Source organism: Humulus lupulus, chromosome 8 (assembly GCF_963169125.1).
Source record: "Humulus lupulus chromosome 8, drHumLupu1.1, whole genome shotgun sequence".
Classification (NCBI taxonomy): Eukaryota; Viridiplantae; Streptophyta; class Magnoliopsida; order Rosales; family Cannabaceae; genus Humulus; species Humulus lupulus.
The window spans coordinates 58903975-58976063 of record NC_084800.1 but is presented as its reverse complement, the minus strand read 5'-3'; the positions used below and the strand labels follow the sequence as shown (position 1 = coordinate 58976063).

Here is a 72089-nt window from a genome sequence, read left to right as displayed (position 1 = left end):
GATTAAGCTTGCTATTTTCTCTTCACTTTAATTTTATTTTCTTTATTTTATTGTGTTTTGTGTTTTTTTTTTTATTTTGTTACTTAGTTTAGGTTTTTCTTTTCATTTGCCTTAGTTTTCCTTAGAATTTAGGTTTTTCAAAAAAAAAACAAACATAAAATTGCATAAAATTGTTCATAAAATTTCAATCATAAAACGCTTAGTATTGGGAACAATTGTGTAATATTACAAATGGTAGAAACCGATATTGTTCTGTCTAGAAAGATTGATTGTTAAATAAGGTTTGTGATAGCGTTACCCTCCACACTTACCTGGGAACCTCGGGGAGTTCTGTCTAGGCAAGTGTGGGTCTAAAGCGGTACCTTGGCAACCTTCCCAATCGGCCTGGGAACATTTCGAGCATCTACCTTTGCACTATTACATTGTTGAACTTATTACTATAAGAAAACCAAGCTTGTTTTGTCAAAATAAGCAATTTCACTTTGCTTAAAGGTTGTTTGGTCGAAAAGGTTGACTTGTGATCCACCATACTTACTCAGTAACCTCGGGGAGTTCTAGTAAGGCGTTGGAGATCACTTGAAAACCTCCAATTCTACTTGGGAACAAGTTTAACAAAAAAAAAAAAAAATCAATCAAAAAAAAAATCAAAAAGAAAAATAAATAAAAAAAAGAGACATAAAATAAATCTAATTCTGATTTCCGAGAGTGGATGAATCATCACGAAACTTCCAGTGACACTTCTTCCAATTCATCTGCCACTCCTACCGGAACTCCTTCCACCAATCCAGCTTCTCCACAAAATTTCCCTGATAATAACCCATTTGCAATGGCTCGCAATGATGAAATCCAGCCAAGAACTCTCAATGACTACCTCCATCCTACTCGCACTTCCACGCCTTCATGCATTATCTTCCCTCCTAATATGCCCGCATTAGACTTTAAACCTGGCATGATTCAACTCCTGCCTACATTTCATGGAATGGAAAACGAAAGCCCATACGTGCATATCAGAGAATTCGAGGAGGTGGTAGCCACGTTCTATAACCGAGCCGACAATGTCGATGCTGTGCGACTGAAGTTCTTCCCTTTCTCCTTGAAGGACAAAGCCAAAAGTTGGTTGTATTCTTTGAGACCTAGGTGGATTGGAACATGGGAGGAGATGACCAAATCTTTCCTTCTGAAACACTTCCCCAGCCATAAGACCAACAGTCTAAAACGACAGATTTCCACATTCTCCCAAAAAGACAATGAAAAGTTCTATCAAGTCTGGGAAAGATTCAAAGATCTGTTAAATCAGTGCCCGCACCATGGCTATGAGAATTGGCGCTTGGTTAGTTACTTCTATGAAGGCCTCACGAGTCGTGAGCGCCAGTTTGTAGAAATGATATGCAATGGTGAATTCCTCGAAAAAGAGCCAGACGATGCTCTTGAATATCTCGAAGAAACAGCGAAAAAGTCTCACACCTGGACTGGTCCAAGTGCTACTGACAGCACCAACCGATACAAACCATCTGGAATCTATCAACTTCGAGAAGAGGATAGTATTAAGGCCCAAATTGAAGCTTTGAAAAAGCAGTTTGAGGTCTTAATGACGAAAAATGGGCAAAAGTCGCACATGATCGCTCAAGCGGAACCGCAAGAACCTTGCTTTGTTTGTGGAGGGACGGAGCACTTAGCTAAGGACTGCTTAGCTTTGAATGAAATGAGGGGGGTTTATGAGGAGCAATGCAATGCCTTAGGGGCATATAACAAGCCATTCTCCCATACGTACAACCCTGGTTGGAGAAACCACCCAAATTTCAGTTGGAGAGATTCCAACCAAGCTTAATCGTCTGGAGGCCAATGGAGAAATGAGCAACAAGTTCAACCATCAAAGGCGTATTCTGCACCTCATTACAATGCTCATCCACAACGAAATTCTCTCAAGAGTACTCTTCATGCATTCATGGAGGAACAATCCAAATTGAATCGCCAAATGATGGAAGAAATCAAGGAAATGAAATGTCAATTCTCAAAATTGACTGAATCCTTGGCTATTCCGGAAAAAGGCAAACTTCCTTCCCAACCGAAATTCAATGTTCAAGGCCAACACATGGCCCAATCTTCAAATTCAAATGATCAAAACATCAAGGAAGTGAATGCCATCACGACGAGAAGCGGTAAAACTTTGCCAGACCCACCCATTAAATCCAACTCTCCCAGTATTCCAAAGGTCATTCCTGAAAATCCACCACTCAATGCCACTCCAAAGGTACCATTTCCCCAGGCTTTGAAACCTGTTGGGAAACTTCCTGATAACCGAGTTGAACTCCTTGAGCACTTGACACAAGTGAAGATTAATCTTCCTTTGCTTCACATCATAAAACAAGTGCCCGCTTATGCCAAAATCATCAAGGATCTTTGCACTGCAAAAAGGAAGCACCATGTCAAGAAGACTGCTTTCTTGACCGAGCAAGTGAGTGCGGTGATTGAACAAAAGACACCGCCAAAATACAAAGATCCCGGTTGTCCCACCATTTCTTGCCAAATTGGGACCCATGAAGTCAGCCAAGCCTTACTTGATCTTGGCGCGAGTGTCAATCTCATGCCTTATTCTGTATACTCGCAACTCGGTCTTGGAGAAATGAAGCCAACATCTGTTGTACTATAGCTTGCTAATCGTTCCACCAAAAAGCCTAGGGGTATCGTTGAGGATGTATTGGTTCAAATTGAAAAATTCTATTACCCCGTAGATTTTCTTATTCTTGATACCCAATCTGTGGTGAACATGGAGTCTAAAATTCCTATTATCCTCGGAAGACCATTCCTTGCTACTGCAAATGCTTTGATCAATTGTCGGAATGGTCTAATGAAAATATCGTTTGGAAACATGACTCTTGAAGTCAATATCTTCCACATCGGGAAACAACCCCGAGAAGATGATGAATGTTACCAAACATTCATGATTGACTCTTTGATTCTCGAGGAGGTTCAATTGCGAAACAACTTTGATAATCTTGACGAACTCCTCCTTCTGTCAGAGAACGAAAGTTCGAACTCTATTGAGTCTACTCTTGCAATATCAGATCGCATAGACTCACGCCATAGAAGGACTCAGTTTTGGCAACCTCGCTTTGAAGAGCTACCTCGCGAGAGGGCACAGCCGAAAACTTCAGTCGAAGAGGTTCCAACTGTCCAATTGACCCAACTTCCTGAGGGTTCGAAACATGCCTTCTTGGGAGACGGTGAAACCTTTCCAGTTATCATCTCATCTAACCTTCAGAATTCTCAAGAATTGCAGTTACTCGAGCTACTGCGAACGCATAAATCTGCGATAGGTTGGACGCTTGCTGATATCAAAGGTATTAGCCCTTTGGTTTGCTCCCATCGAATCAATCTAGAGGACGAAGCCATCCCTCGAAGAGACCCTCAGCAGCGACTGAATCCCACGATGAAGGAAGTTGTAAAAAATGAAGTTTTGAAATTGCTAGATGCTGGTATTATTTACCCGGTAGCAGATAGCAAATGGGTCAGTCCTACTCAAGTCGTGCCCAAGAAATCTAGTGTCACCATTATCCAAAACGAAAAAGGGGTCCTTGTCCCCACAAAAACGGTGACGGGGTGGCGCATGTGCATCGATTATCGAAAATTAAATGCCGCCTCCCGCAAAGATCATTTTCCACTCCCATTCATTGATCAAATTCTTGAACGAGTAGCTGGCCATCCTTTCTATTGCTTTCTTGATGGCTACTCTGGCTATTATCAAATTGAGATTGCATTAGAGGACCAAGATAAGACCACTTTCACTTGTCCCTTTGGCACTTTTGCTTTCCGGCGTATGCCATTTGGCTTGTGTAATGCACCAGCTACTTTCCAAAGATGCATGATGAGCATCTTTAGTGACATGATCGAAAAATCAATGGAAGTATTCATGGATGACCTAACTGTTTTTGGAAACTCCTTCGAAACATGTCTTCTTCATCTTGAAGCTGTTTTAAAACGATGCATCGAGAAAGGACTTGTCCTCAATTGGGAGAAATGCCATTTCATGGTATCTTCTGGCATAGTCTTAGGCCACATTGTTTTTGAAAAAGGAATTGAGGTTGATCAATCCAAAGTCGACCTTATCTCCAACCTGCCAACTCCTAAGACTGTCAAGGACGTTAGGTCATTTCTTGGTCATGCTGGTTTCTATAGGAGGTTCATGCAAAAAATTTAAATGATTGCCCGTCCGCTAAGCAACCTCCTAGCCAAAGATGCCACTTTTGAATGGACACCTAAGTGTGAAGACTCATTCCGAACGCTTGTCAATTCACTCACTTCCGCTCCCATCATTCAGTCACCCGATTGGAGTCTTCCTTTTGAGATCATGTGTGACGCCAGCAACTTTGCTGTGGGAGCTGTGCTAGGACAACGAAGGGAGGGGAAACCCTTTGTTGTCTATTATGCAAGCCGAACTCTCAATAGTGCTCAAATGAACTATTCCACTACTGAAAAAGAGTTGCTTGCCGTTGTCTTTGCTCTTGACAAATTCCGCTCTTATTTGATTGGATCACCTATTACAATCTTCACAGATCACTCCGCCCTTAAGTATCTCCTTTCCAAAAAGGATGCTAAGGCGCGATTAATACGGTGGATCCTTCTCCTGCAAGAATTTGACATAACGATCAAAGACAAGAAAGGTGTTGAAAATGTCGTCGCGGACCATTTGTCCCGACTTGAATTCAGTGATCCCGCTGACGGTCCACCTATTCATGATGATTTCCCCAATGAACAATTGCTCTCTGTTGCTAAGTTGCCGTGGTACGCTCACATTGTAAACTACTTAGTAACAGGTGAACTCCCATCTGAATGGAGTTCACAAGACAAATGCAAATTTCTGGTCGAGGTGCGCAATTTATTTTGGGATGACCCATACTTATTCAAGTATTGCCCCGACAAAATCATACGAAGATGCATCCACGACGATGAGGTGTCTAGTGTGCTGAATTTTTGCCACAATGATGCTTGTGGTGGTCACTTCTTTGTGAAGAAAACCGCTGCAAAAATCTTACAATGCGTCCTTTACTGGCCCACTCTGTTCAAAGACACCAATGATTTCTGTCGTTCTTGTGTCAGGTGCCAAAAGTTCGGATCCTTATCCCGTCAGCACATGATGCGCTTGAACCTAATTCTTGTTATCGAAATATTTGATTGTTGGGGGATAGACTTTATGGGACCGTTTCCACCTTCTTTTGGCTACCTTTACATTTTTCTCGCTGTGGATTATGTTTCCAAATGGGTCGAGGCTGTACCATGTCGAACCAATGATAACGCTACAGTTGTCAAATTCTTGAAAGAAAATGTGTTATCAAGGTTCGGTACCCCTCGCGCTATCATCAGTGATCAAGGCACTCATTTTTGCAACTGATCCTTTGAGGCTCTTATGCGCAAGTATTGTGTACTTCATAAAGTTGCAAATGCCTATCATCCACAGACCAATGGTCAAGCCGAGTTAGCCAATAGGGAGATAAAACACATTCTGGAAAAGACGGTAAATCCCGACCGCAAAGATTGGTCTACACGACTTCTAGACGCTCTTTGGGCATACCGCACTGCTTTCAAGTCCCCTCTTGGGATGTCTCCCTATCGGCTTGTCTTTGGAAAAGCCTGTCATTTACCTGTCGAGCTCGAGCATAAAGCATACTGGGCTATCAAAGCCCTAAACTTTGATCTGAACGCCGCAGGTATCAATCGCAAACTCCAGTTGTCCAAAATTGAGGAGTTAAGAAACGATGCATATGACAATTCCAGGATTTATAAGGAAAAATTGAAAATCGCTCACGACAAACAAATCCTGCGAAAACACTTTGAGCCAAATCAAAAAGTGCATCTGTACGACTCTCGCTTGCACTTGCATCCCGGTAAACTGCGATCGCGATGGACTGGTCCATTTGTAGTGAAGCAAGTATTTCCCAACGGTTCGGTGGAGGTCGAGGACCCAACCGATGGGAGAATTTTTCGAGTCAATGGCCAAAGGCTGAAGCATTACATTGAGAGTGTGAGTCGTGTTGAAGAGGTCCTTCTTAAGGACCCAATCTATACACTCTGAAGTTCTGAACGATTTGTTGTTGTTCTTTTTATTTTTCATTATCTTTATTTTTCTGTCTTTCTTTTATTTTTGTATGCTTTTCGTTTTTGTATTTTGTTTTGGGGTATTGTTACCAGGCTATTTTCGCTCTCGCCCTATGGACATGGTCATCATCCAGGTGTTCTCTTACCTTATCTTTTTCATTGCTTATTCATTTTGACATTGAGGACACTGTCTGATTTTTGGTTGGGGGTGGTGAGCATGCATTGGCTTTCATTTGGAAAATCTTATTGTTACGTCATTAGCATTCATTTGGAAAACATTATTGTCTTGTTGAATTTTTAAGTCAAATTTTCTCAAAATTATCCAAGTATGAGTAGAATTTGTTGGTTTGAGTCAGTTCTTACTATGTTTAGCTATTAAGAAGTGATTTTCAGAGTTCTTTTGTGCACTTTCCAAACATATGATAAATAAATTGGTTGTTAACACAAATAGTTGAGAGAAATTTCAAGTTTAAAGTTTTTCATTTCTTAGTGAGTTGTGAGAGTTGAGAAAACAACTTTTTGAACTTTTATTGATCATTTGAGTTGGTAGAGTCACATTTTTGGAATTTAAAATATGACATTTACTAGAGGGATATTTTTCACTTAAGAAAAGTCTTTGTAATAAATTTGTGTTCTATTTATTGTATTTGTAATTTCCTTTTTATTTTTGTGTTGTCTCTTGTCAAAAAAAAAAAAAAAAACAAAAAACAAAACAAAACAAAAGAAAAAGAAAAAAATAGATAAAAAAAAAAAAAAGAGAACAAGAGCAACACTTCCTTCTATTATTGTGTAATTGTATTAAAAAAAAAATTAATTATCATTATAGTTCATTGTCTTATTTATCATTTCTAATTAGTTGTCATTTTGTTCTTGGAGTTTTCTCATGTAAATCCCAAAGGTTGTTTGTCATTTGAATTCTAATAAGTTGATTTGCCTATCTTGTGATCAATATTTGTTCAAATTGCTTGTCCTAAAAAGTTTATCTTTTCTCAATTGAGCGTAAACTGTTACATTTCCAACTCCAAGAGTGTGATCCCTCCCATAAAAACACTTTCAATGCCCGTGAGGAATTTGGAGTTGAGATCTTTATACTTTTGAGATTTTTCGATACTATTTGTGTTATGACTTGTGATAAAAAGAATATGGTTTGATGCACACACACACAACTCTGAAATCGCAACTATAGTAGCTTAGATAGTAATTTCTGACTTCTTACTGATAATTTGAAAATGCTTGGATGATTTTGCTTGGTTTGACTTGATTATTCAACTTGACAATTTTCTTTTTCGCTTGAATTGCTAAGGACTAGCAATAAGCTAGTTGGGGGTTGTGACTAGAGGTGAAAAATGCACTTTTATTGATCTTAAATGACAAAATAAATTAAGTTTTTATTATTATTTTCATTTAATTAATATGATATATTTTATAAATGAAAATATTTGATTATGATTTAATTTATTGTTATTTTGTAGAAATTAAAGTGTATTTTGGCACTTTGAAATGAAGAAGAAAGAAACAATTAAATCTGAAAAAGGAAAGAAAAAAATGGCATTTTTCTTAAAACAAAGGCCCAAAATCTGAAGGCCCTTCCCAGCCCAAGCCGCTGAGCCGAGCCAAGCGAGCCTGCCATCTGCCTTGCCTCCCAGCTGCCACCTGTCCGCATCTCCTCCTCCAAGCCAGCGTACTGCCAAGACCCCAATATGCATATATGCATATTTGCATATTCCCTCATTTCCTCCAGCATGATAGTCCCTCCAACGGACTGCCAGGCCCAAAGGTCCAAAAGCCCAAATGCATATGAAAGCCCAACACATGAAGCCCCTTCAGCAAGCTCCCAAGCCCATTTGAAGCAGCCTAATTCTTCAGCCAAGGCTGCCTACGTGGTACTCTCTCATTGGTTGAAAATTGGTCAAAACCCTCTTGTGTCACTAGCCATGTTTTGTGGGTATTGGGCTTTGTAAATTGCTATTTTGAGCTTTATAGATTATGTTTTTGTGGTATTTTAGAAAAAGAGCATTTTGACTATACACAAAAATAGCTAGGGTAATATTAATAATAAGATTTGATTTTTCAAAATCATATTTTATTATTAATATTTCAGATTTATTTTGTAAACCCCATTTTGTTGTTTAATTTCTTTTTAGTCCTTTTCCCCATCTATAAATAGGGACACTTTCTTCACATTTGGTATGTAATTTTTAGAGTAGAGAAACTATAGCAAAATTTCCACTCACTTTCTTCTCATATTTTCTTCTTAGAATTTTGTGAGAATCATGAGCATAATGGCCTAATCTTCCTAGGAAGGTTAGGGATGATTCTATATGCAAGTGATGTTATTTTGCTACTTTGATTTACTATGTTCTTAATGTAATATATTTGAGTTATTTATGTTCTTTCATCTCTATCTTTATTTTGTTATCTCTATTTACTTATGCTAATAGTATATAGGATTAGTCATGCTCTTTCTATGTGCTTCTAATTAGTAAAAGTAATATTGATACATAATTTTATGTCTAATCTTCTATTGCATTATTGCCCTTGGGTATTTTGTCATTTTTAGATTTTTCATAAGATTAACATTGTGATTTTAAAGTAAATAACTTTATAACTTAAATGAACTTTTGTTAGAAAAACTATGGACTTTAATGTTAGATTTTCCAAGTAAATGTTGGGATGTTAACTATTTGCTTGTGTATTTTTGTAAATCAAGTAACCAAGTAACTAAACAAGCATATGGATGATTCTTGAAACCTTTCATTTTCTCAAACTCTTGATTACATCTTACCTTTATTTCACTTATCTCATTTCATCACTTTATCAAAATACAATACCAAAATCTCAAACATCTTTTCATTTACAATTTTATTTACCTCTTGTTACTAACTTTTTGTGCTATTTTCTACTAACCTTTTGATTTTAGGTTACCTCCTTGTGGATCGACCGCCCGATCTTACTACAACTACCGCTTAGTGTAGTCACATTTTGGGCGTTAAACAAAAACATACCAAAACATATCTTGAACATGAGGTATATTTTGTATTTATTTCAATATTTACACTTCCCATATGTGTATATACACATCTTAAACATGTAGATCTTGAAAAAATACAAAAAAAAAAAAAAAATCACCCCAAATGGACACCCGAGTGAAAAATTACGTATCTTGCAAGAATTGCATCGAACACCATCGAACTTCCATTGAACCACCATCGAGCAACATCGATTTTTTCATGAAAATCTTGATTTTGAAGGCCCCATCGAGCTGGCATCGAGCACCATCGAACCATGTTGATTTTCTGCAGATTTCAAAGTTTCAGATTTGAAAATAATCGCAAAAAAAACTCAAAAATCATGCCCAGATCTATTCGAAATGTAGTATTTTAGTGTCCTAAATGAGGAATACTTGTCGTTACATTGATTTCTATTATATTTTACCTTACCCATAGATTTTTTTTCTAGAGAGTGAGTTGAGAGGAATGGGTTGTGGGAGAGAGAGGGAAGAGAGAAGAGGAAGTGGATGGAAAAAATTATGATAGGGGTATTTTGAGTATTGTCAAAAGAATTGACATTTTTTTGAAATGATTTAAATGCCTAGCATTTTTTTGACTTAGAACCCCTCATTAAGCATAAAAACTCAAATTTCCCATTAAAAATTAGCAATATGGTTTGATTTCCAACGCAAATTTTAGCATTTGGTCCGAATGAGAGTCTCTCACTATGTCCTACAATTTGGCTACCATTAATAATGATAATGGATAGTCCACTTGTTTAAGGCAAAACCTATTCTTCAACACTTTTTCGGGTCACTTGATTCACACTCTCTTTTCAATATAGTCTTTGTTTGCCTACATAACCTCACAAATATATGGCAAACTATCAAAAAAAAATAATCTAAATATACGATAATTATAATTAATTATATTTTTATGGTGGAATCACTCTAGCCCGTTATACATTAAAGCTAACCCCAAAACTACACTAAATACACAATAAAGACTATCCCATATCTATATTCATGAGATTAAAACCACAAACCCACAACAACTACAAGGTGGAGCTGCGCCTGAGACTAACCCAACAAAGGCTTCTAAAAAAATAAAAGCTCGGAGTTTACAGCAACCAACGATCGTTCGAAAAAAGCATGTCTGCAATTGTAGATTGATCAAGCTACACCAAAGTTATTCACCTTAAATAAATTGTTATAATATTGTAACCATCATTTACATCATTAGTCTTGTACGAGGTTTTATCAAGATTTTTCTGTGTTGGTCTTGCTTCTGTTTAATTGTACGGATAGGGACACATAAAAAAACTATAAAATAGAAAAAATGTTTATGCTCATAAATATTGGTGACAACTTTCCTTTGTTAATTATATAACTTTTAACAAACAAAATTTTACCATTGTTAAAATGTAACTAAATTCTATATTAAACAAATATGTTAAGATTTAATGTACTGTAACTACAAAAATATTAACAAACTTGTAATTGATCGTTACTGTTTACCGAGATTTTCGGAAACTATAATAATAAAAGATCAGAGAGATTAAGAGAAAGGGCTTAGGGGTTATAAGCAAGATTTTTACGTGGTTGGGGCGTTAACGAGCCTTAGTCCACGAGACAGTTGTATTAGAACTTAGAGAGTCTACAACAATGGAGTTTTTTCTGAGTTTTAGCAGAATAACAGTATATATGCCCCCAAAACTCCTTTCTCCAGTTCTCTGTTACATGCGTTTATAGGTTCACAGGAGCGCTGGGCGTGAGCCAGGCTGACACGGGTCCAATAAAGGTATAAATATTGATGGCTTCTCTATCGGAAGCCCAATACAGAAGGATTAAAACATCAAAGAAAAATGCTAACTTGAGCCCATTGGGCCAGCCCAAACCGTAACTATCATCCGACAAACTGGAGCTTTTGGTTTGGGCATCTCGAATTGCGAGACAGATTCAGGGGACAAGATTGGTGAGAGCAGTGGCGGCACAGGTTTGAACCAGCGGCGTACAATCCCGAGGTGGCATTTTCTGTAAGTGAAACGTGAGGACAACTCCCACGCTTTGCAAGGCGGAGTTAGGGTCATGGACGCTTTATCCTACCAACCGAGATTTTTGGAAACTATAATAATAAAAGATCAGAGAAATTAAGAGAAAGGGCTTAGGGGTTATAAGCAAGATTTTTATGTGATTGGAGCGTTAACGAGCCTTAGTCCACAAGACAGTTGTATTAGAACTTAGAGAGTCTACAACAATGGAGTTTTTTCTGAGTTTTAGCAGAATAACAGTATATATGCCCCCAAAACTCCCTTCCCCAGTGCTCTGTTACATGCATTTATTGGTTCACAGGAGCGCTGGGCGTGGGCCAGGCTGACCCGGGCCCAATAAAGGTATAAATATTGCTGGCTTCTCTATCGGAAGCCCAATATAGAAGAATTAAAACATCAAAGAAAAATGCTAACTTGAGCCCATTGGGCCAGCCCAAACCGTAACTATCATCCGACAAACTGGAGCTTTTGGTTTGGGCATCTCAAATTGCGAGACAGATTCAGGGGACAAGATCGGTCAGAGCAGTGGTAGCACAGGTCTGAACCAGCGGCGTACAATCCCGATGTGACCTTTTCTGTAGGTGAAACGTGGGGACAACTCCCACGCTTCGCAGGGCAAAGTCAAGGTCATGGACGCTTTATCTTGCCAACCCTGGGGACTTGACCCGAGTCCGTTTACCTCTGTCCCTCTCCATTTACCATGAACCCGAATCATCCACCAGGAGCCTGGATCGATCACCAGGCTTCGAGACCGTTCGTACCGATCCCGACTGTTATCCCTAGCCAGTTGAACTGTCTCCCGGATGACCGTCCCGGACAATACTTCCCGGACGCTTTCCGGGCCTCACCCAGAATTGGGCTGTCGATATCCACCCTGCTCCTTGCCAAACGGGCCTGGACAGGGCCCATTCTCAATTGGGCAGTTAGTGGGCCTGGAACGCAGTCCCGGGCCCACGACAGGAAATGGGGATAACAGTTACAGATTCAAAATAGGTATTAACAAACTTGAAACAGATCATTACATATCCAAAGAAATTATTAACAAATTTATTAAGAGTTAATATACTGTAACTACAAAAATGTATAAAACATATTAACAAATTTGTAACAGATATTTACATAACCAGAATATGTTTGTAACATATTGTTACAAAACTATAATATAGCTTAAAAAAGAATTGTAATGTATAAATTTATCTCCTACATCAAAAAAATATAATCAAACTACCATACCAACTAGCAACTCTTTACAAAGAATTATAGAATCAAAGCAAGCCATGAAATATCACAATCAAAGCAAGCTAACTCGTAGATACACAATCACTAAGTCACCTACAAGGTATCACAACACCCCAACATCATAGCAGAATATCTCATTTGCTAGTCCCAACTAGCAAGCTGCATATATAAAAAACACACACATATATAACATATCCTTATAGAGGAATGAGTGTATTCTAAAACATAATATCAAATATCAAAGAAGAAATGAAAGCAAACTTGTCATCATTAGAAAACATACTATACAAATATGTAACATATCGCTACAAAAATAATATATTTAAACAAAAAATTCACAAAGGCTAAACGTATCAAATTGAAGCTAAGATTAGAACAGAAAGCACTAACATACCATGCAAAAATTTAGTTGTACTCAATGAGAACTGAATCCCAAATAATCAAAAAGAAAAATGAAAATCAAGAGAAGGAAACTTGAAACCCAAATAATCAAAGCTCAAACCAATGAAAATGGCACCATAGAGGAGTACAAATGGTCAGATCACTAGGAAAAATGGAAAGAATTGATTGAGAAAAGGGAGAAGATGAAAAGAATGAGAGAGAAATGTAGAGAGATAAGAGAGGGAAGGAGAAGAGGATAGAAATTTCTATACACCTTGCACTTTCTTCCTTTACTTTTACTTTGACCTTTAGTTTTTTATTTTTTTAAAAATAAGATTTAAAAGACCCTTTAAAAAATTTTAAAAATTATATATTTGAAATAATTTCCTGTATAAATATAAGATACTGTATATTTTAATTTTTTTTTGGATTATACGGTATATTCCATAATTTTACCTTTAATAATTACGCCTTTATTTTTTTCACACTATATTCCTAAATAAAGCCCAAAGATATTTGAAATTTTAAAATTTCATTTTACATACTTTCTTAATTTTCTTGTAATTAAAAAGTACTTATTTGTAAAGAAAAAAATTTACACCACGATATTTTTGTTCTCTTAAACATAAAATAATAAAAAAAATAATACTTCTCGATCATTTTTTACCATCAAAAAAATTAATTTTATTCTCTTTAACATAAAATATGAACAAATAATATAAAATTAAAATATTATCCTATCAAAAACAAAATTATTACAAAAATGACAATATGTTGGACTTTTATCTTTGTTAAATTAAAGTGGTTTATACATTTTTGGACCCTGTGTTTTATCCCATTACCTGTTTGGACCCTGTGTTTTGACAAATTACTTTTTGGACCATATATTTTGTAAAATAGTTAAAATAGAACCCTAAACTCAATTTTGATGAAGAAAAAATTGAATATAACAACACCATTTTTAAGCAGAATGATTTTATTTTTGTTCAGAATTGTTAATTTAGTAAATTATTTGTGATTTTAGTTGAGAAAATATTGACCAAAATCGGGTTTAGGGTTCTATTTTAACCATTTTACAAAATATAGGGTCCAAAAAATAATTTGTCAAAACACAGGGTCCAAACAGGTAATGAGATAAAACACAGGATCCAAAAAAGTATAAACCCAATTTAAAATGTATCAAATATAATATTTTCTATTAAAAGTACTGTATCAAGAAATATAATTTTATTATTTAATAGCTAATAAGTATATTTATTTTAAAAATAATTAATTAGAAAAGTGTGTGGAGAGAAAAAATAAAGATGTTTATAGACGAAAATATGGAGACTAAAATACATATGACATTACATTAGAGTATATTAGGGATGACAATTTTATCCGAAAACTTATTTACCCGTAGGTACCTTCTCTTGATGGACAAGGTATTACCCGATAAATTAGGGTTTAGGGTAGGATGAAGGTATGAAAACATATATCTGATGCAGGTGTAGGGTATGGTACGGGTATAGGTGTACCCATACCTGATTATATATACAAATATTTATTTGTATTTAGTTTGCATGTATATTTATATAAATTTATTTGAGTATATTTAAAATTTAATATATATTTTAAAATTTTATATGATAAATTAAAAGACATATACAAATATTAGCATATCTTTTTAAATACAAATACATGTCATATATTATATAAATTATAAACTTATAAAATCAATTAATATATGCTTCATACATATTCTAAATATAAATATAAAGTATCATATAGTATTTAAGATCATTAATACATTATATATATTTAAATTAATTTAAACAAGTATAGATATATAATACATCAAATTATCATTTAGAATCTCTAATATATTATATTATTGTTGACTGTGATTTTAGCCAACGACGTGAGAACGTCAAATACGACAAACCTTCAAGAGAATTTAAATAACACAGACAGTTTAATCAAGAAAAGTAAATAACACACAAGATTTTTATAGTGGTTCAGCCCCGATAGTCGGTAATAGCCTAATCCACTTAGAGTTGTGATTTATAGATCTGTACTCAAGATCAGATGGACTGAGCCAACTGAGTTACTTCAGTACAAATTGTAAAAATACAAGAATTCTCTCAAATGCCAGCACTTTCTCTCTCTAGAATACTCAGACCCAAGTTTCTCTCTCTAGAAAGAAGAAGCAGAAGAAGCCCCTCTCTAATCCCATAAGCCCTCTATTTATAGGCTTAGGGTCATACATACGGTATCCCCTAGAACCGGGATATTTTATTATATTTATTACATTTAAATTACAAAGAAACATTCAAAATTCAAAATGTAACAAACCCCCCATTTGTGGGAAGAATGAGAGATTCCCGCATATCTTGTTGAAGTTGTTTCTGGGAATCTTGACTTAGTCTCCTCTAGCTAGTTGATCCACCTCCTACGGACCACCCATGCAAGTGCTGGTCGAACATGTGCATGGTGGTAGGACAAACATTTTGTTGGTCGGACGTGCATGGTGGTAGGACATGCACTTCTCTCCTCTAACATGGCACTTTCCTCTAGCATGCCATGTTTCTCCTCGGACCAAATCCTTGGGTCTCCTAGGACCACCCTCTTGGGGTCTCCTAGGACCACTCTCTTGAGTTCTCCTCGGATGCACTCTCCTTAGCTCTCCTAGGATGCATTCTCCTTAGCCTCCTAGGATGTACTTTCCTTAGCTTTCCTCGGACCAAGGTGCACTTGGCTTGGTTATGACATCTTTCAAGCAGTCCAAATTCTTCGTCAGTCTACCGAGTTACTTTATTACAACTCTGAGGAGTCAATGCATTTATTGACTATTTAATGTGTCTTTTACGGACCATGTACTGCCATTTGTCACATCTATTGCCACGTCATTGATTTCCAATTTTTGGGTATAACAATTATATTATTATTCGTATAAATAAGGTATTTTATGTTATTAATGTTTACTATCCTTAACTTAATACATACTATTATTCATTTAGATTTATTAGTATAGTGCATTGATTTTTTTTTTTTTCAAATATTTTTTATTTTAAATTTTGTTAGAATAGGGCTACCCGTGGGTACCCTATATCCGTTAGGGTAATACCCGTACCATACCCGCAAAAAATTATAGAGTAAGAGAGTAGGGTATTAGTAGAGCTTTTATTATAGGGCAGGGTCGTGGAATAGGCATACCGTACCCGCTGCCACCTCTAGGGTATATGATGATTCTCTCTTTAGTGGTTCTAGGCTTAGCTTAATTGGTTGGAGTTTTTTCTTAAATACATATTTTTTTAGTTTTTTTTTTTAAATTTTTTACGGTTCTTAACTTTTTTTTTTTTTTTTCAAAAACACGTACTCATGTTTAAAAAAATATGGTCTTAAGAAAAGCAACTTGAAAGTAACTCACTGCATCAACCCGAAATAAACTTATAAAAATACAAATATATATATATATATATATATATATCAGAACAATTAAACATCAAAAAAAAAAAAAACCTAAAAACAACTGGAAAACAATAAAAAATAAGAAAAACGACTAAACAGTAAAAATGTAAGAATTTCCTTAAAATCGTAAAATTAAAAAAATATATCATAAAAATGTAATTTTTTAACGAAATTAAGTATTTTCTATAAAAATCTCTAATCAGTTTCACACTTCTCCTTTTTTGGATGAGCTCGTGAGTTCGATCCCTTTCTGCCACCCTCTTAGGATAAAATATATCAGCTATGTATTTAAAATAAGTATAGCATAATGCTACATGGACCAAGTTTTTATGGTATTTATAAATTTAGAGGAAATTACATTTTATATGGGATTTTTAATAGAGTGTGCAAAAATATGACTTTTTTTCAAAAAAAAGTTAATATATGACTTTTTTTTAAGAATTTTCACTTTTATGGGTTTATTTTCTCATATTTTTGTATAAAAGTTGGTTTATGCCATAGTTTTACTCTTAATCAAATTTGGAAGGGTATGTTTGTAATTTGATTATTATTTTTTAGATTATTTGTTTTTTTATATTGTTTTTATATTACTAATTTTATATTAAATTTTTCTTTGGTTGTTTTGCAATTTTTTTTTATAATATGAATTGTTTTTAAAATTATTATTTATTTATTATAAACATGTTTTTTTTAAGATTGTCCGTTTTTTTTTTCAAATCCTGGGTAGGGTAACCAATTACTTGATTGATCTTAAAAAAAAAAACCTAGATCTAGGTTAAATAACATGCACCAGGAAGGGTAACCATGTATCCTGAGATGAGTAACTTTCTGCCATAAGAGGAGTAACCAGTTACCTAAGAGGGGTGACGAGTTACTCATATTAAATATGAAAAGAAACATCAAATTTGAAGGAAAAAATGGAAGAACACTTCATTAAAAAAGGAAGAAGAAGTAACTAGGATTTTAGTAACATAAGTAACTAGTTACCATAAAGAAACCATAAATATATACACACCAGAACGTGAAAGTAACCAGTTACCCTCAGAAATATACACACAAAGAATGTGAAGGTAACCAGTTACCCATCCATATTTTCATATTTTTATTAGTTTTCTTTCCAAATTTTGTTATTCCTATAAGTGTTACAGTAAAAAGAAAATGCTAAAAAAATTGATTTTAATTTTTTTTACATATAGTGGAAAAAACTATAAAAAAATTACAATAATAAAAGATAATAAATAAAAAAAAATAGTAGAATGATTATGTAATGTTAAAATATATGTGTGAAAAAAAAAGAAAAAAAATAAGAAATAGAATGAGAAAAGAATAAGTACAAAAATGAAAAAAAATATATGAAAAAAAAACAAAAAAATGATGAATGAAAAAAAAATATATGAATAAATAAGAATGAAAAGAAGAAGAAGAAAAATAATGGAAAAATGAAAAGAAAAAAAATATGAATGAAAAAATTGGTAGAAAAAATGGAAGAAGAAAAAAAAAGCTCATATGTGTGAAAAAAGAAAAAAAAATGGAAGGAGAAAATAATAAATACAAAAATGAAGAAAAAATAGAATGAAAAAAAACTGAAAAAAATAAACAATACAAATGAAAGAAAAAAATAGATAAATGAATAAAAATGAAAAAAAGAAGAAGAATAATGAAAAAAATGGAAAGAAAAGAAGATGAAGGAAAAAATTGATAGGAAAAAAAAATAGAAGAAAAAACAAGTAAGGTAAAAAAAGAAAAAATAATAAAAAAATGATGAAAAAAATAAAAATAAAATTACCTTCAAAATTAAAAAAAACATAACTATGATAAAAAAAATAACATTTCCATATTTTAGTTAGCTACTAATTGTGTTTCCCATACTTTAATTTTTTTTTAATAAATTTCTCATACAAATTAAGAAAAGTATAACTTTCATATTTTTGCACAATAACGATATAAAAACCATATTTTAGTTGGTTTGAGTTTAACATTGGGCTTTAGTGGTCTTCGTCCAACTCTAACAGGCTTAAATGTGGATTTTGGATCTAGTACAAAGTGGTCCAACATAATAATCTAGTCTAATTAATCGAGCCCAATAATTCACCAAGATTGTCTACAACATAGCCCTAACACATTATTGAAATGTAACGTTGAAAGGGACATATTTTAAAAATATGGGTTTCTTTACCGTGTTTTTGGGATCATTAGAAGTTGGAATCCTAGGAAAGTTTACTTTCACATTTTTAATTTCTATAGGAAAATTCATAGATTATAAAAATTACGAAATTCTAATTATTCCATAAGAATCCGAATTAAGAAATTTGAAAAAAAAATATTTCGCCCATCTTCTCTAGCAAAAGCGATATGACAATATAACTCAACAAAAATCAAGCAATAAATAGTTCATATAAAAATTCTAGTAACTTTGTTTTTAAGACAGTAACATGATAATAACAGAACATTAAGCCAGGTGTGTCAATAACCAAAAATTAATGTTTTTGTCGAATGGTTAAATCAGAAAACCAACAAAAAAACTATCGGACTCAATAACAAGAGCCATTTAGTAACTAATTTTAACCAATTACTAATAACTTAGAACTAGTAAAAAAAATCAGTAGAATTAGTAACCTGAAATTACTTAAGAACTGAAAAATATTAGTTATCAATTACTAAAATTGCTAGACCAAATATTATAATTAGTAACTATTGAGTACTCAAATAACCAAAATTGAATCATAAGTAACCAGTTAATAAAATTTCTAAACAATCTGAAAGTCCATTAAAACTAAAGTATAGTAAAAGTTCAATGAGATCAATAGTCAATTACTTAAAATAAAACTAAAAAAGTAAGATCAATAACTAGATACTATTGGAGATAAAAATAGCGACGCCCAATCTACAGGTCCAAACTGTGATGCTTAGTGGATATAATAGCAACGGTCCAAAGCTCTATTATAAAAGTTTAGATATAAGGTGTAGGGGTGTTCATAGAACAGCCAACACCACACAAAATCGCATTGTAATTTACTCTTTGGCGGTGTGGTGTGGTGTGGTACGGTTTGCGATTTTAAATTTTATAAATGCGGTTCAAACCGCACCACTACACATCGTTACATATACTAACATTTATATATATATATTTTTTTTTCAATTTTACTCCTTTTAAACTTTATGCATATATATTAATATAGTATAATATACATAATATCTAGAAAAATGATTATGTTTCATAGGATGCTAGTACATATTCTATTTAAACCTAAAGATATTATTCCTTAATTCAAATATTTATTCTTATAGCACATTTTTTCTTGTTTTTATTGCTTTGCTAAAAGTTTATTAGTTTGTTGTACATTTATTATTTTGTTAAGCACTCTTTAGTTATGAGCTTTATTATGAATATTTATTAATTATAATGTTTAATTGTTTAATTATTTGGCGATAAGTATAAACCACTCACACCACACTGCATTTTTACGGTGCGGTTTATGCAATGCGGTCCAATAAATTGGAGAGAAACAACACCGCCTGCACTGCAAACATCCCTAATAAGGTGTACGAAATCAAGCTTAGAGAGCCATGGTTAAATGACCAATTCATGTTGAGGTGTAAAATAGTAAAGTTGAGAGAAAAGAGATAACACGGGTATGGTGAGGTGAGTAAGAAAGGGGTGCATATCGGGCAGGTTTGTCAGGTTCGGGTGTGTCGAGTTCAGATTTATCGGGTTTCGGACTTATAATTACAATACCAAACCCGTCCAATTGTATGTCAGATTTGATTGAATTTCATATTCGGATTGTACAAGTGGATGGTGCGGGTTACGGGCGGGCTTGGGCCTCTATCTTGGATTTGGGTCTAGGGACCATGGTGGCGGCCGGGTGAAGCCGCTGGCCTAGCCTAGTGACTGTCGGGGACTCGGGGAGCAGCTGAGATGGCGGGATAGGAAGGCCTAGGGACTGTCTGGGCTAGTGAGAATGACGAGAATAAGACTGCCTGAGAGAGTAGTGCCGCTACACGGGGGTTCGTGGGTTCGACTGAAAGGGAAGGGCGGTCGATGGGTGGTGGGCCTGAGTGAACTGATAGTGATAGAATGAGAGGGAGCAGAGGAAGGTGGCAGCTTAAGTGAACAAGGAAGAGAAAGAGATCAGATGAGATGAAAATGATATCTTTTAGTTTTAGGGTTAAGTCGTATAGGGTAGGGTCTCATTTTCTCGATAAATGACAATCTAAAAGCAAGAGAAATTCAATTTAGTGAAATGTGCTTGAACTATTAAATTCCTCTATATCAAGTAACCTGTAACATTTGATGCAGCAAAATCTCAGTAAAATTCCCAAAGTTAACAGGAATTCAAAATAAATTCATAGAACTTTTCCAAATCGTATGGTGTTAATTCTTTCACATAATTTGTAACGCCCTGGATAGCCAAGACCGTTACACTGTGTGTTTATAAAAGTGTTAGACTTATTAATCAAGTCATTTAGTTAAAATCGTGTTACTGAAACTATAATGTACTAGGGTTAAAATATTTTGGTCTTAAAAGTCACATTTCTTATATATAACATTTCCTGTTTACACGGGATCCCAAAATAATAGGTTTAAAGCCATTTACAAAAAATTCACGATCTAAATACGATATTAGCCATACTAAGGCAAAATAGACAGTTCAACGATCCCTGTCCTGATCCACTCCTCGGCCAAAGCGACCGAACAACTGGCTATGTACATTCAGCCCCGCAGCTCTCCATCTCAGGACTGGTCTAACTTGTCTTTGCCTTTACCTGCACCACGTAGCACCCGTGAGCCAAGACCCAGCAAGAAAACACAATAATAGAGCATAAGCAATCAACAAATAATCCAATATCTCACATTGCATAAACATGTTCTCAATCATATAAACATTCAGAATAACCAAGTACTCAGCATATTAACATATCAACTCATATCATCTATCAATTTACAAATGATAACTAGGGTTAGCGCCCTCAGGCCGCACCCTCCGTTATCCCACTGACTCTGGCCCGCTTAAACCGAGCTCAGTGAATATTAAGCTGTCCTCGGCTACCAGTGGCCAAGCCGCGCCCTGTGCGCAAATATTGTGTACGGCACCCTTAGGCCGGTATCACATGTCCCATGGCGTAATACCATCATTGACATTATACAGATATCGGGAGCTCTTAGTCCCATCACAAACAAATAACCGGGTGTAGTTTTCTTACCCTTAGATTCGCTAGCTTTGATCACTTGACTCCTTGAGCACGATCCCTCTCGAGCCCTAGCGCTCCCCTAATCAAAACCATAGGTCAAAGTCATCACAAAACCTCAAGTCCAAAACCTAGCCTCGGGACCAATCCTGAGCCCCCGGGAAGTCCTAATTCCACCAAACAGGGTGGTGGAATCGAACCCCGAACCCTTGGTCAAAAACCCTTGTAAATAACCCTAAAATCCCTTTCTAGAAACAGGGCAGCGCTACAACGCTTTAAGAAGGGTGCTACAGCGCTACAAGAAGAACCAAAATCCCCCATAAAGCATGGCCTAGCGCTATAGCGCCCAAAGGCTAGCGCTAGTCACAGACAGCCAACATCACATTTTCCCTTCTTGCGATTTTCTCGAGCCAAACTTGACCAAAACTTCTCCAAACCTTCACCAAACTCAAAAACAAGCTTATTAACACACCCCACTCATCCCAAGCATCCCAAATACTCAAAAACCAATCACATGCATCCCTAATCTCAAAATTCACCATAGTTGCTCATAGACTTTAGAAACTCAGCAAAACAATCAGAACTTCAAAGTTTAAAACTTAGAATTTTATACCTTTGATGGAAATTCGACTTTGAGTTAGGTTCTAGACCTCCTTAGCTTTCTCCTTCTCAAACCTTGGCTTGAATTCCCTTAAAGTTCCCATCAACTCAGCTTAGACACCATAGCTTAAGCAAGCTAAACCAGAAACTGAAAACTCTAAAGACTTACCTCAAATATTGATGTGTTCTTGCTAATCCTTTGCCAGCCCTTCAAGTTTAGCTTAGTACTCTTATTGCTCAGCCTAACCTAGCTCCCTTCTGAGTCTTGCTCCAAGAAAATTGAAGAGAAATGGTGAGAGAACCACAAACCGACCCTTTGGAAAAACTGCTCTGTTTTCTCTTTTTTTTTTCTTTCTTTTTCCTTAGCCTTCTACCCTTTTCTACAATTCCCACTAAGTATAAAGCCTCAGAATACTTATCTCTTGCAAGCCAAATGACCATTATGCTCTCCCTTTTAATTTTAAACCTTCAATCCACTTAGGGGCATTTTGGTCATTTTACTCAATTCCCGCTAATTTCCTCGAGTGTCTCTAATATTTCCTGCTTACTTCCTGATACTTAATTAACTACCAATTATATTCCTCGATGTCAAAATAGACTCCAATATACTCACTAAATTCCCATTTATACCCCCAGGCTCACCCCGAGCCGGGTATAAATCTTCGCCATGACTTTTTCGCTAATCTGCTCACTAGGATCATCTCGAGTCACAGATCATAGATATATCCACATAATAATGTGGTCTCAACAATTATCGCATATATATACAGTTATGCCCTCAACGGGCCAAAATTATAATTATGTCATTTCTAAACTAATCAGGGCCTACATGCATTCTAATACACATAGCCATGCATCTCAAATATTCTAATAGCCATACAACATGCTTTAAATAATTAAATCACATATAATTCCCATTATGCCCTCCAGTCATACTAATCAAGGCCCTTAAGCCTTATTAGCGAATTTGGGTCGTTACATAATTAAACATATTCTTATGCCAATCAAGTTTAAGAATTCAATTTTAAGCTTCAATTCACAATTGCTATACAAGGCAAATAATACATTCCTATGCTATTCACAAAACATAATCTAACAAGATTATCTACTTGTGTCATTCAAGTTCCTCCATTATATTCAAACTTCTTAGCACAAATATAACTAATCATCTTGCCATTGATGGCCAAACAACAACAATAATTCATCATTAAGCACACTTGAATGAACAATGAGTATTTTTGCTAAAATAAAGTGTTAGAAATTGAAAACTAAGACATAGAGTTCATTAATAATTCAAGTCTACAATGTTTAGTTCATATGTAAATTCAAGAACACAAATCCAAATCAAATATGCTCATGGGTATTTAAACAACAAAAGATAAACATTACAAACTAAATGAGATTAAAGAGGAGAAAACAAGCCAAATATGATGAATCAATGATCTTGTCTTCCTCCTCATCCTTGGATTCTTCTCCTCAAGCTTGAAATTTCTTCTTCTTTTTCTTCATTTTTGTGTTTGCGTTATTCTCTCTACAATGGCAGCTCTAAGACTAAGATTCTACCTCTAAAATGGTGGCTGCCTTTATTTTAATGATGCTAGGGTACCATTCATTTCCCAAATTAGAAGGCCCACATCATTTGTCTCTATTTTTGGCCCACTCATTTCTCTTATATAAAATGCTCTAAACCAATTTTCTTTTCATTTTTTTCCTTGGATATTTCATGCATAAATTCATTATTTTCCTACTTTCAGCTCTTAAAAATTAACAAGACACCATAAACTCACAACAACACAAAAATGAAAAGAAATTAACTAAAAATAACAAAAAAAAAAGCAAACACCACTCTTCCTAATTCTACATTTATAAGCTTAAAAGTATAAGAATAACTCTTTATTCAAGAGTTGTCAGAGGGTCGGGTTACCGACCCGATTATGCTCAAATACCTGAACCCGAACACCTTCAGGTCAGATTGGATTTTTATTGAAAAAACGAGTTTTCTCGATTTTTCAGGTTCTTGGGCTTCAGGTCGGTCGGGTTTTGTAGGTTTTTAGGCTAAATGTTCACCCCTAGAGTAAGAAGCGTGATGACTACCTTGACCTCAACATCTTATAGACAACAAAACATACAAAATGGTCACCTTGACTTTGGTACCTTGTAAATGTAGTAAGAAGCATATTTTGTGAACTCAACATCTTGTAACACATGAACCGAAAGATATAATTAAGACAACATTGACCTTGACCTCGTAAAACATTAATGGTGATTATATTTGCACCCAAAAGTTTGATTATGACACCTGATTTTTATTAAAATTTAATATATAATATTTATTTTTATCAATTTATGCTCACATTTTTCTATTTTTTTCCATTTCATATTCTAAAAAATATATATAAATAATATATATTTTAAATAAAATAAAAATTTTAACAAAAAATATATAAAAAAAATTGTCAAAAAGTAGATATTTCACATGCTTTTTGTAAAGTACTTGTGTGCACATCTTTAAGTAGATATTTTAAAATATATATGTTTATTAATATTATATAGGAAACTTAAGGCTGTGTTCGGTAAAATTTTTGTTTTTGAATTTTTTAAACACAAAAATGAAAATATTATTTTATTTTAAAAAAATAAAAATATGTTTGGTAACTATTTTTGTTTTTTGTTTTTAAAAACAAAAAATAATAAATGTGTTTGATAATTTTTATTTTTATTTTTTGTTTAACAATATAAGGTGTTGATTTGAAGAAGAGAAAAAAAAATAAAAATTGTTTAAAAGTGAAAATTTTTTATTTTCAAATTTAATAAATTTTAGTTAAAATTTAAAAAAATAATAAATAAAAATAGAGTTATCAAAAATATTTTATGTTTAATTTTCAAATTTCTAATTAATTAAATAAAAAACTATTTTTTTAAGTGTTTATAGACTTAAAAGGGTCTTCCACACACACAAATAAAAGAAAAGAAATAAGATTGCTTATATTCTTCTCTTCTGACCTCTCCTTTTTTTCTCTCATGTACACCTAATTTCTCATCTCTTCTTACACTGCTTTTCTTTCTTTCTAAAATCAAAACCTCTCTATTTTATTCCTTGAAAACAACTTCAGCAACTTGAGAGTAAAAGAAGTAACACGACAAATTTCATTCTCATTTCACATCCTCAACTCAAATTCAATTTACTTGATCTTGGGTTAATTAAATTGTTAATTTTTGGATTTAGCTCCAAAAGCTACTAAACTAGAAGAAACATGAAATGTTGTTATTGGTAGAAAATCATGAGGTAATGTCAAGGAATTAGTTCAAAACATGATTAAGCTATAAAAATTGGTAATAACTAACTAAAATTGCCAAAAAGAGGATTTTTCATGAAAAATAGTGGTTGAAAACAAAAAAAAATCTAAAAAATCCAATTATATAGTTCTAAAAACATTAGAGAGTGAATATAATGGAAGAAAATGTGGAGTAAGAACAACAAAGGCAAACAATGCAAAACTATTTAAACTCGTGAAAAATTGTGGTTGAAAATGAGGGGAAAAAGCCATGATCTAATGCTTAAAATATGGAAGAGTAAAAATAAAAATTGTAGGAGAGATACTGTGAATAGCTACAGAAGATAGATTGTTGACAAGTGACGCAAATAGATTCACGAATTATTGGGAAGAAGAAACAAAAAATGAAGAAAAGAAAAGATCTATATTATTTTGGATTATTGTGTTTTATTTTAATTCCATGATAGATTCTCTATTTTAAAAAAAAATACATTTGAACCTTGTGTGTTTGTCAAATAGTTAAAAGTAGTCATTTAAATCCGAATTTGGTAGAAATATTTTTAAATATAATCTCATAAAGATCGATGTTTGTCGATGATTCACGTATTTTCCAAGTCAATGACCTTATACATAAAACTTGAGAACAAAAATATTTTGACTGAAGTTAGATTAAGGGGACCATTTATAACTATTTGATAAACACAAGGTTCAAAATAATATTTTTTAATATAGAGAGTCAATCGTAAAATTAAACTAAAACATATATACCCAAAATAGTATAAAGAAAAAAAATTCCCCTTTCTTTGGTATTCTGAGAAACAAAGAATATTATTTAATTTTATTTTTCAACTTTTAGCTCAATATGATTTATAATATAATTTATTCTTTTATTTTATCAAGGGTAGGTAATTATTTGGTACTCTGTGTTTTTGTAAAATATCATTTTGATACCCTGTGTTTATAATAATATTCATTTGGTATCCAGTATTTTGAAATCGTACATATTTGGTACCCTGTATTTTAAAATCATACATATTTGGTATCCTAAATTCAAATTTAATTAATAAAATTTTATCAATTTAATCAATTATATAATGTCAAAATTTAAATTTAATTACTTAATTACATATAACTAATGACAGTTTGATAATATTGACAAAATTTTATCTATTAAATCTAAATCTAGGATATCAAATATGTATAATTTTAAAATACAAAATACTATATAAATATTATTGAAAACAAATAATACTAAAATAATACTTTACAAAAATATATAGTGCCAAACGAGTAAATTCCCTTTTATCAATACCAAGTTTTGCAAATTACATAACCAAAGTCTTTTGCTTGTTTCTCTCTCTCTAGTGTGAATTAAATTTTGTCATGGCCATCAATATTTTACTAACTCCAAATGAAAAAAGAAAAAGCCAAGTACAACCCACAAAACTATTTTAATAATTATAAAAATAAAAAGGTTGAACATAGATCAAGTCATGAAGATACCTCACATGAGGTATGATTCATGCATTATTGGTGACGAGTCGCTTTTTAACCGCAAACAAATCCAACTAGCAAGGACAAAAAAACAAAAACAAAAGTGACGTATTCTTATTGGTATCAATCTAAGTTTCAACTCACTATTTGCAACGAACAAACTAGAAAATACATGTCTAGTCTATGTGACATTTACCAACTTAAATGATAAGTTTTTTCTTTTTGAGGAACTTTGCCATTATATTCAATTGTCAACAACAATTACTTAAAATATCTGACTCAACCCAGAAAAAGTATAAGCCGCCAATTATTATTTCTGAAAACAAAATTAAGGCAAAAAATAAGAATATACAAGAGATTATCAGTCAAGAAGACAAAAAAAAAACAAAAAAAAGACCATCCAACTGATGAAGTTTAATTAGTTATCTGTCATGATTAATGATTAGAGGACTACCTTATTGTCCATCATGTTTGTCACTTCTTATGACTCTATTAAACTCATAATTTAACAAGTCTCCTGAGACTTTATTGTTAAAATAAGTGTGAGACATTAAAATAAAGAATACACATTTAGGCCAGAACTTAATTCGACTCAATGTGCAGCTGAGCTGGCCCTATTTGTTGACCAAGTATGGGGTTCGGCTTATAAATCTTCCAAGATCCGAAACATTATGAATTGAAGAGTGTCATCCTCTCACAAATAGCACAACACCAGAAATAAAAAGACCCTTTTATCCTATTCAAAAGTTGCAAAGATTTTAACTTGAATCGCCGTGCCCAATAGCAAATATTGGTAAGATCACCTCACTTTTATTATCACCCAAATCATTCACTTCTATCCATTTTCATTTATTGAGCTTCTTTTGTTTTTTGTTGACTTATCTATATGCGTGTCTTGATTTCTTTTGGGAAAAAGGAACCTGCTTTTAGCAAACTATTTTCTTTAAAAAAAAAAAAAGATTTTCTTTGGTTCTTGCTTATCTCCTTGTGCATATTCTTTGGTTTGTTTCCTGTGTCATTTCATTGCTGAATTATTCTTTTGAACTATTCTTTATGGTAATGATGTCTACCTATGTCCTGTGATGTTCCATAGCCCTTGAGATATTTATTGTATTGAGCATATGTGTACGGCTTCCTATTGTAGTTTTTTTTTCCTTTTCCTCGTTGCGTATTAATGGCGTTGAAATGTGTTCACTTGGTAACAATTTTGGGCCTCTGATTAAATGAGTTAGCTTATACGTCTTGTCTTGTATGGATTCTTTGATTATGGATTCTTTGATATTGCTTTATATCCCTTCTTTTATGGGTTATTCGTTGCTAAAGCAAGACTGTCTCTCTTTTTTTTTTTTTCAATACTAAGTAAACTCAAGATCGGTTTTCACTACAATCCGACACAGGAAATTTTGAAAAACATATATTAGAACAAGCAGTAAACAATAGAAATGAATGCCACAATGAGCCCTCATTCCTCATGTGCCAGTATATGAAATTATGTATTTGTATGTATATTCTTGTTTTCCAAGTTTAAGACTACACAGGAGCCATTTGCAGTCACATATGGGCATATGGTTTGAATTTGGTCCTCGAATCTTCTATAACTATACTATTCATGAAAAATATCATCAAATAATTTTCTTTCTTATGCTATAATTGTTCAATTTTAGTGATTGTCTTAACATGAGTCATTTGACACAACATAACTTTGTTTCACCGTTTCTGGTTTTAAAGAGTCTTGTCCATCTAAGCAGTACACACTCTAATATTCTGTGGTTGTGTCCTTGAAGTCTTCAGATGGAAGTACAAAATCCTCCACATGGGCAGATTATTGAGATCAGAGGTGAAATTTCTGATGGAGCGGGCAGTAGTGGAGGAGGGAGTAGTAAAATTTGTGGGGAAGTGTACTGTGGATTGGCTGAAGTTGGATCTAACTCGAAAGATGCTAAAGAGCGATCAGCAGCCATGCGAAAGCTCTTAATAGCAGTGGCACTTTGTCTAGTTTTCATGAGTGTGGAAGTTGTTGGTGGCATCAAAGCAAACAGTTTAGCAATACTGACTGATGCAGCCCATTTGCTCTCAGATGTTGCAGCTTTTGCCATCTCATTATTTTCTTTGTGGGCTGCTGGGTGGGACGCCAATCCTCGTCAGTCTTATGGGTTTTTCAGGGTTGAAATTCTTGGTGCACTCATTTCCATCCAGCTCATATGGTTGCTTGCAGGGATACTGGTGTATGAGGCCATTGTTAGGCTTGTTCACAAGACTGGTGAAGTAAATGGTTTTCTTATGTTTGTTGTGGCTGCATTTGGCCTATTAGTTAACATCGTCATGGCTGTATTGTTGGGACATGATCATGGTCATGGACATGGGGAACATGATCATGGTTTTGGCCATACTCATTCTCATGGTGTGGCAGTTTCTACTCATCATCACCATGATCACGAGGAGCACTCAAAGCATGATCATGATCACGAGGAGCACTCCAAGGATGATTCTCATCATGATCATACGGATCATCCACACCATCATGATTCTGAGGATCCTGCTGAGCCGCTGTTGGATAAACCTGAAGCTGGTCTTCAAAAGAAGCAGAGGAACATAAACGTACAAGGAGCATATCTTCATGTACTTGGGGATTCCATCCAAAGTATTGGAGTTATGATTGGTGGTGGAATTATATGGTATAAGCCTGAATGGGTGATAGTTGATTTGATTTGCACACTAATATTTTCAGTCATTGTTTTGGGGACAACGATCAGAATGCTGCGAAACATACTCGAAGTCCTGATGGAGAGCACACCTAGAGAAATTGATGCCACTAAACTTGAAAGGGGGCTATTGGAGATGGAGGATGTTGTGGCCATCCACGAGCTGCATATTTGGGCCATAACACTGGGAAAGATCCTTCTGGCTTGCCATGTCAACATCAGACCAGAAGCAAATGCAGACATCGTGCTGAGCAACGTAGTAGACTATTTCAGAAGGGAGTATAACATCACTCATGTTACTATTCAAATTGAGCGCTAGTTGGCTTTTGAAGGAGAAGATAAGAAATATGAAGTTGTGACAGGTGTCTCAAGTTAATGTTCTTGTTCTAAGATTTCAGCATTAAATCCTTATTTGATTGGTAGATTGCTGGTTTTATATCTGTAATGATTTGCATATTGGGTGTACTATACTTTGATAATGAGTTTATAGACAGCTGCCTGAACTATGTAGTTGTGTTAGTACCTCTGTTTAGAATTTTTTGCTCACCACTATTTCTTTGTAGGAACTAAAAGTTAAAAAGGACAAATGATTAAGCAGTTTTGGCTAAAGGGCCTTCAAGTTGGGGTGAGGATACTTGATCAGATTCCAAAATCGATAGACTTATTAGTGAATAGCCTTTCCAATATCATTGTCATCCACTCTAAACATAGGAAATTTTGTTACTCTTAAACGATAATGCTTTGGAAATTCAAATCATTGGACCAATAGACTGCCAAGATATGAGAAATTTTCTAGAAGGGGTTCGACTCAAAATGTGAACCAGCTCAATACTTTATAAACTCATTCTTATTCTTACTTTTTTGTTAAACTTTTGTTGGTAGAGCCAACAAGAGGAATTCTCCAAGGGTGGAATTGTTGGAATTCTCTCTGTTGGTATGGAGACATCTGCAGGTATGTGGAAAGTTCAGAACTGTTGGCACAGATTCAATCATGGATTCCATTCCATGTCATGTCTCCATCATATATCATACTAATTGATATGGAAAAGTTCTATAAGTATGCAAGGTTCGTATAAGAAATAAAAGCATGTCAATGATTATATCTTATGGGCATCTGTATATGATTCAGTCTTATAAGAAATAAAATCCTACAAGTAAACCCTTCCAGATAATTCGAAATAGCAACTGTACAATAACTTAGTACTAAAGTACTTGGTTCCCAATTAGTACCTTTAATTGTTTATTTCATCATCCACATTTCCTTCTAGTAATGTAGTTAACAATATTGTAACTTTAATTTGCTTCATCAATTAACTTATATTGCTTGTAAGGAAGATTTTGCTTAAGCTTTATTCCTAATTCTTGTATGCAGCATGCGTTACTATATTTTGTTTGACTTATTAATTGATGGCCAAAAAGGTGTATGTCTATACAAATTAACCAATATATTCTCCAGTTTGTTCTTTTTAATATATATATCAGCCTTTTTGGGTGATCGTCTCAAAGTCTGCTGCTTGAAACATGGTCTTCTTACTTGATGAGTTCTAACCACTAAATTCTCTTGAAGGCATTGCTACTTTTCAAGTAGAGTGCTAACTCATCAACTTATACATAATGATCAAGTGCATAAATAATGAACTTGTTTTTAGCCCCACATTTCACTTTGTTCCTTCCTGTTACATGATTATAGTACAAATGTTTGTCTATATGGATGTTGGAGAAATAAAAAGAATTATCATGTCAACTGATATGAATTGGAATTAGCAAAAATGGAATCTTCCTATTGTTGGTGAAAATTTTCACGAGTCTTAAAATTTACATTAATTGTTCAAATTTTGTGACCAGGCTGAGGATACATCAGCCTGTCTTCACATGACACAACTTTGTCTCACTGTTCAAAGAATATCTTGTCCATCTTAGAAGTATGCATTTACAAATATTCCAAAGGTCTCTGAAATTTTCAGATGGAAGTAGGAAATTATATATTCTCAAGGCGTGGGCAGCAGTGGAAGATGAAGTACTAAAATTTGTGGGGAAGATGCCTGTGGATTGTCTGATCAATGCTGAATCACACTCCAAAGATGGTAAAGAATGATCAGATTCGATAATGGCAGTGGCATATTGATGAGTGTGGAAATTGTTGTAAGCATCATCAGAGTCAACAATTTATCAATATTCACTCATACACAGTTCATTTGTTCTCAGATGGTGAAATTCTTGGTTGTTTGCAGGTATATTGGTGTATGAAGCCATTAACAGGCTCATTCACAAGATCCGTACGTGAAGTGAATGGTTTTCTAATGTATCAGTAAACAATCCCTTTATATGTATATACACAATATGCTCGCTCATTAATGAGCACTAAAAGGGTGTTTTGGTCAAAGTGTGGACCCTATCCTAACCCAATGGGTTGGTTAGTGGTCTATGTGCCTCAAGTATAATTAGTTAACTTCAACATCCCATTAATAGTCTTAATTAAACAATAGACACTATACCATACATACAAATATACAATTATTTATTTTGATACATTAATAACGGCATTGTGTAAGCTAGACTTAATTATGTTGGTCCAGATAAAAAATTATAACTCAACACATTCTCTAATTCTTTATTTTCAATTTTGTTTATCGCCATCGTGACTAGGGGTGGACAACATCCAAACCAATCCAATTACATCGAACCAATCCAATTACAAAATATTTGATATCCAATTAGAATTAGATTGAATTATAATTGGATTGGATCGAATGACGGATGACACTGTCAAAATCAAATTAAAAGCTGATCCAATTCAATTACATATAGTATATATTAAAAATATTTAATTATTTATATATTTTTAAATATATTTATATTTCTTTTAATACATTCTTATTATTGGCTAACTATTAGTGTTCCCATGTACACTTACACACCTAAGTAGAAGATAAAACACTAAAAATAAGCATTTATTCTCCTCTTCCCTCTCATTTTCAATACTACTACAAACTTTTAGTCTGATTAAATTTGTAAGGTTGATAACTTTACGTAGTTTGAACCTAAATAAATAATATTGTTTAATTTTTAAGTGAATTTTTTTGTATATTTTAAGTTAATATAAAAAATCAAGGTCCAATGTCGAAAAAAAAAAATTCAGATTCCAATTTGAAATCTAATTAAAAAATTAAATTACTAATTTGATTGGATTAGATTAGATTTTGATGATTAAATTACCAATGATTTTCAAAATTCAACATTTAATTGGATTTAATTGAATTGGTACAACAAAAATATTTGATTGGATTGGATACTCACCTCTAATCCTGACTTCTTTATTAGTTGAAAGAGAAATAATTGCTTGACCTCGGGTTTGAACCTACTCCGAGTAGAGTTTAAGACTCAAGCTCAATAGCAAGTGGTGTTTACAAATTTGACTTTGTGCTCCTTTGGAGCACTGAGGTGGAATCTTGCTCCAACAATAGTACTTATATAACAGTTACCTGAACCATATAAATCAGCTTTTTTTTATCTACTTATTGTACTTTTATGCTCACCAAAATATCTTTCAGGTACCAAAAGGTTGAAGAAATGAATAAAATCAAAAAGCAATTGGGATTCAAGATTGGACTTTCTTAGCTCCTAATGAATCATCATAAGGGCTTTCAAATTGGGTAAAGATACTTTTGGATCTCCTAAATGGATCAAGGCTTAGGAAATAGCACAAGTCATGGACCTAAAAACAAAGAGCAACAAATGCCTTGATTTGCTGCCCTGTAGTGGGGCTTCTCTAATCTTTCCTAATGGGCTATGCATTATGTAACAGCACGTGGATGTGGGTTCCATTTTGTTACATGACAGTTTAAGAATCTATCTTTCAAAGATAAAAAAAAAATTGAAAAATTTGTAGTGGTTAGGATTTCTTTCCTTTTGTCATGCTACTGGCAAAATTTGTTGTGGCCAGGACGAAAAGTTGCTCTTCCTATATTAAATAACTCTCTTTGCTAAACTTTATCAGCAAAAAAAGAAAGATAGAAAGAAGATAACCGAAACAGGCAAGATCAGCTAGCATCTATACAATCATAATACATGATTTTGATATTTTAATAAATAGTATAGCTCAGGGGGCCATGCCAAGTTTTTGGACATGTTTTGTTATTAAGTCTCTATCTCTAGTTCTATCTGTTTAGTACTGAATAAAATGTTTGATTTGATTATAGGCATGAAACTTCCAAACAAAAACCATATATGGTTGACATTCTGATAGGTCTTTTGAACAGTCTTCATCAGATAAATATGTTAGCTGCCCCGGTTATGATACCAATGAGCCTGACTGGAGTTTGTCACCATTAGAATCAGGGTTCACACTTGGCGTTTTAGTCACCTTCATTACTGTCTCTTTGTTTCAGTTTTAATTTGAAAGTTTCGAAACCAAGAAGGAAAGATCAGCTTGACTTGTGCTCCTTGTTGTGCTACTTTCTGAATAAACACAACTAGCAGGTGATTCAATAACTTACAAAAAATAAAAAAACAAAACTTGGGTTTTAGAGCTATATATATATATATATATATATATATATGTATGATAATACTATTTTTTAGCTAACTTGAAACCAATCTTATTTGCTGCACTTCATATTGATTGTCATTTTAGTTAAATGGGGTTCTTGTAATGAAACAAGTAAATCAGAAATTAATGCATATATATATTTAAAATCTGTACAACCTATATAGATATATATATATATATATGCATTCATCAGGAACTGACACTAAGATTTGGGGTCTACCACCTCCAATTTCTAGAGTGTTATACAGTCACAAGCTAGAATAAGAGATGGTGGTTACAGCCTTCTCTCTATTATTTTCAGTTTCATAAAATCATATAACTAGAAACCAAAGAGAAGAGAAGAGGAGGTGGGGGCAACAGGCATATATATCATCCAAAAGTCAATTTGTATTTATTTATTAAATTTTTTTGGGTTATATATATGAAGTGACTCAAACTATGTATGAAAACAACCTCACTAGATTGATGTGGCAATTTGATTTAAATGTCAAGAAAGAAAGAAATGGGCCAAAACTCACCGATATGAAACTTCACCCTTGGAAGATAAGGATAAGATTAAGATTTCACTATGTACATATGCTTCGTTTCTAACTACCACCAATAAGCTTCCTCCACACACACACAAAAAAAAAAAAACTGCAGTAGTGAGTGATGGTTCACTTTCAACCACAACCAGTTCTTATGGATATGCCTTTCGAGTATTCTTTTGCATGCTGTCTCACTAATAATTATATTCTATTTCGTGGACTATAGTAACATCGATATATGTATCTTTAGCAATTTGAAAATGATTGTATCTTTCTCATTATTCGTCATATATTTATATGGACTAAATTTGAGTTTAGATAGAATAATTATTAAATTTATTATAGAAATATCAATGTAGCCTTGTGATGTTTCTTGGTCATAAGCCTAAACTAATGTGCAGAACGTACTACATTTTCTGGCACAAAGAGATTCTAAGTTTGAACTCTCTTTTCCCAATGTAAAAAAAATGTGAGCTTAATTATTGACATACTTACGTAGCCCATAAGTATAGTAGTGGGAGCCTTGGGCATGACATCTCAATTTCTTCTTATACATACATATGATGTATATATATTTTTGGCAAATGTATATATATTTTTGGCAAATGTATATATATTTCTTCTTATACATGTGTGTTATTTTTGTGTTTTTGATATATGAATAGTTATAATTGTAATTTTGAAAAACTTAAGTTTTAGCCTATCTTTTCAGTTTTACAATCTTTATCTTGATTTATGCTTGTATATTAACTAAACAGTTATAAGAATTGATACACAGCAATTACAAGCTTTATCTGCACTAAAAACACATTTCAGCCGACTAGTGCTTGGGTTCCCTGAACCAGGGTAAAAACTCTCACTATATTCAGAATTAATTTTACATAAACAAGTTCAAGATTCAATATGTAAAATCTGTACAAACTATCTCAATGTACAATGAAGTTATTAACCCTAATCAACCAAATCCCTTGGTTATTAACGCAAGATCCCCTTGCTTCAATGTTGAACTCCCTTCAACAGTGTCTTAAACCCGAAAACCTTCGGATCTATAGCATCAAGACCCAGCTGAACTCCTTCAGCAATCACGGCTTGATTCCAGTGCTTGCACAGAAAACTTCAACCATCTTCAATGGAGTTTCTTGCCAACACCTGCAAAAATCAATGGAAGAAGAAGAAAGAAAAACAGAGCAAAAACACCAAATCCAATCTTTCAAACAAAGAGAGTTGGTTATAACTAATTAACCAGCCCAATATATATCCTTGGCTGCAATTAGGTATAATCCCGAACTAACTAACAGCTGTAACTCACTAACAGTCTTGCTTTACACACATGCTGACGTGGACTTTAACTAAAAACGAATATACTCCAGACATAACAAAAGCCCATTCCAGACGCAACTGAACCTAATTTGTCATACACAAAATATTGGTCCTTACATTCTCCCCCTTGAGAAATTATGGTCAATGACAAAAACAATGTAAAACAAAAGATTAAGTATGCAACTGATAATAGTTTGATCAAACAGTAAAGAGAGTCTTAAACATCCAAAATACAAACCAAATATAAAAGAGCGTGTGAAAGCACTAAACATAGTTTTAGGCAATCAAAATAACATAGAGTAGCACATGATCAAAACGACAATAGAAGAAATAGAAGATTATCTCCCCCTTCATTGATCATAATCTTCCAGCATAATCAATTTATAGCGGCAGCTTATTGCTCCCCCTGGATAGGTGCAGTCGAATCAGGAGCCTTATCAGAGGCATCAGGAAGCGTAGGTGCATCAGCCGGAGGCACTAGAGATGAAACTGAAGGCACAGGAGATGCAACTGGAGTAGTGAACTCCCCCTGAACAGGTACTGAAGGCACTGAAGACTCACCAAAGGAATCCTGATGAAATGGTGGAGAAGAGACATCTATCGATGGCGATAACTGAGAGCCATATTCAGTCTGAACTACCAGATCCTTGACCACATGAAGTAGCTTATACATCGACGCTTCAAAGGCCTTTTGCCTCTTTTAATCTTTCTTGTACCGTTTAGTAAAAGCCTTGAACTCAGTATACAACTGGACTTCCCAACTAGAATCCGACAGACCTTTAAACATGGGAGCTTGGGGCTTAGACGGCTGTGACGAAGAAGGAGCAGTAGAGGAGACTTTCCTTTTCAAAGTGGCCAGAAATCCTTTACTCAAAATAGGATGGGGAACCTGAAAGTCATGAATGGTCAGCGGTGATTTGGGAGACTGAATAATCTGCTGAATCAGGCTCAGAAAATGGCAACTTGTTACAAGTACCAGTGGAGGAGGCAACATCAACAATACGATCAAAAATTAGAGTAGCCAAATCAATTGACACGCTGGTACCCACAGCATATAAAAATTTCCCAATCTCAAGAGTAATAAAGGAAAGCTGAGAATTGGGAAACCAATTATAGAGGGCCACACGATGCAGAATCCGATAGAAGGGAGTCAATTTAGTCACTGGAATCTCATGATTCCCCCACACATAATCAGGCTAGCCAGTTAAAACATGACCCATTGTAGATTGATCTGGACGATATGACTTAGTATATGCAGGTTTAAGAACTTTTGGAATCTTTAATGCACGAGATATAGTGGATGGTGCATATTTGATACGACTACCCCGAACAAATGCAGTAAGACAATTTTCATTTTTCCCATCTACAGCTGACTTATCTAAATTTGCATAAAATTCCCTAATGAGAATGAGATGAGGAGACACCAATTTAGACACTGTATTAACCCACTGCCTAGACTGTAAAAGGTCAACTAATTCAGGAAAATCTTCTAAAACAACAAGATATTCAGGCCACACGTCGCGCACAGCAAACCATCTCTGATAGTGCGAGGCCTTGGTTGCATCAACAAAGTATTGAATAGACGATGGATCAACAAACACAGAATCCTTAGAACTAGTGCTAAGCTTGGACTTTTTAGGAGATGGGGCAACCGGAGTATCCTTGGGTTTACGTTTTGGAGCAGATGGTTTGGGGAGAGGTGAGGACTCATGCATTTTAGCTTTTCCTTTGGACCGCACAGGAACATGGGACTTAGGGATAGGCTTTGGGTGAGGTTTTGGAGGGGGTGTTGGTGTGGATTGTGATTGAGGTGCGGGTTGGAGTTGGGGTGAGGGTTTGGGTTGGGGTGGGGGTGCTGGTTTTGGTGGGGGTGCGGGTTGAGGTGGAGGTGCAGGTTTGGAGGCAGACCGAGCCTTGGGGTTTTTGGTTAAGGATGGCTTAACAGGCGACTTAAGAGAATGACTAGATGGTGTGGTTGGGGTCGGCAATGGAGAGGATGGAACAGGGGAGGACGCAGACTCAGCAGAGGAACGAGTAATACGTTTAGGGGACTTACCAACAGAAGAAGGCGGACGGGCATGGAGGACTTTGTCAGAGGAACTGACGGTAGGAAGAGACCCAGTCACCACCTCGGGAAGGGACGGCGACGGAGATGACTCTGCGACGGTAGGCAGAATCGGAATAATAGCCATAACCACACTAGAATCAAGGGCAGGAGACACAACTCGACTGGATGATGTGGCGACTGCAGATGGCACAGATCACTACTACAAAAAAGGGCAATTGTGTCAGTCAAACGCGTCAGTCAACGCAGTTGACTAACGTTGTTGACCAAAAATTAACATTTGTGACAGTTAGGCACTGCCACAAATGATGGGGAAATTGCGTCATAACATACACTGACGCTGTTTAATGGGGCCGTTTGCGTCAGTGCCGCACTGACGCAAATGGGCCGTTAACAGCGTCAGTGGGGCACTGACGCAAACGACCCCAATAACCTAAATAAACCCTCATCGTCCCGTGTATAGACCCATTTACCTAATGTTCAGAAACAAAAATGCTTGAAAAACCAGAGAACCAGCGGCGCCTCCTTCCACATTTGCTCACCTAGGTACGTTTTTATCAATTTTAATGTAAAAATAATGATTTATATATGTTTATGTAACTTATATATAGTTTTTTTTGAATTTTTTGTATAAATTTTGTATTTTTGAAGATTGTAGTTTGAAAACCCATAAACTTTCTTGGTTTTTTTGGGTTTTCTACATCAAGAACCCACATTGCTCAATTACCACAAGTAAGTGCAATTTTATTACTTTTTGTGATTTAAATTTAATTTTTGTGATTTTTTTTTTATAAATTGACATAATTTCAGATTTTTTAATTTTTGGATAGTTTTATATTTATGATTATGTAATTGTTTTAGGTTTAAACTTTGCATTTTAATATTTGATTTTTATTATAATTTATTTTATTTTTATTAACTTTTTTTAATTTAATTTAATTTCGAATTTACTTATATAAATGAGTGTATATATATATTAACGAATATATTTTGTATAATTTTCATTTTATTAATTGTTTAGTTTGATTATTATTGGAAAACTTTTGTTTATATTTTGTTAACTTTTTAAATTTTGGGTTTAATTGGTTAAATATGTATATATTAAAATTGTTTGTTTTTTTTAAGTTATATTTTATTATTGATTTAGTTAGGATATTTATAGTCAATTTTTCTTTATGTGATTTGTTAACTTTTAAAAAAAAAAAAAAAACTTTATTTCGGGTTTAAGTATATAAATGAGTACATATAACAAATTATTTGTTTTCTTTAAGCACTTTATTGTTTATTTAGTTACAATATAGCTTTAATATATTTTTCTTTATATTTTGCTAACTTTTTTATTATTTTTTTGTTTATTGTTATATTTGAGTAGGTATTTTGTTGACAACTTTGTTGGTGAGATCAAGCTTTCGAGGATTTTATATTAGAGGTAATATTTTAAACCTTAATGTATAATTAAGATATTGAACTTAGTAGAATGTACGAATTATAAAATAGTGGAGATAGGATCTGGGACTGTGTGTTGCGGTGATATAAGGTTGTAATTGTGCATGTTTGATTGATTACTTGATTTTTTGTATTTATGTGATGAATATAGGTTTATTTAAATTTTGGGAAATATGATAGAAATAAGATAAATGCTGCCCAATTTTTTGTAAGGTTTAGTAATTTGAGCAAGTTGGTGAGGAAATTTTAGTTTAAGTAGGTTTAATACTTAGAAATTTAGAACACACAAGAGTACATATATTAACTTTGATATCTGAATTACTTTTATAGTTTTGATCACAAATGTTAACTCTAGATAAATGTTTTAAAAAAATTATACTGTTGTTTTTCTATTCATACTGCTGTTTTTCTATTTCTGGTGCTGATTTTTTTTTATCAAAATAGGCCAGGGAAATTGGCATAAACATTTGCAATTCCCTGGTTAATACTTTACGTGACAGTGCCCAACTGACGCAAAAAATACTCATTTTTAACATTTGTGGCAGTGTCCCACTGACGCAAATGACACTCTGGTTTGCGTCATCGGCAATTGCGTCACATATCAAACTGACGCAAAAAATCAATTGTGGCAGTTATAAACTGACGCAAATGACCTTTTTTGTTGTAGTGGATGCATCCACAGAGGATGAGATAGCCACCTCCGGAGAAGGAGAGACCGGCACATCGGCGATAGGAGAAGACCGGAGACGGGAACGACGGCGATTGGCTCTTTGCTTCATAATGCCGAATTGTTTAGGGTTTCTGCAATTGGACCACTGTAAACACAACTCACACAAGCTCAAGGGATGTTATATTTATAGAAAGACTTTAGAAATTCCCTTAAAAGAAAGTGACCGTGCACAAAGAATGACAAAGCCCATTAAAAAAATAACCCACACTAATATATGAAGGACCAAAACTGACATTTTTTTTTTAAATAAAAGAATAAAAGACAGGAATAGAATCCAAACAGCCAACATAAAAAAAATATGCACACTGAAATGGCAGAATAGATTTACGAACAACAACTCTGATAAGCTCAACATGGATTAAGATATCTGATCAAAAAATACACAACATGCTTACCAAAAAAAATGGGAAAAAAGTGTGATATATACATGCGGAAAGAACACTGCCTAAACACACAAATTTTTCTTACCAAGAGATTTGAGCCATTATTTTCATTTGTGTGTGCAAAAAGACCTCATGTGGACCAAAATTATTAAGTGGTCCACTCACTCAACATGAATCTAAAAACTTCCCCCTTTTTTTTTAATAAATCCTCTTTTGACAACAAACACTCTGAGTTTTCCAAATACCCAGCACTGGTTTTCACTCATCATCAGAGATGTAGCCGTCTCCTTTTATTTTTATTTTGCTCATCAAACACCAAGAGGAGGAGCAAACTCCTCAGGGCATAAGATGGTACAAAGGAAGCTCTTCCCATTGCATCCAATAATGGTAGCCTTTTGAGCTGGAGAAAATAAGGGCTCAATTCTAAATCTTGGGAAAAAATGGTGTGATTAAGAAACAGTGATCAAGATACAAGTACTTCACACAGACTTAGGAAAAATAAAATTTGGTAAAGCATGAAAAAAAATATGACCAGACGAAACACCGAACCTCTCAGATGATACAGAGACCAATGCTGGTTCGGAGATGTGCATAAGTTTGAGTATCAAGAGCTTTTGTAAACAAATCTGCTAACTGGGCATTAGTGGAAACATGAGAAATTGTTAGCAATTTAGACTCAACCATGTTTCTAATGAAATGATAACGTATGTCAATGTGTTTGGTCCTTGAATGTTGAACTGGGTTTTTGGAAATGTTAATGGCACTTGTGCTATCACAAAATAGGGTCAATGACTTTTGGGGATAACCATAATGAGTGAGCATCTTGTTGAGCCAGATGAGCTGAGTACAACAGCTGCCAGCCGCAATGTACTCTACTTCAGCAGTGGAGAGTGAAATAGAATGTTGTTTCTTGCTAAACCAAGACACCAAATTGTTCCCAATATAGAAACAACCCCCAAAAGTACTTTTCCTATCATCTAGAGATCCTGCCCAGTCAGAGTCACTATACCCTACCAGGGACATATTTGTATCACATGAATACCATAAACCAAATTCGATAGTCCCTGCAAGATATTTAAAAATACGTTTAACAGCAGTAAGATGAGACTGTTTAGGATTGGCTTGATAACGGGCACATAGACCAACACTAAAGGAAATATCAGGACGACTAGCTGTGAGATACAACAGGCTGCCTATCATGCTACGATACAGGGTTTGATCTACCGGGTCCCCAGATTCATCTTTGTTGAGTTTAGAGGTAGTGCCTATAGGAGTGCGTGCATGTTTGACCTGAGTGAAACCAAATTTTTCTAACATGGACTTGGTATACTTAGACTGAGAAATAAACATTCCCTGATCTGATTGCTTAATCTGAAGTCCTAGAAAATAAGATAGATCTCCGATTAGACTCATCTCAAACTCACTTTGCATAAGATCTACAAACCTAGTAACCTCACTCTCACAAGTTGACCCAAAAATTATGTCATCCACATATATCTGTGCAACAAATATTCCATCAGTGAGATACCTGATAAAGAGGGTATTATCTGCACTACCACAGGTGAATCCATTGGACAGAAGATAGGCAGTAAGTCTGTCATACCATGCGCGAGGAGCTTGCTTTAACCCATATAGGGCCTTTTTCAGGTGGAAAACATAGTCAGGGAACTGAGGATCCTCAAAACCTTGAGGTTGTTTCACATAAACTTCCTCTTGGAGAATACCATTCAGAAACACACTTTTTACATCCATTTGATGTAATTAGATTCTCAGATGGCATGAAATTGCAAGAAGTAACCGAATAGATTCCAACCGTGCAACTGGGGCAAAGGTTTCTTCAAAGTCCACTCCTTCCACCTGATTGTAGCCTTGTGCAAATAACCTTGCCTTATTTCTTATGACAGTGCCAAACTCATCTGATTTGTTCTTGAAAATCCATTTAGTTCCAACAACATTAGCTCCCTCAGGTAAGGGAACTAGGGTCCACACATCATTTCGTTTGAATTGGAACAGTTCATCTTGCATGGCAGCAAGCCAGAACTCATCTAAAAGAGCATCCTTGGCACTTTTTGGCTCAATCTGAGATAAGTAGCAGGCGAAGGCAATCAGATTTTGTAATTTTCTCCTGGTGACCATGGTAGCATTTGGATTTCCAATAACAATATCAGGGGGATGAGCCTTCTGAATCCAGGCAGGGGGTCCATTTTTATACAGTTTCGCATGTTGAGATTCCTTTTGCAGAACACTAGTAGCTTCCTCATCACACCGTGAGCCGCTAGGACCGGCTTCTTGTTCCTCTGATGCAGTTGGTTCAGTATGAAGTGACCCAGATGGAGTGTCAGGAACCATTTGACTTTGGCTAGCTGTGACTGGAACAGGTGTAGTTAAGACTGGAGTTTCATCATCTGCCACTGGTTCTTCAGAATTTTCCAAGTCATCAAATCGAACATTGATGGACTCAACTACTGAACGAGTTCTTTTGTTGAACACACGATAGGCACGACTATTAAGGTAATACCCAAGAAACACTCCTTCATCATTCCTTGGATCAAATTTTCCTAAATGTTCTCGATCATTTAAGACATAGCACACACATCCAAAAATGTGCATATGACTGACATTAGGAGTCCTTCCTTTCTAAAGCTCATAGGCAGTCTATGTCGTGCCAGTTCTCAGATGAACCCGATTGCAGATATAACAGGCAGTATTAATTGCTTCAACCCAAAAACGCTTAGAAATGTTCTTATCATGCATCATTACCCGAGCCATTTCCTGCAGGGTTCTGTTCTTCCTTTCAACAACCCCATTCTGTTGAGGGGTTTTTGGAGCTGAAAACTCATGTTTTATTCCTAACTGATCGCAGAAATCGGAAAACACAGTGTTTTCAAACTCCTTTCCATGGTCACTTCGAAGTCGATAGACTTTCCCAATTTTAGATTCCTTTTCATTTTGGAGTCTGAGAACTAAGGCTGAAAAGAGACCAAAAGTTTCTGACTTTTCTTTGAGGAAATCGACCCAAGCGTACCTAGAGTAATCATCAACAAGAACCATGACAAATCGTTTACCACTTAGACTTTCATTCTGCATGGGTCCCATTAAATCCAGAACTCCAGCACACGAGAGGTGAGAAGCATGTTTACAGGAGGATGTGATGCTTTTGTCTGTTTTCCAAGTTGGCAAGGTCCATACAGCCTATCTCTAGTGACTTTCATCTCTGGGATCCCTCGAACAGCTTGTAGTTTCACAATTCTCTTCAAGTCTCTAAAGTTCAAGTGACCCAGTCTATAGTGCCACAGGTCTGGCTTATCAAGAAAAGATCTGTTGCATAAGACTTGATTGCTTAGTGCATAGCAGTTGTCGCTGGTTCTATTACCTGTCAAGACTGAGCACCCATTAGTTACAACATGACAGTGAGTTTTAGAGAAACTTAGAGTGAAGTCATTGTCACAGAGTTGGCTGATGCTAATAAGATTTGCCTTGAGACCTTTGACGTACAACACCTCAGTCAATGGAGCTACTCCGTTTAGCACCAGATCACCTTTTCCAAATATCTGACCCTTGTTCCCATCACCAAAAGTCACAGCTCCCTCCTTTCCTTCTTTATAGTTTACCAGCACATTTCTGTTGCCGGTCATATGGCGAGAACATCCACTGTCGAAGTACCATTGGTCTTCTTGAAAAGCTGAAAGAGAGGTGTGGGCAACTAATGCAACACTCTTGTTAAGATCAGATTTTGGTTTCCACTCACTAGATGACAACTTTCCTGTAAATCGATTCAATTGCGGAAAGTTATTCGGACGATCGATCATAGCTTTCAAATATGCCTGCAACTTGTAGCATCTGGGTCTAATATGTCCTCTTTTGTTACAAAAATGACAAATGGGAACAAATCTTTCTTGGTGAATCTGACCATCCAGGATAGGCTTCCTTCCTTCGAAATTCAACTTGATGGGTCCAGATGAGACACTGATCCGTTTAGTGGAATCTGGAAAATCAGGACTGAAAGTATTGTGCACAGAGTCATCAGGAGTCTTATCTTCCTTGTTCTTGGACGAAGAGGGATCATTAATTCCTAAATTCTCCCCTTTCTTGTAAAGCATTTTGTACCCAATGGATGTTCGATCTCCATAAGATTTTTGTAACTGCAAGGTGTGGTTAATTGCAGCAGTTCCTGGAGGGATAAACTCAAGAGATTGTTTAGCCCTTATTAACTCTGCAGTCAGCTTGTAAATCTCACTGTCCTTCCCATCAAGCTGTTCTGTGAGCTTTTTAATAGTGTCCTCCAACTCATCCTTCTCAAATTCAAGTTGTTGTTTGGCACTAGTGAGACCTTTGATTTGTTTAGCCATATACTCCCATTGAGCGAACATCTCCTCATATGCATGATGTCTCCCATTGCTGTCCTCATCTTTTGAGCTTGAGTTTTCGTCTTCCTCTAAACACATTGATTGATGACTCTTTGCCACAAAAGCCACCACCTGTTTCTCTTCATCAGACTTGTCACTTGAAGTGGAGCTCTTTTCTTCATCACTATCACTCCATGTAGCTGCTAAGGCTTTCTTCTTCTTAAGAGTGTTGGCACACTCAGCTTGAATATGTCCAAATCCGTCACATTCTCGACACCGTATTCCCCTATTTTTCTTGTCGCCAAATTGCTGAGTTTGGTTATTGTTTCCACCAAAGTTTCTTCTGAGACCATTCTCTTTTCCTCCTGGAAAGTTTTTCTTGTAATTCTTCTTCAAGAACTTTGCATAATTCTTGGTCAGCAGCGCTAAAGTCTCATCAGTGAAACCCTCAGATGCATCTGAGATCAACTTCTTTTCCTCTTTATGCACAAATGCAAGACTATTATCAGCTTTTTCTTTTTCAGGATCTTTCTGCTTCTTGCCTTTCTTCCACCGAGTGAGACTCATTTCATAGTTCTACAGTGACCCAATTAACTCATCAAGATCAAGTTCCTCGACATTTCTCATTTCTTCGATAGAGGTAACCTTTGACATGAACTTCCGAGGCAGAACTCCAAGAACCTTGCGAACCAGTTTTGCATTTGAATAAGTCTTTCCAAGTGCATAAGATTCATTTGAGATATCGCACAATTTGGCATGGAACTCCGCTACAGTTTCTTCCTCCTCCATAGACAGATTTTCAAATGCTTTTGCCAAAGCCCTTAGTCTGGACTTCTTTACAGCATCAGTTCCTTCATTCTTTATTCTCAGTTTCTCCCAAGCTTCTTTGGCAATTTCGCAATTGGCTATGACTTTCAGCTGATTTGTAGAAACTGCATTAAAGAGAGCATGCATAGCCTTTGAATTAAAATTGGCCCTTTCCATCTCTTCTTTAGTCCACAGACTCATTTGCTTAGGCTTAACAACCTCATCTTCAACAACGGTTGGACACTTCCATCCATCTTCAACAGCCATCCACACTCGTTCATCTACAGCTCTCAAGAATGCACGCATTTTGGTCTTCCAGTAAGGATAATTTTCCCCTTCAAGCATTGGGGGTCGAGATGTAGAACCTCATTCTCTGAACATCTCCATTCTGTACACACAATTGAACAAAAACAAAAGACAATATATTCCCAGAGTCGGAACTCAGAGGGGGTCAGTGTCAACTGGAGGACCCAGAAAAAAATTGCGAGTTACACGAACACAAATCAAAACTCAATCTCAGTACAGAAAGGATAGGAGGATCGAAAGAAAGAAAAATTAGAGAAACCTGTCTCTGATACCAATTGAAACACCTAAGTTTTAGCCTATCTTTTCAGTTTTACAATCTTTATCTTGATTTATGCTTGTATATTAACTAAACAGTTATAAGAATTGATACACAGCAATTACAAGCTTCATCTGCACTGAAAACACATTTCAGCCGACTAGTGCTTGGGTTCCCTGAACCAAGGTAAAAACTCTCACTATATTCAGAAGTAATTTTACATAAACCAGTTCAAGATTCAATATGTAAAATCTATACAAACTATCTCAATATACAATGAAGCTATTTACCCTAATCAACCAAATCCCTTGGTTATTAACGCAAGATCCCCTTGCTTCAATGTTGAACTCCCTTCAACAGTGTCTTAAACCCGAAAACCTTCGGATCTATAGCATCAAGACCCAGCTGAACTCCTTCAGCAATCACGGCTTGATTCCAGTGCTTGCACAGAAAATTTCAACCATCTTCAATGGAGTTTCTTGCCAACACCTGCAAAAATCAATGGAAGAAGAAGAAAGAAAAACAGAGCAAAAACACCAAATCCAATCTTTCGAACAAAGAGAGTTGGTTATAACTAATTAACCAGCCCAATATATATCCTTGGCTGCAATTAGGTATAATCCCGAACTAACTAACAGCTGTAACTCACTAACAGTCTTGCTTTACACACATGCTGACGTGGACTTTAACTAAAAACGAATATACTCCAGACATAACAAAAGCCCATTCCAGACGCAACTGAACCTAATTTGTCATACACAAAATATTGGTCCTTACATTCTCCCCCTTGAGAAATTATGGTCAATGACAAAAACAATGTAAAACAAAAGATTAAGTATGCAACTGATAATAGTTTGATCAAACAGTAAAGAGAGTCTTAAACATCCAAAATACAAACCAAATATAAAAGAGCGTGTGAAAGCACAAAACAGAGTTTTAGGCAATCAAAATAACATAGAGTAGCACATGATCAAAACGACTCATTAAGCTGTTCGAAATCAGCAATTAGCATCATCAACATCATGCCAGTATAGGTCTCTGAGTAACTTACAAGTTATATTATTTTCTCCAAGACCACATTGTTTCGAGCTTACACTCATGTCAGGCTCGGACCTCTTCATCCGAGGTCACCCGAAATGGACGCCTTCCGATGTCTGTCTTTTTTGCTTATAAGGACTTCGAGGTCACCCATCTTCGAGGTTGCCACCAACTATGAAGGTTCGGCGCCTAGGTTGTGAACACGTATTCTAGATATTGCGAGCTCACACCTGACGAATCCAGCTTTCGAGATCACAATTCCCAAGGCTCGAAATCTGGGTGTAATAATACAAAAATTCAAAATCAGATCTGAGATATGTTCAAATATCCAAAAATTTGTTTACTATTATTGTGAAGCTGCACAGATCCCCACCTCCACCTCCACCTCCGGCCTCCCTCCTCCAATCGCGAAGCTGCTCCTAGATCCCCATAGATCGTGAAGCTGCACAGATCGCCACCTCCACCTTCGGCCTCCCTCCTCCAATTGCGAAGTTGCTCCTAGATCCCAACAGTCGTGAAGCTGCCCAGACGCATCCCTGTGAGATCTAAAGCATCGTTCGTCGGACCCTTCAACCGAGTTCTTTTCCCAACTCCATGGTCGATGTAACTCTGTTGAAGACCCTGTGAGTTTTAAAGCACCCCCGTTGAAGACACTCATCGCATAACCCTCAAGAAACCCTCGACCCCTCACGACCAAGCCTGATCCAGCTCTCCCTCCGTGAGCCCGTTGCCCAACCTTCATTCTGCCTGTGCCTGTGAGTTCGTCGCCCAACCAATAGAAGAAAAAGAAGAAAAGGCAAGATGAAGATTGGAGAATTAAGGTTGTGTTAGATTATAAATTTAGTGTTACGAAAATAGAGAAATAGTTTGGTTTAATTTTAATTGGGATTTTTTTTATTTTGGTTTTTAATATATTTTAATTGTTTTATTTATTTTAAAATAATTTTAATTTGTTTTTTATAATAAAATTTACTTTTAATTAATTTATTAAAAAACTTGAGGGTATTTTGGTCATATTGAAAAAATATTTTACCAAAATTGGGCTCAAGATACTATATTGATCAATTTTGCAAAAGAGAGGATTTGAATCGTCATTTAACAAAACACAATGGTCGATCGAGTATTCAGGCAAAACACAGAGGCCAAACTAGCATTTTCTGCCTTATTATATACATATTTTTAATTTATATCTATTATAATTAGAGTAAATAGTATTTTGGGTCCTGTGTTGTGCAAAAGTTATTGATTTGACCCCTTGCTTTGTTAAAGGATAATTTGGATCCTTGGTTTTGCAAAATAGAACAAAATAAAACCTTAAACCCGATTTTAGTAAAAATAATTTTAAATATAATATTTCTCTCTCTTTTCCTTAGCCACATTTTCTGTTCTTTTGAACCCATCGTAACCTTAAGAACCCAACAATTGATTTTATATTTGAAATTACTTTAACCAAAATCGGGCTCAAAGAATTATTTCATTCCAGTTTGCAAAACACAGATTCTGAATTGTCATTTAACAAAACAAAATGTCTGATCCATAAATTTTGCACAACATAGGGGCCAAGATGATATTTATCCTTATAATTATTATTAAAATAAAAATGTGAAAAGGGAAAATAAATTGAGTTTTTCCTTAATTAATTAATAGTCATAAATTAGAAAAATGGAATAAAAAAAGAGAAAAAATGGCGTTTAATATTATATTTATAATTGTTATCCCCGTTTCTTCCAAAATGTACGGATCCACACTCTAAGTCCATGGGCCGTCTTCCAAGGAGTTAAAGCCTAGATCGGGCCTATTAGACGAAGAGCAAACGAATATTGGCAACCCAAGTCTCGACAAGGCTGAAAGGGCATCCGGGAGTGTAAGCCGGGACCATCGCCGAGGCAGGTTGTATAAACCCGGGACCGCGTACCGGGATGTCTCCTGAGATGCGGTAAAAGAGGTCGCGGCTTCCAAGTCTGAGATTAGGCCGGGATCGTTGTGGATGAACCTGAGTCCTGGTAAACGGACTGGGACCCTGGTAAATGGAGGGGGATGTTGGTACACGAACCTGGGTCAGTTGGCCGAGTTTGGCGTGGTAAAGTATCCCCAATACTAACATCATACCAAGAAGCGTGGAGCTATGTCCCCATAAGTAACCTGCAGAGGAGGCTATCTTGGGAATGTACGATGTTGGTTCAGAACTGTGCTGCCACTACACTGACAAATCTTGTCCCCTGAATCTACCTCGTAGCCCATGACACCAAGACTAAAACATCAGTTTGTCGCAATTCTTATAATGCGATCGTGTTTGGGCTGGCCCAATGGGCCTTGGTTAATTTATGTTTTACATTTCAATCCTTTGTATTGAGCCTCCATCAGAGGACAAATAATATTTACACCCTTATAGGGCCCGGACTTGCCCTACCCAAGCCCAGTGCACTCGCCTGCCTATAAGTATGAATAGTGGCGCATTGGAGAGGGGATCCCCAGATTTTTCTTGTAAACAATTACTCTGCTCGAACTTGCAGAAAACTCCATTTTCAAAAGCTCTCTAAGCTCTAATACAACTGACTTGTGGACTAAGACTCATTAACGCCCCAACTACGTAAAAACCTTATTTGCATTTCCTAAATCCTTTCTTTTAAGCTCTCTAATCTTTTATAATTCTAGTTTCTGAAAAACTCGGTAAACAATAATTTTATTAAACAATTATCGTAAATAAATATCAAATCAAATTTGAATTCAAACTACATATCGTTTAAATAAAAAGATCAAATAAATCAAATTAGAATTCAAATTTAAACTATATATGTTGTTAAGATATATTTTTATAAAATTATTTACGTTTAAATAATTAAATTAGAGTGACACATTACTTCCTTGGAGCTCTCATTTATATAAATATATAGATAATTAAAGAAAAAAAACTAAAATATCTAATTATAAAGTTTATAATAAAAGTAAATTAATTTTAAATTGCTTCAAAGCACTTTTTTCTATTTTCTCATTTTTTTCACATTTTTTAATTTTTTTTAATTTATGATTATTAGTTAATAATGAAAGAAAAAAACTAAAATATCTAATTATAAACTTTAAAATAGACGTAAATTAATTTTAATAATACTAACTATATAATAATAATTTAATTATTAAAACGTAAATAGTTTTAAAAAATATATCTTAACAACATATATAGTTTAAATTGGAATTCTAATTTGATATATTTAACCTTTTTATTTATACGATATATAATTTGAATTCAAATTTGATTTGATATTTAATTACGATAATTGTTTAATATTAACTAATAATCATAAATTAAAAAAAAAAAATTAAATGAGAAAATAGAAAAAGTACTTTGAAGTAAGTTTAGAATGTCACATCACCTATTTGGAACTTTCCTTTATATAAATATATAGATGACAACTTGCTCGGAAAATCATTTTTGTGATATAAAGGTTGAAAAGTTGTTCAAACCTAAAATGAAAAAATTAACTTTAACGACTAACTATTTTAATTAAAATCCTTTTTTTTTTCAAGGATCTTTTTTATTTTGTCACACATCAAAAAAATATAAATCTCTTCTATATAAAAAATATGTCGATAACGAATTTTTTTGGTTTTAACGGTTTGTTTTGTAAACTTTTAACGAAATATTCTAAATATTTAACAGAATATTTTAACTATTTAGCGGAATATACCTTTAAATCTAATTACAAAAAAAATATATATTTATTACTTATATTAATATAAATTTAAATTCAAATGTTATAAAATATTATTATTATAATAATATTTAATATAAGACTACAAATATAATAATTATATTAATATAAATTCAAATTCAAATTCAAATGTTATAAAATATCATTATTATAATAATATATAATACAATACTAGATATTTAATTATTATATTAATATGAATTCAAATATTATAAAATATTATAATAATATTTAATAAAAAACTAGATATTTAATGCTTATATTAATATAAATTTAAATATTATAAAATATCATTATAATAATAACACATAATCTTAATGTTTATTAAAAAAATTATCATTTATGTTTAAAAACGTTATCATATTATATATATATATATATGGGGGACACTCTTAATGGTTACTTTAATATTAACCATTAGATTAAGATCAATACTCCATATTTATAGTTGTTAATTAATATTTCTAAAAATAAAATATGATTTCTTTAAATTTTTTGAAAGACTACCTGATTACATGGTGGTCACATATTTATTAAATTAAAAAATTTTAAAAATCTTATTTAAGCATTATATATGAAAATTTAAAATTAATGTAGAAAAAAAATCTTTAATTGTTGGTGACTTGCTATACAGGGTCACTATGTTGCCACATAATCATAATTATTAGTATTCATCTATTGATAGTAACGATTGAGAAGTCTTCCATATATATATTTATATATATAAGGGAATCTACTCATTTGGTACTGTTGACGCGGTTCTTCGGCAACGGATAATTAAGAGAAGAAGAGAAAGAGATTAGTACTTAAAAGTAAAACCGCCGCAGATATGAAATCTTTGTGAAAAGAACTAGGTGACCCTAAACACGTTTTTAAGTGGTTCGAAGGTTAAAATCCTTCTACTCCACTAGTCAATATTATTGATCTTTTCTGGGTAATTGGTTATCGAAATATATAGTTCTTACAAGACTATTTTTTCCAACCCCTATCAATTCCCAGGGTCTCCATATTTATAGGAGAAGGCACTTGGAAATTGGTAGGGAGGTCATCCCGTGACCTTTCCATTTGTCATATCAAGTCTGTGATATTCATGATTAATTCCTAAACCTGACACACAAGTGTGGTCTAATCAGTATGGAAGGAGACAATGGGCCGCACGGCCCAACCCGTCCGTGGGTGTCTGAATACGCACGTTCCTGCTGCGTGTCCGAGAAGTCAGGGGGATATCGGACACGTTATGGCAGGATTATGCACGTTTATCTTGCGTGTTGACTTCCCATAGGGTCAGAGCTTCCTGAGAAGCTCGCTGCCGGAGCAATCCATAACCCGAGCTGATCCGTCAGTGGTCGCCGGATGTTGTTCCCAGATCCTGGTGCAACAAGAGGGAGCTGGAAACAGGACCCCCTCGAGCTAGAAAGGGCCCGTCCTGAAGATAAAGCCTCTGGCCTGTGGGAGCCTCGGGCTAAATCAGGTTTAGTCCGAGGCTCGTCCTGCTAAACAGCCCGTGGGAAAACCAGGGCGTACATCTGCCCCCCAAGCTCCTGCTCGTGGTCCATGACGTCAGATATGGGAGACCACAGTAGGGGCTTTTAGACTTCTCCCACAACCCTTCGCATTCCATGCTTTTCGCATGCGTCTGATACGTGGAACGCCGTGGGTGGCGACGGTACACTCTACGAGAACCGCATTAAATGGCCTAGCCTACTGTCCAGCCGTCGTTTCACATTTCGAGTGGAGGGTCTCCCAGGAGCCTTTTACACGTGATCCTCCCTTGTATAAAAAGGGGGTGGTCATCCCACGCACGGGCCACCTTACCATTCAGAACCTCTCAAATTTCCTTCTTTTCTCTCTGACCTTCCGAAGAACAAAACCCTCATTTCCACCGCTTTCATCTTCTCCGTTCACGAAGCTTAAGCGTGCGAGTTCCTTCAAGGCCTTGGAGACTACTGTGCCAACGAAGCTCCTACCAGCGCAGCAACCTCGCTCACCATCCAACCATATACTGTAAGTCTTCTGTCCCTGCTTATTTTTGAAAGCATGCCACTGTAGCCTAGGTAAAAAATTTTACTGTAGCCACATGCAGAGGTTTTCTAGGTCGCGCGGATATGGAGGGTGATGGCCCTACTTAGATTAGGGCACGCTTGCCATGGGACATCGCCTTAGAATATGGGTTCCATGATTCTCTCTTAGGAACAATTTCTGGGTAGGATCCTTAAGAATCTTGGGTGCAAAAACCGGGTAGCTTAGGGAATACGCCTTAAAAGCGGTTTTGCCACGCCTTGCCTATTGAAACTTTCCCCCCAAGGCAATTTTTTACTCTGAGCCATCTGACACACGAATTCCGAGTAATCTGGGATCTGTTGAGGGCATAGGCGCGTGTTCCTTGGAACGCGTGACACCACTCTCCACGGGCTGGGCTTACCCCAGCTCGTGCACTTAATACTTGCTTCACTCTCCTGCTTGGGTCGCCTTTTCTAAAGTGTTTTCTTTTGTTCGATAGGCGACCAGATGGCTCCAAAGAGAAATCTGCCACAGAAGAATGTGGGAAGTTCGGCCTCCCAGAAGGATAAAGGAAAAGCGGTGGTGACCAGCTCGCCAATTCCTCACTTTGGGCCGGCGGTGGAGAAGCAGGCCGAGGTGGTTCCTGACGCGTTTTTCGAGGCGGAGAGAATCGTCTCGAAGATAACCAGCCAGGCAAAGATCACCAAAATCTTCCTTAACCACAACATTCCTCTGGGGAAGACCTCCGTGATCGCCCGACCTGCTGCGGATGGGGAGAGGAGCTGCACGCCGCTCGACGAGTCGTTCGCGGCCTGGAGCGGGGAACACTTCAAGGCAGGGGCCTTCCTCCCCCTGGATCAGTATTTTGCTGATTTTCTGAACTATGTGGGGTTGGCCCCATTTCAGCTCCCCCCCCAATTCATACCGTCTGCTGGCGGGACTGAGGTATTTGTTCCAAAAGCATGAGTGGGAGGTCCCCACTCCTGCTGATATCCTATATTTCTTCTGCCTCAAAGTCAGCCCGGACCAGCGGGGGCGAGGCGACGGGTTCTATTACTTAACCCGCTTCCCTAACACAGCAGCAGTGATCGAGCTGCCGAGCCATCCAAACGACTTCAAAGACCAATTTTTTATGTCTACTGGGTTCCGAAACTGCGATCATCATTATTTCAACCGCCCTCGTAAGTAATCCTCCATTTAGCTCGCCTTTTAACGGTTATCTTATTTTAGCTCGTCCCTTATTCCAATTCTGATTTCAACCAACCTTGCAGCCATCTACTCGAGGACCGAAAAGTCTGTGACCCTCGGGGTCAATACGATACACTGGCGAACCTGCCCCCCAGTGAGAAAGACTACCGCGTGCTCGTGACGGACGAGGCGATGGTATTCTGCAAGCTGATTTTCCCAAATCAGACTTTGAATTTGAAAAGGCCCCGGGGTCTTCCCCCAGCCCGCGACAACAGGCCGATCGTCGTGGAGGAGGTCGCAGATGACGAAGGCGAGGAAGTTCCTCTGGTGAGGAACAGGAAGAGGAGCTTGGAGGTCGCCCAGGGGATGAGCGAGGAGAGGGCCCAATCCGGAGCAGCCGCGGGTCCTTCCGGTCAAGGTAACTCTTACTTATTTAAGAACGTAGATAGGGCCACTGCAGACCCCCGGCTGGTTAGGTTCAACCCTAGGCAGCTCGTCCATCGTCACCCAAGGAATCCGAACCTGGACACGCTCCTACTCCACTGCGTTGACCAGCTCGTGCTGGACAACCAAGAGAGTCGGCCCAAGGGTACCGTAGTAGTAGATAATACCCTAGCCTTTAGGTCGGCCATTTTTGAGGAGTACGGGACCAATTTACGCTCGTGGCCTGCGCTCCAGAGGGGCGTCTATGCTCCGGGGATTAGGCAGTACGTAGAAGAGTCCAGCCCCGATTCAGAACCGGACCTAGAACCTTCGCCAGTTCGTGAGATAATCGTCCTAGGCTCTTCCAGCTCGGGGGGTAGGGCTCCCTTAGTATTTGCTTTCTTATTGCCTTTGGACCTTTTGTCTTTATTTCTGTATGATTGCTAATAACCGTGTTTTTTTGCTCTTTGGCAGAAGAGATGTCTCAGCCCGGGAATAGTCTGCGGGGCGTTGTGTTCGGTGGGAATCCCCCAGCGGGGCCGAGGTTAAAGAGGCTTCGCGAGTCCAAGAGCTCGACCGGGGCCTCCACCAAATCCCCAGCTACGGAGAAGGAGAGAGACCCGCCATCCCAGGTCGCGGGGGCGAACCTCCATGTCGCCAGGACAGGACTCATGCATCCGCCATCCCAACGATCTCCACTGGCCGCCCAGGACGGGGTAATAGAGGTCGGGAATCTGGCCGCGGCAGCCCCGGACGTGCGTATCGCGGTCGACCCCCGGGCTCTGGAGAAGATGCCCGAAGCATTCCGGGGTACGGTGTATGAGTCGGCCAGCTACGCCGTCAGCCACTATTACAATATCAGGGAGAAGGAGGTCCGGGCCATCGAAACAACGAGCCCGGTCCGAGTTATAGAATCTGCTATGGACATGACTTTAACGGTAAAGTGCCCCCTTCTTCTAAGGCTTTGACACTCACACGCCGCCTTTTTCCTTCCAGTTTGCTAATTTATCATTCTTTTTTTTTTTGCAGGGCATGGCTGCCGCCTATAGAGGCATCGTTAGGACCAAGGCCCAGCTCGAGGGTTTGGAAGCAGACCGCCAGACTGCCCTCCAGGAGTCTCAGGAGGCGAGAGATGCTCTGGCGGCCTCCAAAGCCGAGCTAGAGAAGGTCCGCTCGGAGAACCAAGAGCTTAAACGCTCCCTGGCCGCATCCGAGCTAGAGAAGCTTCGCTCCGAGAACCTAGAGCTTAAAAACTCCCTGGCCGCATCGCGGGCAGACCTTGAGGTGGCGAAGGCCGAAGTCCAGGCCTCCCAGGCCGCCCTGAAAGACGAGCGGGTCGTGTCGGAGCAGTCCTTACATGACCTATTCTATCACTGCTGGTCCCACAATCCAGACGCGGACTTCTCCTTCATGCCGCCGGACCTCTGGGTATTCCTGTTGCCGCGGCTTCAAGCCCGCCTGAATAAGGAGGCTCCTCCTTCGGAGACTGGAGAGGCTTCTGCCGCGGCGGAACAGGGCGAGACCGCGACCTCCAAAGGGCCAGCTGATGGGGCTTAGGATGCTCCTCGTTTACGCACTTTGAGCATTTTTTTTTTATTGTAATTCTCTTTTGGTGTGGGGCATTTCCGCCTCGAGACATTTTGCTCAGCCAGTTTTATATACATACTTGTATGCATTTGGTCACAATTTATCTTTTTATTTTTATGACTTGGTTCAAGTTAACATTATTCGTGTCCCGGGCTCTCCAAAGAAGATCCGCGTTCAACAAATTTTAGTTAACTTTTAAGCTTTATGACCTGGTTAAGACCAGGAACTTATTTTGAAAAAACTCAGATCGCGTCAACTTTTATCCGTATCCCGGGCTCTTTTAAAGAAGAACCACGGTTAACAAATTTTAGCTAACTTCTAAGTTTTCCGACCTGGTTAAGACCAGGAACTTATTTTGAAAAAACTCAGATCGTGTCAACTTTTATCCGTATCCCGGGCTCTTTTAAAGAAGAACCACGGTCAACAAATTTTAGCTAACTTCTAAGTTTTATGACCTGGTTAAGACCAGGAACTTATTTTGAAAAAACTTAGATCGCGTTAACTTTTATCCGTATCCCGGGCTCTTTAAAGAAGAACCACGGTCAACAAATTTTTGTTAACTTCTAAGTTTTATGACCCGGTTAAGACCAGGAACTTATTTTGAAAAAACTTAGATCGCGTCAACTTTTATCCGTATCCCGGGCTCTTTTAAAGAAGAACCACGGTCAACAAATTTTTGTTAACTTCTAAGTTTTATGACCTGGTTAAGACCAGGAACTTATTTTGAAAAAACTTAGATCGCGTCAACTTTTATCCGTATCCCGGGCTCTTTTAAAGAAGAACCACGGTCAACAAATTTTTGTTAACTTCTAAGTTTTATGACCCGGTTAAGACCAGGATAGGACTTAGTTTGTGATGACTCTTATCCGTAGATAAAAATTAACACCTAAGTCGTTAAGGAGACCTGGATATATCCAGGTACCATATGCCCCCCAAGTAACTGGGAAAGGGCCTTTCGTTGTTACTTTAAAATTACACTTGCAAATAACGAGAAACATTTGATTTTTATTTATACATGGAAGGTGACCTTCTAGGTCTTACAAATGTTTATTGATAATATTTCTTTAGGTGGGTTGCATTCCAAGTCCGCGGGACCGCCCCTCCACCAAGTCGAGCTAATTTATACGTCCCTTCTTTGATGACTTCGGTGACCTGGTATGGTCCTTCCCAGCTTGGTCCCAAAACCCCATCTTTGGGATCTTTCCCGGCCAGGAAAACTCTCCTCAAGACCAAATCGCCGACGCTAAAGGCACGTCTTTTGACCTTAGTGTTGAAGTAGCGAGTGATTTTCTGTTGATAATGGGCGAGCTGGAGTTGTGAATCCTCTCGCCTTTCGTCCATCAAGTCTAAGGAGTGGCATAGGAGTTCGTGGTTCTTGTCTTGTTCGTAGGACCGGACCCTGTGCGACAGGACCTTCACCTCCACGGGGAGGACCGCTTCACTTCCAAAGGTTAGGGAGAAAGGAGTGTGACCCGTGGGGGTCCGATGTGAGGTCCTATAGGCCCACAGAACTTGGGGGAGCTGTTCTGGCCAGATCCCCTTTGCCTCATCTAGCCTCTTCTTGAGGCTTGCCTTCAGAGTTTTGTTGACAGCTTCGACTTGGCCGTTCGCCTGGGGATAGGCCACGGATGAGAAGCTTTTCACAATTCCGTGCTTTTCGCAAAATTCGGTGAACAGGTCGCTGTCAAATTGAGTGCCATTGTCGGAGACGATCTTTTTGGGTAGGCCAAATCGACACACGATGCTTTTAACCACGAAGTCTAGCACCTTTTTCGATGTTATTGTCGCCAACGGCTCTGCTTCGGCCCACTTTGTGAAGTAGTCAATGGCTACCACGGCGTAACGGACCCCGCCCTTTCCGGTGGGCAGGGCGCCTATTAGATCTATGCCCCAAATGGCGAAGGGCCAGGGAGACGATATCATTTTTAGCTCGGTCGGGGGCGCTCGTGCAACCGCGGCGAACCGCTGACATTTGCGCACTTTTTTACATATGAGATCGAGTCTTTGGACAGAGTCGGCCAGTAAAAACCCTGCCGAAGGATCTTCAAGGCCAGGCTTTGCCCCCCAGTGTGATCTCCGCAGAATCCGCCATGAACTTCCTGCAGGATGGCCTTCGCTTCACTTGGAAGAACACACCGGAGGAGAGGTAATGAATGCCCACGTCGGTACAACACCCCCTCGACTAGCGTATATCTCGGAGCTTGATAAAGGACTCGCCGTACGTCGTTGCGCCCTTCGGGTAACTTGCCCTCGACGAGGTACTCAACAATGGGAGTCATCCAGGTCGGCCTGATGTCAATCATCTCAATATCTGCTCGATCTCCGTCTATGCTTGGTTTGTCCAAGAACTCAATTGGCACCAACCCCAGGGTTTCTGCCTCCCCCGAGGTGGCGAGCTTGGCGAGAGCATCTGCATTGGCGTTCTGCTCCCGAGGTATCTGCTCGATCGACCCTTGCCCAAACGTAGACAATTCGGATTTTACCTTAGCCAAATAAGAGGCCATCTTGGGACCCCGCGCCTGATACTCGCCTAGGACCTGATTCACCACGAGCTGGGAGTCGCTGAAGCATTGGACAGAGCTTGCCTTTAGCTCGCTAGCTATCCTAAGTCCGGCTAACAAGGCCTCGTACTCTGCCTCGTTGTTGGATGCCTTGAACCCGAACCTCAGCGCCGAATGGAATCTATGCCCCTCTGGGGATATCAGAATGATTCCGGCCCCGGAGCCGTTCTCGTTAGATGAGCCATCAACGAAGATCCTCCACGATGAACCTGAGGAGGTGAGCTGATGTGAGTCTTCCGATGGGATCTCATGGAATCCCGCGCATTCTGCCACGAAGTCGGCCAAGGCTTGACTTTTTATGGTAGTTCGGGGAGTATAGAAAATTTCGAACTGACTGAGTTCGACCGCCCACTTTAGCAAGCGTCCCGAGGCTTCAGGCTTTTGCAAAACCTGCCTTAGAGGCTGATCGGTCATGACGTGCACAGAGTGGGATTGGAAGTATGGCCTAAGTTTTCGCGAGGCCGTGATTAGGCAGAACGCCAGTTTTTCCATCAACGGGTACCTTGACTCAGCTCCGAGGAGTCTTTTGCTGATGTAATAAACCGGTTTCTGAGCCTGGTCCTCTTCTCGCACCAGAACGGCACTAGCTGCGTCCTCAGTCACGGCCATGTAGAGGAAAAGAGGTTCTCCTACCCTGGGCTTTGATAGCACAGGTGGCTCAGCTAGGTGCGTTTTTAGGTCGAGGAATGCGCCCTCGCATTCTACTGTCCATTCGAACTTCTTGTTTCCGCGGAGCAGGTTGTAGAAAGGCAGGCACTTGTCGGTCGATTTGGAAATGAACCGGTTTAGTGCTGCCACCCTTCCTGTGAGGCCTTGGACATCTTTCCGCGATCTGGGGGATGGAAGCTCGAGCAGTGACCTGATCTTGTCGGGATTTGCCTCGATTCTTCGGGTATTGACTATGAAACCCAAGAACTTCCCCGACGCAACACCGAAAGTGCATTTCTGAGGATTGAGCCTCATGCCATATTCTCGCAGTATGTTAAAACATTCTTCCAGGTCGGCGACGTGGTTGGTGGCAGTCTTTGACTTGACAAGCATATCATCGACATACACTTCCATGTTCTTCCCGATCTGATCCGCGAACATTCTATTTACCAGCCTTTGGTAGGTAGCCCCGGCATTCTTAAGACCGAACGGCATGACCTTATAACAATAGACATTAGTCGGGGTCATAAAGCTGGTATGATCCTGGTCTGCTGGATTCATCGCGATCTGATTGTAGCCCGAGTACGCGTCCATGAAGGACATGAGCTCGTGCCCCACCGTGGCATCCACCGGCTGATCGATCCTCGGCAACGGAAAGCAATCCTTGGGGCAGGCTTTATTCAGGTCAGAAAAGTCGATACAGGTCCGCCACTTGCCATTGGGCTTTGGAACTAATACGGGATTGGCAACCCAAATGGGAAATCTGGCTTCGCGGATAAAGCCACATTTTTTGAGCCGGGCCACTTCTTCTTCAAGGGCCTCGGCTCGGGTTGTCCCTAAACGCCTCTGCTTTTGAGACTTTGCAGGGACGCTTTTGTCTAGGTGGAGCGTGTGCATGATTACGCTCGGACTGATCCCTATCATGTCCTCGTGTGACCATGCGAATACGTCCAGGTTCTTTTTCAGAAACGCAGTCAGATCCGCCTTTCTTCTATCGCAGAGGTTCTTTCCGAGCTTCACCGTCCGTGACGGATTTTGTTCATCGATGCCTACCTCTTCGAGATCTTCAATAGCTTGGAGCTCGGACCTGTCCTCGCCTACTCGGGGGTAAATGTCCTCGCTTAAGGCGAGCTTTTCGTCTTTGGAAACCCGAGGTTTTTCAATCTCAGGGGCCGCCTTGGGTCCCTGCGATTCCTCTTCATCCTGAATGGCCATCGCCACCTGCCCGGGTTTAGATTTTCCCTTCATGGAAATGCTGTAGCATTCCCTGGAAGCGAGCTGATCGCCCTTGATAGTGCAGACCCCTGTCGAAGTAGGGAACTTCATGGCGAGGTGCCGGACGGACGTGATAGCTTCGAAAGCAACGAGCGTTGGTCGGCCCAAAATTGCATTGTAGGCAGCGGAGCAGTCAATGACTACGAATTCGAGCAGTTTGGACACTGTTCGGGACTCGTCGCCTAGGGTGATCAACAGCTCGATCGTTCCTATCGCTGCTGACCCTTCTCCTGAAAAACCATATAGCATCATCGAGGTTGCCTTAAGCTCAGAGACGGTCAGACCCATTTTTTCTAAGGTGGAACGGAATAGGAGATTCACCGAGCTCCCATTGTCCACTAACACCCTTCTTACTCTCCGGTTGGCGAGCTGGACTGCTACGACCAAGGGATCGTTATGAGGGAATTGGACATGGCCCACGTCCTCCTCCGTGAAAGTGACTGGTTGTTTCTCTAATCTTTGTTGTTTTGATTGACGCTGTTCCGGGACGAACTCCCCTCCATTGTGGGCCTTCAACTCATTTATGTACCTCTTCTGGGCGCCTCTGCTCGTGCCAGCCATGTGTGGCCCGCCAGAGATGGTGGAAATCTCTCCCTCGACCACGGGGGGAGGGACGTCCTGATCTACTCGAGGTCCAGGTTGACTGGCTGGGATCTCCGGAGCGGGTCGACCTGTCGGGACCCTGTTCCGCGAGTATTGCGCCAACGGACCTGCTCGGATGAGAGTCTCGATTTCATCTTTGAGGTGCCTGCAGTCGTCGGTATTGTGCCCGACGTCGTTATGAAAACGGCAGAATTTGGAAGCGTCTCTCTTTCCCTTAGGGTGCTTTATTGGCTCCGGTCTTTTCCAGGGGACTCGCGTGGCGTTGGCCAGGAAAATATTCTCTCTGGTTTGGGTGAGCTCGGTATACGCTGTGAACACGGGCTTGAATTTATCCACGGACTTATTCTTCTTTTGACCGTGCTGGATGTTTTCACCATTCCCTTTTCTTTTGCCGCCACTGGGCTGGTTATTCTGCGTGACGTCGGGGGTCGCTACTACGATCTCTGTTCCCGCCCCAGCGGGCTTCTCGAGGACCTGGCTGGTCCCCGCGGCTGAAGCTTCAGCTTCCTCCAAGTTTATCCATTCTTGGGCTCTGTTAAGGAATTCACTAACTGAGCTGACCCCCCTCCTTTGAATATCCTTCCACAGATCTCCGCCTACTAGGATCCCGGTCCTCATAGCCATGAGTTTGGAGCTGTCGTCGGCGTCTCTGGCTCGAGCAGCGACATTTGCAAATCTGCTCAAGTAGGCTTTTAGCGTTTCTCCAGGTTGCTGTCTCACGTTAGCTAGGGAGTCGGCCTGGACCCTGGCGGCCTGAGAGGCGCGGAATGCCCTCTTGAAGTCAGCCGAAAAGGTCTTCCAGGAGCTGATTGACTGCCTTTTACTTTGTTTGAACCACTGCCTGGCAGGTCCAGTTAGGGTGGAAGGAAAGATCAAGCAACGAAGCTCTGGCCCGATGTTATGAGCCATCATTAGTGTGTTGAACATCCCTAAGTGGTCAGATGGGTCTCCATCCTCGTTGAACTTTGACAAGTGAGGCATACGAAAGCCAGAAGGGTATGCCGTTGCTGCTATGTTGGGGGCGAAGAGCTCCATCTCATCCCCTGAATCATATTCGTCTTTTTCTTTCTCCGACAGGAGCTTCTTCATCAGCTCCTCCATTTGAGTTAAGCGCTCTAGGGTTTTGTCCTGAGATCCTGGGTTATTCCGGGGCTGTTCAACAGCTCCGGACCCGTTGTACATATTAGGCGGGTTATTGCCCCTCCTATCTGGAGATAGGTCATTTGGGGCATTCCCGCCATTACGTACTTCGGATCGGACCCCAACTGAGCGGGCCTGGCTACCATCCCTAACTGGACCCTCTCTGTGAGATTTGAGGCGATCTCGAAGGTCGCCTCCATGGGAATTATGGTGACTTTGTGCTGAACTTAGTCGCTGTCGCAGGTCTCCTCCCGAAAGATCACTCCGTGCACTACCGGTCCAGTGACTCCTGCTGGACAGGCTCGATGCGCGTCTTTGGCGGCTCCGACCTGCTCCTCCCCCCGGCGCCCTGCTGCGCCGGGAAGGCCCGGCCGATGGCGGGTCTCTCCTACTATTTCCGTAGGTCAGGATGTCTCGGACGGTCTGAGGAGATGGATATCTGATGGGAGAAGGAGGATGCCTGACCGGAGAGGCGATCCTAGTGCCGTCTGGACGGACTAAATTTGGTGGGGGCCTCTCGGCCCTGCCAGCTTGATGGTTTCGCGCTGGGCGATCTGGACGAGGAACTGGACGTTCTTCGGGGACGGGCTGACGTCTCCGGATCCCCTCGGCCCTCCTTTGGGAATTTCCCCTATCTCTTCTGGGCGTCCTCGAGGAAGGCTGAGAGCTAGGGGTTGATGTCCTAACCGAACGGCTGTACTGCTGCGGTTCGGTCTGAGGCATTTCCCTGAAGTTCGCCTCTTGATGGCGTGATGAAGGGGTGGAGTTGGCTGCAGGGAGTCTACCCGAACGGCTATGCCTGGATCGATTACTCCGGCGAGACTTAGGAGCCTCGCCTTGCCTCTCTCCAACGTTACCGTTGGTTGTGAGAGGGGGTAGTCGACTCAGAATATCCTGGATTTGCTGACCAGCTGCTGCTAGCTGGCTCCTCAGCTGAGCATTCTCCATCTCCACCGCAGTATAATAACATGGATTCGGATTAGGTGGCCGGGGCGCCGAACTACCAGTGTCGTCTTGGCCGGCCGGCTGCTTTCCTGGCCTTTGCTGGACTTCAGGAACTTGCTCCTCGCGGAGGGCAACATGGCGGGCCTCCTGCCCATCATGCTGTTCTGTCTCGTTGCCATGTTTGGATCGAGTGGTCACCATAGTTGTATGTTTGTGGTAGTACTAATTGGACTTGCTCTCAATGAAAGCACCAAACTGTTGACGCAGTTCTTCGGCAACAGGTAATTAAGAGAAGAAGAGAAAGAGATTAGTACTTAAAAGTAGAACCGCCGCAGATATGAAATCTTTGTGAAAAGAACTAGGTGACCCTAAACACGTTTTTAAGTGGTTCGAAGGTTAAAATCCTTCTACTCCACTAGTCAATATTATTGATCTTTTCTGGGTAATTGGTTATCGAAATATATAGTTCTTACAAGACTATTTTTTCCAACCCCTATCAATTCCCAGGGTCTCCATATTTATAGGAGAAGGCACCTGGAAATTGGTAGGGAGGTCATCCCGTGACCTTTCCATTTGTCATATCAAGTCTGTGATATTCATGATTAATTCCTAAACCTGACACACAAGTGTGGTCTAATCAGTATGGAAGGAGACAATGGGCCGCACGGCCCAACCCGTCCGTGGGTGTCTGAATACGCACGTTCCTGCTGCGTGTCCGAGAAGTCAGGGGGATATCGGACACGTTATGGCAGGATTATGCACGTTTATCTTGTGTGTTGACTTCCCATAGGGTCAGAGCTTCCTGAGAAGCTCACTGCCGGAGCAATCCATAACCCGAGCTGATCCGTCAGTGGTCGCCGGATGTTGTTCCCAGCTCCTGGTGCAACAAGAGGGAGCTGGAAACAGGACCCCCTCGAGCTAGAAAGGGCCCGTCCTGAAGATAAAGCCTCTGGCCTGTGGGAGCCTCGGGCTAAATCAGGTTTAGTCCGAGGCTCGTCCTGCTAAACAGCCCGTGGGAAAACCAGGGCGTACAGGTACCCTATATTTTTGCAAAGGATCACTTTGGTACCCTTTTGTTGACGCGGTTCTTCGCCAATAGGTAATTAAGAAAATAAGAGGAAGGGATTAGTGCTTAACGATGAACCGAAATAGATGAATGATCTTTGTAAATGGACTGGTGACACAATTACGTTTTTTAGGTGGTTCAAAGGTTAAAATCCTTCTACTCCACCAGCCAATATTATTGCTATATGTTTGGTATTCTTTTACAGGGTATTTCCTTACACAATAGAATCCAACCCCTTGTAACTCCCAGAGTCTCCATATTTATAGGAGAGGGCACCTATGAGTTGGTAAGAAGGTCATCCCATGACCTTCTTACCTATCATGTCACTTCTGTGACATTCATGATTAATTCCTAAAACCTGACACATGAAGTGTGGTATAATCAATAGGAAATGGGGATAATGGGCCGCACGGCCCAACCCAGTCGTGGACGCCTGAATACGCACGTTCATGCTGCGTGTCTGAGAAGTCAGGGATATATCAGACACGTGATGTCTGATATATGCATGTTTACCTTGCGTGGTTGACTTTACAAAAGGTCATAGCCTCAAACTATAGCCCGTACCACGAGCTGGATGCTTTCCTCGTCCTGTGGCCTTCAGAGTCCAGACTCAGTCCTTAAGTAATCTTGGTGAACCCTTTGGATACCCGAGCTAGCGAGGTAGGACTTGACGACAGCAGCTCCGGTCATGGGGGATCCACGTGGCTGATATGATTTAGGCCGTATCTCAGCTCGCTAATAGTCCGTGGGAAAATTAGGGCGTACATTTGCCCCCCAAGCCCCTGCTCGTGGTACACGACGTCGTGTAGGGCCACAGTAGGGGCTTTTAGGCTTCCCCACGAACTCTTCATATTCCACATTTTATGCAGGCGCCGAATACGTGGAACATCGTGGTTGGTGACAGTACGTCTTCTGAGAACCGCATTAAATGGCCTAGCCTACACTCAGCCGTCATTCCGCCTTTCGAGTGGAGAGCCTTGGATCCCACATCAGACCATCCAACGACCCTCCTCATGTGGCCTTTCACGTATATAAAAGGGGTGGCCACCTTACACATGGGCCACCCGTTCATTTGAAATTTTTCAGAATTTTCCTTCTTCTTCTCTCTTCTTCATCTTCAAGAGAAAAACCCTCTTCTTTCCGACCGCCATTCCCAGCACTCAAGAAGTTTAGGTGTAATGGCTCCCTTGAAGCTTTGGAATCAACTACCCCGACGAAGCCCTAAGCCAGACAATCCCTTCATCCTCTTCTCAACCAGAATACTCCGTAAGTCCCCTGACTGTGCATGTTTTGAAATTATTTTTCACTGTAGCCTAGGTAAATATTTATTGTAGCCGCATGCAAGGTTTGGTTGGTTTTTTGTGGGCATGAAGGGTGAAAGCCTTTTAGGTTAGGGTATCGCCTGTAGTAGAAAACCATTTAGGAACACGGTTTATAGGATGCATTTTCTGGGGAAATTTTCTGGGTAGGATTTTCGGTATTGTTGTTTAGAATATCCAGTAATTTTGGGTGCAAAACCGGGTAGCTTAGGGGACACGGCTCATAGGTTGCACCCCTTGCCTACTGAAACTTTCCCTCCAACGCAAATTTCTATCCTGACCCTCCTGACACACGAATTCCGAGTAATCGGGGATCTGTTGGGAGCATAGGCGCGGGTTCATAGAATCGCGTGGTCTCACTCTCCACGAGCTGAGATTACCTCAGCTCATGCAAAGGAAACACCTTTCTCTGACTCTCCCTTATGCTTAGGTCGCCTTTTCTGAAAATTTCTTCTTTTGTTCGCTAGGCGACCAGATGGGACCCAAGAAGAGTGCTTCTAAGAGGATCGCAGGCAGCTCGTCTTCTGAACAATCCAAGGGAAAAGAAGTGATGACAGACTCCCCCATTCCTGCTTTCGGGCCGACCGTGGAACAAGAGCTTGAGGTGGCACCCGACGCTTTCTTCGAGGCCGAGAAGATCGTCTCGAAGAGCACCGACCAGGGGAAAGTGAATAGGATATTCCTTTCCCACAACATCGAACTGCGGAGGGGCGCCCTCATCGCCCGACCTCCCTTAGAAGGTGAGCGGAGCTGCGCGCCGCTCGACGAGGAATTCGCGGCCTGGAGTGACGAACACTTCAAAGCTGGGGCTTTCCTCCAGCTGGATCAGTATTTCGCCGACTTCCTCAACTACGTGAGGTTGGCTCCTTTCCAGCTCCCCCCCCCCCCCCAACTCCTATCGTTTGTTGGCGGGGTTGAGATATCTCTTCTTGAAACAGGAGTGGGAGGTCCCCACTCCGGCAGATATCTTATATTTCTTCTGCCTCAAGGCCAGCCTGGAGCAGCGGGGGTGAGGCGACGAGTTCTATTACTTGACCCGGTTTCGAAATACGGCTGCGGTCATCGAGCTGCCCAGCCACCCCAACGACTTCAAAGACCAGTTCTTTATGTCCAAGGGGTTTCGCAACTGCGACCTGCACTACTTCAACCGTCCTCGTAAGTACCTTTTATCTTTAGCTCGTAAGTTAAATATCGGTTAGCTCCCCCCTGTAGCCATTTCTGACTTAGAATAATTCTGCAGCTATCTTCGTGAGGACAGAAAAGTCTGTGATCCTCGGGAGCCAATATGAGACGTTGGCGGGCTTGCCCCCCAGTGAAAATGACTATCGCCAGCTCGTGACAGACGAGACGATGCTGGCCTGCAAGTTGATCTCCCTAGGCCAGACTTTGAATCTGAGGAGACCCCAGGTGCCTCCCCCAGCTCGCGAGATGAGGTCCATCCCCGAGGAGGAGGTCGCGGGGGATGAGGACGAGGAGCCCCTCGTGAGGACGAGGAAGCAGGCGCTGGAGGTCGCCCAAAGGGCGGACGAGGAGAGGATCCGGTCTAGAGCCGCTGCAGGTCCCTCCAGCCAAGGTAACCCATACATGTTTAGGAACTTAGATAGGGCCACTGTAGACCCTCGGCTAGCTAGGTTCAATCCCACACAGCTCATCCAACGCCATCGAAGTGATCCAGACTTTGATGTAACCTTGCTCCATTGTGTCGACTGGCTCGTGCTGGATTACGAAAGTAGCCGCCCTAGGGGTACCATAGTTGTAGACAACACCCTAGCCTTTAGGTCGGTCTTATTCGAGGAGTATGGGACTAACCTTCGGTCATGGCCATCACTCTGGGAGGGTGTTGTAGCTCCGGGTCTTAGGCAATACGTAGAAGAGTCTAGTCCTGAGCCAGCCTCGGATCCAGAACCCGCGCCAGCTCGAGAAGTAATTGTCTTAGATTCCCCCGCAAAAGCTCCGGGGCCAATGGTCGTGACCATAGATTCCTCTTCTAGCTCGGGGGGTAGGATTCCTTTTAGTATATATGTATATACATGAGTTTTGCCTTTTTTTTTTGTTCTTGCCTTTTGCATGACTGCTAACTTGTGTACTAACAATATCTTTGTTTTGACAGAAGAGATGTCTCAGCTCGGAAACCTGCGAGCTAAATTCACTGGAGGGAACTCCTCCGCTGGGGCCTCCGGGCCCATGGTAAAGAAGCTCCGGATGACCAAGAAGGCCATCGGGGTAACATCCATCTCCCCCGCCAAAGGGAAGGATCAGAGCCCTGCCGCCCAGGCCAAGGTACCTCCGCCTCCGCCAGTGGAGAAGATGCCCCCCCCCCCCCCCCCCCGCCCCCTCCACGAGCTCAGTCTCCTACTCGGGACACAGGGGCGGAGCTCGGGGCCTCGGCAACCGCGACCCCCGAGGTGCATATCTCGGTGGACCCCCAGGCCCTGGAGAAGATTCCAGACATCTTTCGGGGGACGGTGTATGAGACGGCAAGCTACGCCGTCGACCACTTCTACTGCTTCAATGAGAGGGAACTGCGGGCCATCGAAACAAGGAGCCCGGTGGGCGTAATGGAATCTTCATCGGGCATGGCCCTAACGGTAAGCTGACTTTACCCTTATTTTTTATTATCATGCCTTGCCCTGTTTTTCCTCTCCTTTTTTTTTTCTAAGGCAGTTGCCTCTGTTTTTGCAGAGCGTCTTGGCCCTTCACCGGAGCATAGTCAGGTCCAAGGCCCAGCTCGAGGATATGAGGGGTAAGCATCAGGCAGTTTTGGCCGCCCATCAGACTTCCTTGCAGATGGCCCAACAGAAGGAAAAGGAAGCCAAGGATGCTCTAGCGGCCGTACAGCCCGAGCTGGAAGAAGCCCGTCCCAAGCTTCAAGATGCCGATGCTACCAAAGCCGCCCTTGTTGCCGCGCTGGTCGAGCTAGACTCTGCGAAGGCTGGGGCCGAGGAGGCTAAGGCCGCCTTGGAAACTTAGAAGGCAGCTTCCAGCACCGCCATGGAGGACATGCTCTACCATTGCTGGGCCTATAACTCGGACGGCGACTTCTCCTTCTTAGGAGCGGACGGGGAAGTCTTCTTGGAGGGGTTCAAAGCTCGCCTCTAGTAGGAGGCACCTTCTGAGTCCGGGGAGGCACCCGTCGTGGTAGAGCAGGAGGGTGAGACAGCGACCTCCTCGGGGCAGCCTGGTGGAGCTTAGGGCCTTTCTTTTTCGCACCCTTTCCTTTAATATTCTCATTTGTCTTTGTAACTTTGCATGAGGTTTTTCTACCTCGAGACAATCGGTTTTATCAATTTTTACTTTTGATTGGTTTACTTCCTTTTGCTTCTACGTATTTATGTTACTACTTTGAAAAACTTAGTTCGCGTTAATTTCTATCAATATCTCGTGCTTTTTAAGAAAAACAACGATCAATCGATTTAAATTAACTTCTAAGTTTTATGACTTGGTTATGTCCAGGAACTTAGTTTCAAAACTTAGTTCGCGTTAACTTTTATCAATATCTCGTGCTCTTTAAGAAAAGCAACGATCAATCGATTTAAATGAACTTCTAAGTTTTATGACCTGGTTATATCCATAAACTTAGTTCGCGTTAACTTTTATCAATATCTCGTGCTCTTTAAGAAAAACAACGATCAATCGATTTAAATTAACTTTTAAGTTTTATGACCTGGTTATATCCAGGAACTTAGTTTGAAAACTTAGTTCGCGTTAACTTTTATCAATATCTCGTGCTCTTTAAGAAAACCAACGATTAATCGATTTAAATTAACTTCTAAGTTTTATGACCTGGTTATATCCAGGAACTTAGTTTGAAAACTTAGTTCGCGTTAACTTTTATCAATATCTCGTGCTCTTTAAGAAAAACAACGATCAATCGATTTAAATTAACTTCTAAGTATTATGACGACCTGGTTATATCCAGGGTACAGCTTAGTTCGCGTTAATTTTTATCAATATCTCATGCTTTTTAAGAAAAACAACGATCAATCGATTTTGAATTAACTTCTAAGCCTTTTAAGGCGATCTGGTTATATCCAGGCACCATATGCCCCCCAAGGGTCTTTCGTGGTTACTTTAGATTACACTTGTAAACATGTACAATCATAAATGAAAAGTTAATTCTCATTGCTTAATACATATAAAATGGCCTTTTAGGCCTTACAAGGGTGTCATTGATAATATCTCTTCAAATGGATGGCATTCCAAGTCCGTGGGACTGCCCCTCCATCGAGCCGAGCTAATTTGTAAGTTCCGTCTTTAATGACCTCGATGATTTGATATGGCCTTTCCCAGTTCGGTCCCAATACTCCATCTTTGGGATCCTTACCGGCCAAGAAAACCCTCCTAAGGACCAGGTCGCCAATGCTAAAGGCACGCTTTTTGACTTTTGAGTTGAAATAACGAGTGATTTTTTGCTGGTAATGTGTGAGCTGGAGTTGCGAATCTTCTCGTCTTTCATCAACCAAGTCAAGGGAAGCGCAAATTAGCTCGTGGTTGCGGTCCTGGTCATATGCCTGGACTTTTTGCGAAGGTACCTTAATCTCCATAGGGAGGACTGCCTCACTCCCAAAAGCCAGGGAGAAAGGAGTATGACCCGTAGGAGTCCGATGCGAGGTCCGGTATGCCCACAGAACCTGGGGGAGCTGTTCTGGCCAGACCCCCTTGGCTTCATCTAGTCTCTTCTTGAGGCTCGCCTTTAAGGTCTTATTGACGGCCTCGACCTGGCCATTTGCCTGAGGATAGGCCACGGACGAGAAGCTTTTCACGATCCCGTACTTTTCGCAAAATTCGGTGAATAGGTCACTATCGAACTAAGTCCCATTTTCGGAAACGATTTTCTTGGGCAGCCCGAATCGGTAGATAATGCTCTTAACCACGAAGTCGAGGACTTTTTTGGAAGTTATTGTTGCCAAAGGTTCAGCCTCAGCCCACTTCATGAAGTAGTCGATGGCCACCACAGCGTATCAGACCCCCGCCATTTCCAGTCGGGAGGGCGCCAACCAAGTCGATTCCCCAGACCACAAATGGCCACGGGGAAGAGATCATCTTCAGCTCGACTGGGGGAGATCGGGCAACTGTGGCGAACCGCTGGCACTTGTCACATTTCTTGACATACGAGATCGAGTCCTTGGACAGAGTGGGCTAGTAATACTCTTGCCTTAAGACCTTTAGGGCCAAGCCTTGCCCCAAGTGTGATCCCCGCAAAAGCCCTCATGCACTTCTTGCAGGATGGCCTTTGCTTCACCTGGAAGAACACATCGTAGGAGAGGTAGGGAGTGCCCATGCCGGTATAGCACCCCGCCTACCACCGTATACCTTGGGGCCTGGTATAGTACTCGCCGCGCATCATTACGCCCTTCAGGTAGCTTCCCCTCGGCGAGATATTCAAGAATGGGGGTCATCCAGGTCGGTCTGGCGTCGATCATCTCGACCTCCGCCCTGACTTCTTCTATACTTGGTCTCTCCAAGAATTCTATCGGCACTAACCCCAAAGCCTCCGTCTGCCCGGAGGTGGCGAGTTTGGCAAGAGCGTCTGCGTTAGCGTTCTGCTCCCGAGGTATCTGCTCGATTGAGCCTCGCCCAAACGCGGACAGCTCGACTTTTACCTTTGCCAGGTAGGCAGCCATCTTGGGTCCTCATGCTTGATATTCGCCCAGAACCTGGTTTACCATGAGCTGGGAGTCACTGAAGCACTGGACAGAGCTCGCCTTCAGCTCTTGGGCTATTCTAAGCCCGCCCAGCAGAGCATCGTATTCGACCTCGTTGTTGGAGGCCTTGAATCCGAATCTTAGCGCCGAGTGGAATCTATGTCCTTCGGGGGATATCAAAATGATTCCAGCCCCGGAGCCGTTCTCATTGGATGAGCCATCTACGAAGATCTTCCATGACGCCTGGGCCGAGGTGAGCTGGGGTGAGTCTTCTACAGGATCCTCCCGGAATCCTGTGCACTCTGCTACAAAATCAGCCAGGGCCTGACTTTTTATAGCAGTTCGTGGGGTGTATAAAATCTCAAACTGATTGAGTTCGATAGCCCACTTTAATAGGCGTCCCGATGCTTCAGGTTTTTGCAAAACCTGCCTTAAAGGTTGATCGGTTATGACGTGTATTGAGTGGGACTGGAAGTACGGCCTGAGCTTTCGGGAGGCCATGATAAGGCAGAACGCCAATTTCTCCATCAATGGGTATCGGGATTCAGCCCCGAGAAGTCTCTTGCTGATGTAATAGATTCTCCATCAATGGGGGATATCAAAATGATTCCAGCCCCGGAGCCGTTCTCATTGGATGAGCCATCTACGAAGATCTTCCATGACGCCTGGGCCGAGGTGAGCTGGGGTGAGTCTTCTACAGGATCCTCCCGGAATCCTGTGCACTCTGCTACAAAATCAGCC

At 39.2% G+C, this 72089-nt stretch overlaps 2 protein-coding genes, 1 long non-coding RNA gene and 1 other non-coding gene across 9 annotated transcripts; 1 reads left to right on the top strand and 3 right to left on the bottom strand.

Annotated features, from left to right (window-relative positions):
- Positions 1 to 1207: 1207 nt before the first annotated feature.
- On the bottom strand, positions 1208 to 1314 carry LOC133799017 (small nucleolar RNA R71). The gene has a single exon (XR_009876226.1). It is a non-coding gene; the product is annotated as a small nucleolar RNA R71 (small nucleolar RNA).
- Positions 1315 to 20715: 19401 nt separating this feature from the next.
- On the bottom strand, positions 20716 to 23820 carry LOC133793821 (uncharacterized). Its single transcript, XR_009874968.1, has 2 exons — positions 23383 to 23820; positions 20716 to 20970 (listed from the first exon to the last, which is right to left on the bottom strand). It is a non-coding gene; the product is annotated as an uncharacterized LOC133793821 (long non-coding RNA).
- A 3523-nt stretch (positions 23821 to 27343) lies between these two features.
- Positions 27344 to 29970, top strand: LOC133797409 (metal tolerance protein 1-like). Of its 6 annotated transcripts, none has more exons than XM_062235298.1 (2): positions 27344 to 27555; positions 28547 to 29970. In XM_062235298.1, the coding sequence occupies exon 2, from the start codon at positions 28554 to 28556 to the stop codon at positions 29781 to 29783; it is 1230 nt and encodes a 409-aa protein (XP_062091282.1). In that variant the 5' UTR covers positions 27344 to 27555; positions 28547 to 28553; the 3' UTR covers positions 29784 to 29970. The 6 variants fall into 6 exon arrangements, with proteins under 6 accessions (XP_062091282.1, XP_062091283.1, XP_062091284.1 ...); XM_062235299.1 differs by lacking the exon at positions 27344 to 27555 and adding an exon at positions 27674 to 27818; XM_062235300.1 differs by lacking the exon at positions 27344 to 27555 and adding an exon at positions 27870 to 27887.
- Positions 29971 to 36560: 6590 nt separating this feature from the next.
- Positions 36561 to 40150, bottom strand: LOC133795462 (uncharacterized). The gene is made up of 5 exons (XM_062232914.1): positions 40025 to 40150; positions 38341 to 38398; positions 37072 to 38105; positions 36837 to 36951; positions 36561 to 36724 (listed from the first exon to the last, which is right to left on the bottom strand). Exons 1-5 carry the CDS (start codon positions 40148 to 40150, stop codon positions 36561 to 36563), a joined length of 1497 nt encoding a protein of 498 aa, XP_062088898.1.
- Positions 40151 to 72089: the final 31939 nt, after the last annotated feature.

What these genes read in the sequence shown, in the direction of transcription:
- LOC133797409 (XM_062235296.1), top strand. Translation starts at nt 28,254, where the DNA reads ATGTATTTGTATGTATATTCTTGTTTTCCAAGTTTAAGACTACACAGG. An exon ending in CAGTCACATATGGGCATATG is followed by an intron (nt 28,331 to 28,546) that starts GTTTGAATTTGG and finishes GTGTCCTTGAAG; the next exon opens with TCTTCAGATGGAAGTACAAA.
- LOC133795462 (XM_062232914.1), bottom strand. Translation starts at nt 40,150, where the DNA reads ATGAAGCAAAGAGCCAATCGCCGTCGTTCCCGTCTCCGGTCTTCTCCT. An exon ending in CATCCACTACAACAAAAAAG is followed by an intron (nt 38,399 to 40,024) that starts GTCATTTGCGTC and finishes TCTGAACATTAG; the next exon opens with GTAAATGGGTCTATACACGG. An exon ending in ATCAATCTACAATGGGTCAT is followed by an intron (nt 36,952 to 37,071) that starts GTTTTAACTGGC and finishes CCCAATTCTCAG; the next exon opens with CTTTCCTTTATTACTCTTGA.